The sequence below is a fragment of the Rutidosis leptorrhynchoides genome, chromosome 5 (genome assembly GCF_046630445.1).
Source record: "Rutidosis leptorrhynchoides isolate AG116_Rl617_1_P2 chromosome 5, CSIRO_AGI_Rlap_v1, whole genome shotgun sequence".
NCBI classification, from domain to species: Eukaryota; Viridiplantae; Streptophyta; class Magnoliopsida; order Asterales; family Asteraceae; genus Rutidosis; species Rutidosis leptorrhynchoides.
Genome location: NC_092337.1, coordinates 317,847,501 through 317,904,862, shown reverse-complemented (window position 1 = coordinate 317,904,862; position 57,362 = coordinate 317,847,501). Strand labels below are relative to the sequence as shown.

Sequence of the window (57,362 nt, the reverse complement as noted above, 5' to 3'; positions counted from 1 at the left end):
GGATCTTCCCAAAAATAGTGTTTTATATCACTGAAGAATTTCTTTCGTCTTTGGTACGATAATCCTTTTTCAAGGAATCCACAAACTAAGTAGTTTGCATAGTCTGCAAACCATGGAATTTCTTTATAATCTATCTTCAATAGATATTCATCAGGAAAGTTGTCTTGTATGGCTGATTCATTTAGAACTTCTAATTCGGGATTTTCAAGACGAGAAAGATGATCAGCGGTGAGATTTTCTGCTCCTCTTTTATCTCGGATTTCAATATCAAACTCTTGTAAGAGTAAGATCCAACGGATTAATCTTGGTTTAGCATCTTGTTTTGAAAATAGGTATCTAAGAGCAGAATGGTCGGTATAGACCACCGTTTTTGCTAGAACGAGATATGATCGAAATTTGTCAAAAGTAAAGACAATAGCAAGGAGTTCTTTTTCAGTAGTTGTATAGTTCGTTTGTGCTCCTTGTAACGTCTTACTAGCATAATATATAGGTTGAAATCGTTTTTCAATCCTTTGTCCTAAAACGGCTCCCATTGCAAAATCACTTGCATCGCACATTAGTTCAAATGGTAGATTCCAATTTGGTGTTATCATGATCGGCGCATTAGTGAGTTTCTCTTTAAGAATATTAAAAGATTTGATACACTCATCTGAAAAGATGAATGGAGCATCCTTTTCTAGGAGTTTATTCATAGGAGTGGCAATTTTAGAAAAATCTTTTATGAAACGTCGGTAAAAACCTGCATGCCCTAGAAAACTCCTAACTCCTCTAACATTGGTGGGATGTGGAAGTTTAGCAATTACATCTACTTTAGCTCTATCCACTTCAATTCCATCTTTTGAAATTTTATGTCCAAGAACGATGCCTTCTTTAACCATGAAATGGCATTTCTCCCAATTAAGTACTAGATTTGATTGTTCGCATCTAATAAGCATTCATTCCAGATTAGCTAGACATGTTTCAAATGTATCACCGAAGACTGAAAAGTCATCCATGAAAACTTCCATGCATTCTTCTATCATGTCATGAAAAATCGTCATCATACACCTTTGAAAGGTTGCAGGGGCGTTACAAAGTCCAAATGGCATGCGTTTGTAAGCAAAAGTACCATAAGGGCACGTGAATGTGGTTTTCTCTTGGTCCTCGGGTGCTATTGGAATTTGAAAATATCCGGAAAATCCATCTAGAAAACAATAGTAACTATTTCCGGCTAATCTTTCCAACATTTGATCAATGAAAGGTAAGGGAAAGTGATCTTTTCTAGTGGCGTCATTTAATTTTCTATAATCAATACATACACGCCATCCTGTTACAGTCCTAGTAGGAATAAGCTCATTTTTCTCATTTGTAATGACAGTCATGCCACCCTTCTTAGGCACGCATTGAACTGGGCTTACCCATGGACTATCAGAGATTGGATAAATTAGACCTGCGTCTAGTAGTTTAATAATCTCTTTCTTAACTACATCTTGCATATTAGGATTTAGTCTTCGTTGGCGTTGCACATACGTTTTATGACCTTCTTCCATAAGGATTTTATGTGTGCAATACGAAGGACTTATTCCTTTAATATCATGAATCTTCCATGCAATGGCTGGTTTATGGCCTTTCAACACAGAAATGAGTTGTGATTTCTCATTTTCAGTAAGAGAAGACGATATTATTACAGGTAATTCAGATTCACCATGTAAATAAGCGTATTCCAAATGGTTTGGAAGTGGCTTTAACTCTAATTTCGGAGGTTCTTCTATCGATGATTTGTATCGATATCTGTCTTCTTCTTTTAGCATTTGAATTTCTTCTGTTGTTGGTTCATATCCATTAGCTATAAGTGTAGCTAACATTTCAGCTTCATCAATTGGTTCATTACCTTCTCCTAAAGAACATTCTCCTGTTCCTTGTAATTCTGGAAATTCTTCTAATAATTCTGCATGTGCATCTATAGTTTGAATATAATAACATGTATCATCTGCAGATTATGGTTGTTGCATTGCTCTATCAACTGAAAAGGTAACACTCTCGTCCTCTATACTTAGGGTCAATTTCTTACAGAACACGTCTATCATTGCTTTAGCCGTGTTTAAGAATGGTCTTCCTAATATGAGAGGAACTTGAGAATCTTCTTCCATGTCCAGAACAACAAAATCTACTGGAAATACTAAAGTACCAACTTTAACTAGCATGTTCTCCATTATCCCTCTAGGATATTTTATTGATCTATCGGCTAGTTGTATGCTTATTCTGGTTGGTTTCAATTCTCCAAGGTCTAGTTTAGCGTATAGTGAATACGGCATTAGATTTATACTAGCACCTAAATCTGCCAATGCTTCTATTGAACTAAGACTACCCAGAAAACATGGAATTGTGAAACTTCCTGGATCAGATAATTTTTCTGGTATCTTATTCAACAGCACTGCTGAACAATTAGCATTCATGGTAACAGCCGAGAGTTCTTCCATTTTCTTTCTATTTGAGATTAGATCTTTCAAGAATTTAGCATATCTAGGCATTCCTGAAATCACATCAATGAAAGGAAGATTTACATTTATCTGTTTAAACATATCCAAGAATTTGGATTGCTCGGCTTCAAGTTTCTCTTTCTTCATTTTACTCGGGTAAGGAAGTGGTGGTTGGTATGGTTTAACATAAGGTTTATCCTTAACTGTGTTATCTTCATTAACCTTTTCAACTACCGGTTCTTTTTCCTTATCTTGATTAGGTTGGGGTTCTTGTGGAGTAGGAATAGCTTCATCAGAAGTTACAGGTATTTCAGGTGGTTTAAGTGTTGTACCACTTCTTGTGGTAATGGCTTTAGCTATTTCATTCCGGGGGTTAGCATTTGTATCACTAGGTAGACTTCCCGGTTTTCTTTCACCTATTAACCTTGCTAGGTTACTTACTTCTTGTTCCAGATTTTGAATAGAAGCTTGTTGATTTCTAAATGTTTGAGCATTTTTTTCATTAGTTTGTTTTTGAGATGTAAAAAACTGCGTTTGAGTTTCAACTAGCTTCGTCATCATATCTTCTAAATTCGGCTTTTTATCATCGGTTTGTTGTGGTGGTTTGTTTTGAAAATTAGGTCTTTGCTGATTGTAAGTATTATTGGATACTTGTAGATTGCTAGGACCTTGTTGGTTGTTGTATGGAATATTTCGGTTATAATTCTGGTTTTGATTGTAAATCGGTCTTGGCGGTTGATAATTATTCTGATAATTATTTCCAGGCCTTTGGTTTATGTATGAAATATTCTCTCTTTTTTCTATTGTTAATTCAATACTGAGACAATCTTTTGTCAAATGTGGTCCTCCACACTGCTCACAACTAATTCGTATTGAGTGAATATCTTTAGTCATCTTTTCCATTCGTCTCTCGACAGCATCTATCTTTGCGGAAATGGAATCTAAGTCATGGCTAGAATCGGCTCTAGCTACTTTAGATGATCTAACGATATCTTTTTCTTGGTGCCACTCATGTGAGTGGGAAGCAGTGTTATCAATAATTTTGTAAGCATCAGTTTCGGTTTTCTTCATAATAGAACCATCAGCTGCTATATCTATGTCTTTCCTTGTAGTGATGTCGCATCCTTGGTAGAATATTTGTACTATTTGACAGGTGTCTAAACCATGTTGCGGACATCCTCTTAACAACTTTCCAAATCTTGTCCACGCCTCATATAGAGTTTCATTCGGCTTCTGTGTAAACGTAACAATTTCTCCTTGAAGTCTTACGGCTTTAGATGCCGGAAAGAATTGTTTAAGAAATTTTTCAACTAAAACGTCCCATGTATCAATCGCCCCTTCAGGTAACGATTCCAACCAATCTTTGGCTTCTCCCTTTAAAGTCCAGGGAAATAACATGAGATATATCTGTTCATCCTCAACTTCTCTTATTTTAAATAGAGTGCAGATCCTATTAAAGGTACGAAGATGTTCATTTGGATCTTCCTTCGGCGCACCACTAAATTGGCATTGATTAGTCACCATGTGTAGAATTTGTCCTTTGATTTCATAATCTGGCGCATTAATTTCAGGATGAGTAATTGCGTGACCTTGGCCAGTGCGTTTAGCTCTCATTCGGTCTTCCATACTTAAAGGTTCCAGATTCTCCATAATTGAATTTGTTGAATCGGAATCACTAGAGGATTCTGATTTAATGGTTCGTTCCTCAACAATCTCTGTTTGAATGATTGTGGTTCCGGAGGAAAATTTAATGGTTCAGGATCTACGAATTGTCCCTGAATATTCTCCAGATTCTCAATTGTGAGGTCGGGTTCAAAAAATGGATTATCGGAAATTTGAACTGGAGTACTTGGTCGACTGGATGACGATTCTAAAGAAAAATCAACGGCAGTAATATTTGCTAAATGTCTTGATCTAGTTACAGGTGGTGAACGTACAAAAGGTGGTGAACGTCTTGCTCGGTGCATTCACTGAATATCCTATTAGTTTTTAAAAGGAAAGAAAATTTATAATAAGTTATCCAATCAATAGACTTTTCTGATTTTGCCCACGTTTCGAATAGCCAAAAGATGCAGCAGAGGGGCAGGATTCGTTTGGTCTCAATATAATTGAGGACTGTTTGGCTCCAATAACCCGGTCCACGTACAAATCCAACTATTACTACGAACCAGAAAATTTTGATGTCTATCAATTTAACCACTTAAAATAAATTTTTGTAATTTTAAGAAAATTAGATAAGAAGTAGAATAAAAATCTATGTCCTAAAACTAGAATAGCGAGAAATAAGAAAGAAAAAGAGCGCGTCGGAAAAAGGTCGAAAAAGAAAAATGGTTGAAAAATAAAAGGTGACGGAAAAATAAAAGAAACTTATAAAACTTAAAAACACTTGACTAACCTAACCTTATTACTACAACTAACTTAAAATTATAATCGTAAATTGAGATTACTAATTGGAATGATAATTGATACATAGGTAAAAGTCGTCTAAAAATATTAAAGCTTACAGGAAAAACTAAATCCCAAATGGAAATAACTTAAAAAGAAACTAAAACTTAAAAAGGCGTCGCAAAATTCTAAAGTACCCAAATCTTAGTCTAAAGAAAAAGCACTTAAGGAATTCTACGGCAAAGCCTAAAAATCTAGAAGTAAAAATAACTATGGCAAAAACTAAGTTTAAAACTAAATATGAGCTAAAAATACAAATATTACGCTAAAACAATTAAAAAGGGACAAAATATAAAAATATACAAAAAGTTGTAAAAAATACAATTTTTATAAAAATATTATTTTTATATTATTTATTTATTAAAACTATTAATTTTACAATTTAATTAAACTAATTAAACTAAATACATAAATTAATTAAAACTTAAATTAAATACTAAATTAATTAAATATTTAACCCTAAATACAAATTAATTAATAATAATTAATAATACTCCGTATTTAATGCAGATTAGGGTTCTGTCAGGCGCGTGTCAGGGTGGCTCCGCGAGTTGCGGTATTCTAAGCAGCAAACCCCGCGAGTCGCGGGGTTCCAAAATTCAACTCTGGTACAGTTCAAAATTTGACGCGTTTTTTTATTTTTATTTTATATTTTCTGTTTTATATTTTCTGTTTTATAATCTAAAATTTTTATATAATAAAAACTTATATTTTAAAAACTAGAATAAAAATAGAACTACTTTATAATTTTATAAATAAAAATCTTAAAGCTAGATTTATATATATATATATATATATATATATATATATATATATATATATATATATATATATATATATATATATATATATATATATATATATATATATATATATTCGATTTTTTTTATATGTTTTAAATAAAAATAAAATACTTAAATAAAACTTATATAAAAATAAAGAAACTTTATAAAACTTAAATATTTAACAAAATCTTAAAAATACTTATATTTTTGTTTTTCTTTTTATACTTTCGAATAATTAAAAAAAACGTAAATTTTTTACAAAAACGTATTTTTATAAAAGTAAACTAAAAATAATTTTTTTTTATATATATTAGCGTTGCGCTTCCGGCTTTTAAGCTAGATTGTTCCCCGGCAGCGGCGCCAAAAATATTTGATGTTTATGCGAGGTGTATATAAAATAGCTATTAATTTTAGCAGGAAATACTATTAAATACGATACAATTTTACACAAGATATTTATTTATTTAGAGAATGGATATACTTAAACCTTGCTACAACACTTATAGGCAGTGTACCTAATCGTACAGTAGTGTAGTTTTTAGTAAGTCCGGTTCGTTCCACAGGGAAAATCTTTAAACAAAGCTTAACGCTATATTAGTTTACTTTTATAAAAATACAAATATATATATATATAAGTAATATTATTATTATAAAGGGGGGTTTTTACCGTTTAATGACCGGTTTGTCGATTTTAAAACTTTAGTCGCAGTTAAAACCAAATGTAAAATATTAAAAATAAATACAAGACTTAAATTAAAGCGTAACGTAAATAACGATAATGAAATTGCGAATAATAAAAGTGCGATAAAATAAACTTGCGATAATTAAAAAGTACGATAATTAAAAGTGCAATTAAATACAATAACAATAAAAATGCGATAATTAGAAGTGCAATTAAATATAAAATAAAGGAAATTAAATATGAAATAAAAGAATTATGCTTATTTAAACTTCCGTAATCATGATGTTTGACGTATTGATTTTAGTTTTATGCCCATGGGTTAATTGTCCTTTGTCCTGGATTATTTAATATGTCCGTCTGGTTTTTGTCCATAACAGTCCATCAGTCATAAATATAAAGTGCGAGTATCCTCGTCAAATTATCCTTATACCCGAAGTTAAATATTCCAACTAATTGGGGACTTAAACTATAACAAGATTTTAATACTTTGTTTAATAATTACACCAGGATGTCGACTGAGTGTAACCCAAGATTTTAATATTTTGTTATCAATTATGCCAAGTGTCCTTTTACATAATTTCACCCCTGTTTTAATTATTCTAGTGGCTATTAATCCATTCCCGTATCCGGTTAAATGAACGATTATTCGTACATATAAATACCTCGCCCATCGTGTCCGATCGAGTATATATGGTAATTTATAGGGACGCCCAATTGTAAATCTTTATATTAACATTAACAAACTATCATTTAGTTAAACAAATATAAAGCCCATTAATAGCCCATAGTCTAATTTCCACAAGTGTCGTTCTTTTGTCCAAACCCCAATTATGGTACAAAGCCCAATTACCCAATTTTAGTAATTAGCCCAACATCATGATTACTTCGGATTAAATAAGCATAATAATAACTTAGCTACGAGACATTAAATTAAAAAGGTTGAACATAACTTACAATGATTAAAAATAGCGTAGCGTTACATGGACAGAATTTCGACTTACACCCTTACAACATTCGCTAACATACCCTTATTATTAGAATTATAATTAAAATTAAAATTAAAATATAAATTATAAATATAAATATTACGTATAGATATAGAGAGGATGGATATATCTTGGATGATTTTTACGATCAGAATGCGCGTGCTTTATAGGCAGTTTCAAAATTAGGGGCTCCGCGACTCGTGTAGTTTTTGCACTGCAAACTCCGCAACTCGCGGAGTTTGCTTTTACAGCTCACACAAGTTTGGAGCCTTTCTTGCCGACGGTTTATAATATATTATATAATATATAAATAATTATAAGAATTATTTAAATATTATATTATATTTATGTGCATAGTTGACTTGTAATTTTTAGTCCGTTGCGTCGAGCGTTGAGATTTGACTCATGTCCCGGTTCCGGATTTTCGAACGTCCTTGCGTACAATTTAATATCTTGTACTTTGCGTTTTGAATCTTGTACTCTTGTAATTTCGAGACGTTTCTTATCAATAATTGGAACCTCTTTGATTGTATTTTGTACTTTTGAGCTTTTTGGTCGTTTGCGTCTTCAATTCGTCGAATCTGTCTTTTGTCTTCACCTTTTATTATTTAAACGAATATCACTTTTAAATAGAACAGTTGCAACTAAAAGCTTGTCTTTCTTGAGGAATAATGCTATGAAATATATGTTCATTTTTAGCATTATCAACACTAAATATTAAACAATCAGGTTTTATTTTAGCCATTTTTTACTTATGATAATTTTAAATTTTAATAATGTTTTAGGGTTTTGACTATTGGTATTTATGATCATTGGGATACAGATGTAAGAACCCTCGCCCGATTTATAAATTCTATGGTACTCTTCTTATAGCACGAACTTTGACTTTTGTATCATGTATTATCTTAATCGTAATTTGATTTTATAGGTTGTTGCTTTTAATTATCACCGGTTATAAAGAAAGAAAAATCAGTTACTATGTTTTCTCGAATATTTGGGAAACCTAAGCAGGAAGCTAACGCTGTAACAACGTAATTTCTTATATTATTTTGATTTGGTTTTTTTTATTTCTAATTAGAAAAATTGATATTTTCTCAATGGGGTTTTGGTAACTTGAATTAAAGTTGGTAACTTGGATTAAAGTTAGTAACTTGGAAAATTATGTTTTAGGGTTCTTTGTGAAATGCAACTTTTGGGTTCAAAGATTTGTATGATCTTTAAATGCTTATACTTTTACAGTTGATTTTATCAAAATAAATTGTGTTACCATGTTATAAGGCCCAACATGTATGGTCAATTTAGGGACTGCCACTTTGTCACACTATATTTGTGCTATGTGTGCGTGTAAATCTTGTATGATGCTAATGACGCCATTGATGTTTTCCACATACCTTTATTTTTTACAAGTCAGTTTTGCTTTAGAAGTACTGTAATTGTTAATACCTGTTATAAAACTATTCCCCTCTAAGCTCATCGAGGATTAGTTGGAATTAGAGATATCTTCCATCAATTGATATATGTAAATTTACTGTTATAATAAGTATTTGCATTTACATATTCATGAAACCAGTGTGCTTGTGAGGTTAAGACCTGCTTGGGATGATTTGAGAAGTTATTTGATAGAGAAAGGAAGCAAAAGATTTGAAGTATCTGTCTGCACAATGGCTGAAAGAGAGTACGCACTGGAGATGTGGAGGTTGCTGGACCCAGGGGCGCACCTAATTAGTCAAAAGCAACTGCTGAAGCGTGTTGTATGTGTCAATTCAGGCACGCATCTCACTAACTAAGAATTATTATATGTATCTATTTTTTATCTATTGGCTTTTCTTATAAGTAATTGTCATTCTTTCTCATAACGTACACCTGTTGTGCAACAGCTTTGACGTTCTCTTGTATCTGGCATTTGAACCTGTATCTGGTCTGTTCAGTCCCCATCTTTGTTCAGTGTTTATGTACCCACCTGCATTTACATCGAAACAAAACATGAATGATACGAATTGTTCACGTTATGTTGTACTGAATGTGCACATATAAATATTGACACCAAACATTGTGAATGTATGGTACTCGCCAAGTATTATCAGTTGCTGCTGCTGCATTTGTGTATAAACTTCATTAACTTGTGTGCCCCGTATTATTAAGCCTTTCCACATCATTTAGATAGTGTTGTTTTTTTTTTTTTTGTTGGATCTGAAACTTAAGTCTTGTACACTTGGGATATTGAGTTTATATGAGTTATGATAATGTTATTACATACGTTAAATCTTGTATATATAAGTGTCCATCTGCTTAACGTCTTCCATCTGATACTCTCCTATTAGATAATGTTAGTTGGATATGAAACTTAAGTCTTGTACACTTGGGACTGTTAAGTTATACGTGTATTTTAATCGTTTTTTTATTTTTATTTTTTTATTTTTGCACGTGGGTATTATCTAGCTGCTAAGTGTTTTAACATTATAAAAGATGGAATGAAGTTGGAACTTGAAACTGAGTATATATAGGTTAATTTAACAAAATGAGCAAGCACAAAATTGGAAATTGAGTAGTTGTTGGTTGATTGTACCTACATACAATCCAACTACATTTTTCATACATTTTCTATTAAAAATGCAATTAGTTTTGCCAAATTATATGGTAAATGATAATTATAACCAATCACTCCCTTTACATAGTTCTTTTATGTTTTTATATATTCATTTCACGATAGTTGTTCAAGGATATTATGTGATGCTGTACTTCATGGGTTTGCTCTCCTGGTACGCACCTTTTATGTTGTTATTTTTGATGGCCGTGCATGACACGAACTCACTTAAAATATAATTTGATGTAACATATATACTATTTAAAATTACCACTTTATTTATTGAAGATGATGACTGGAAACAGATTGCAAGTTCATCCTTCGGTACAAAAAATCATTTTTAGTGCACAACTGGGTTAATAGATTGAATGTGTAAAATTGTAGAAGTGGCAACATAAATTGGTTGATAAATAGGTTGGTTTAAAACGTGTAAATTTTATGAAATACTATGATCATATGGAAGACTGGTTAGAAAGTGGATGTGGTCGAACTTGGTGGGCTCGGCCATGCCCGAGTTAACATGGCTAAGACTTATAAATGGATTGTTTTGGTTAAGCAACACTTTTAATTTTGAATAAATGTATTGTTTTGGGTTTTATATATTTATGTCAAATCTTTGAAACTAAAATGGGCTCGAGACAAATGGGTCGAATGGTTTTAAATTATTAAAAGCCTGTCCATAGTGCATAATTAGTGCTCAGAACCACCTAATTCGTTTTTGTTTAAAGGCATGTCCATAGACAAATGGGTCAGAATGTTTATTGAACGTCTCATTTTGACGACCGAACTTTATGCTTAAGTTGTATTTCATGAAAGTGCTCTATTTTGTAGAAACTTTTTATGCATAAGATGAGATCAGTGAACTTACTTGCAAGTTGCAGCAGCAATTGGAAAACAATATATGAGTCATGAATCATATGTTTATAAGGTTAAAAATCTCATCATCTACTACTATTTCATTTCCTTTTTTACATGTTCTTTTATTTAAATCAGTCAACATAATAATCTTATTATGATGCAAAATTGGATGTGGTTATTGGAATCACATGGGATGAGACCCATATGGCCAAAAAGGTGCTATCGAGGCTTTGAATTATCTTACATAAAATTTAATAGACTAAGCAAAAAAGTCGAGGAAAGGTTGATGCACTTTCTTGAGATTAGGAGCACAGTTCATATGTAGTACATACAGGAACTAAGAAGGAAGAAAATAAGCAGTAGTTACTTAGTTTGAATTAAAACATGAGAGATTTGTTAGATCTTTTTTTTTTTTAAAGGCAAGCTCCCAAATTGTAGCTACTGAGGATTAAAACCAGATCTTTGGAGATTCTCAAGCACTTAACCACTAGGCCACCCCTTGAGATTAGATTTGTTAGATCCTACCGTCACTAATTCTCCACTCAAGACGGATGATGGAACAAAAGCATCGCATAATGATGATATTGTCATAAATCATGCCCCTATGATCAATTATAAACATTCTCCAAAGTCCTCTACATGACCGCATTGACTCTATCTACCCAAACTTTCAAATAGAGTCAACAGCCTCTTATTCTTCGGATCGTGTTGTCTTTGCCACAAAAAAATAGATATGTTCAATGATTAGCCATTAATGCTTAATACTGACTATATATGTGTGTGTTTACGTGTAATTTGTATATGTTTGATGTTTGAATAGGAAGGTGTTTGTTTTAATTTTGTGGTTTGTGAATTGATGCATGTGGAGGGAAGAACTCAACGTTTCAAAAGAAATTGGTGTCTATGTAACTGAACATTAAGACTTGAGTGTTGATAGTTTATTTTTGGAATGACAATGCAATCAGATGTGATGACTTTGTACCCATGGAAAGTAATTACTTCTACTCATATCGGTTTGTAGTCATTTCTTCGTTACTTACGTTACTTATTTGTACATTGATAGTTCAAATTCATTCTATTGCATATGTTTTTTCCAAACTTATACGATATGTTGCCTTTATCTTGGAATCTCAAATACAGAAAATTTCCATTAGAAAGCACAACTATCATAATTCCGCGAATTCGCGGGTATTAAATTAGTAGTTGTAAAAAAGAAAAGAGCATATTGTTATTAAAAAAAGAAAAAGTCAAACAAAGTCAAGTTGATATAGCTTTAAATGTCTAACCTCCACTATTTGGCTAACAATGTCGTTTTGAGCAATACTACATTTGATATTGTATATGTTTTTTTAAAAAAACAGAAAATTGAACATCATTAAGTATAAGTATATGTATAATTTGTTTCCTTTTTATCCTTTATTTTTCTTAAATTCAGATGCTCCAATTTTCAATTTTATGCTATGGAATTTATGAAGAAAATCAAGGGGTTTTGTGCTCTTCTTTTCATTGCATCAATTAGCCGGCTCTGGTTACTTGTTTTTATGGCTCTCATTTTCTGATTTTCAAGACTTTATTTATATTTGTGTTTTAATGTTGTTTCCGGTTATTTCAGGTTTAGATTCCGATTACTATCACTGATTTTGGTAAGATGTTAAATTAAGCTTCTTTTTTTAGGTTTCTATGTGTGCTTTATATTACTGATCCACATTGCTTTTTATAGGTGGAGCCGTAGTGGAATTTTGCCAATAGCATCTATGATGAAAATTTAATTTAGGCTGGTCTTACAAATAATAAACCTCAGCACCTACTACATGATGAAGACCGCTAGACTACTTTACTGAAACCATCATTCTTTTTTTTTTTTTTTTTTTTTTTTTTTATTTTTATTTTTTATCCTTGGCTATGTTTACCTTTATTATCTTTTTTACTACCAAAATGTGACGCCAACATGACAGATGGTGTCCTGACTCCGATGACCAAGTACTGTCCGAGAGATGTAATTCGTACATTTACAAATCAAGGTGGTGCATAAAATTCTTAAATAAGTGTATAATTGACTGGGTACAAAGAGAAGCTAAAGGTGATGATAAAAATCATGCAAACAAAAGTTAATATGTGCATGTGTATCTGTATTTGGAACATTAAAGAATTAAACAAAAAGATAAAGAAATACGTACAAAACCCACAAATAAAATTTCTTGGAAACTAAATTCCAAAATAGGAGCACAGTAATACTTAAGATAAGAACGAACGAGTGCACAACAATTTTACTATTCAACAATACAATCCAATTTCAAGAGTCTAAACAGCATCTACTCTACGTTAATTAATATATCATATTCAGAACATATTATCTTCCACGAACTTGAAGAGAACCATTGTAACGTTTTCTTACGCAAACTTGAAGAGAACTATACTAACTTTTACCACTATGACAAAACTATTTCATCATATATATAAAACATGCCTCGGGGTAAATTGCACAAATCAAACAATTCAATTCCATTAATTTTTATACCTCCAACACTATGTCAACTAAAACCCGAGCAACTTTCACTTGTCTTATTCTACTATTCCTCTCAGCTTCTTTGATTTCACAAGTTGTATCCCGATTGTTACCTGAAACTTCAAGTTACGAGAACCATGAGCAATGGATGGCTCGTTATGGACGTGTATATCGGGACGCTACAGAGAAAGAACAACGTTCTAAAGTATATCAAGACAACGTTCAGCACATACAGTCATTCAACAATGATATTGGTAAAACTTACAAATTAGCAGTCAACAAGTTTGCTGACCTCACAAATGAAGAGTTCAGGACTCAAAGAAACCGATTCTTGGCACACGATTGCACGCCATCAAATTCTGCTTTTAAGTATGAAAATGTAACCGCAGTTCCATCATCAATGGATTGGAGAAAAAAAGGTGCAGTAACACCTATCAAAGACCAAGGCCAATGTGGTAAGCAACATTAAGTATATAAATCGAACATGAAAATGTAAATGATTAATTATTGGACCGTTTACATTAATTTTTCATGATAATGTGCAGGTTGCTGTTGGGCATTTTCAGCAGTGGCAGCGATGGAAGGAATAACTCAACTGAAAACAGGTAAATTAGTGTCTTTATCTGAACAAGAGCTTGTCGATTGTGACACTAGCGGTGTAGATCAGGGATGCGAGGGTGGTCTTATGGACAACGCTTTTGAATTCATAATAAGCAATAAAGGCCTTACTACGGAGAGTAACTATCCGTACAAAGGAGTTGACGGCACCTGCAACAGCAACGAGGAATCTAACAACGCTGCAACAATCACAGGTTATGAAGATGTTCCTGCTAAAAGTGAAAGTGCACTGTTGAAAGCGGTAGCTAGTCAGCCCGTATCTGTAGCCATTGATGCTAGTGGGTCCGACTTTCAATTCTACTCTAGTGGTGTATTTACTGGAGAGTGTGGTACGGAACTGGACCATGGTGTTACAGCAGTTGGTTATGGAACGAGTGATGACGGGACTAAGTATTGGCTGGTGAAGAACTCATGGGGAACAAGTTGGGGTGAAGAGGGTTACATAATGATGCAAAGAGATGTTGATGCTAAAGAAGGCATATGTGGCATCGCCATGCAGGCTTCCTATCCAACTGCGTGATTATGGATGACCGGAAGTATTTAATTATTGTACAATATACATATTTATATTTATGATTATGTTAACACAAGGAAACTCGTTTAGTATGTATTTGAACAGTTAAATCTTTGTAAGGCTACAAAACACATAGTATGTACATGTAAAAGCTGTGATCCTCAATATTTTTATATTAAGTAAAAAATGTCCAAGTTATTAATCTCTACGCCAGGATGTGCTAGCGCTTGTCTAATTGAAGGATTACACAGACATGTATATATGGTAACAGGTTCGTACGCTTACATTTACATATTGTGATCTATATGAGATCACCTAGCAAAAACCATTCAATCTATGCAATTATATTATACATATACTAAAAGAGGTTCAACTTTCTGTCGTTTAAAAAATATCAAATGCAGTATTGCTCAAAACGACTTCATTAGCCAAATAGTGGAGGTTACAATATTTAAAGCTATACCAACTCCATTGACTTTGTTTGACCTTTTTTTAATAATAGCATGCACTTTATTTTCTACATTTATTGAATATTATTTTCAGCAGCAACACGCGGCCATTCTTACGCTCATAACAAATCAAATGCAGTATTGCTCAAAACGACTTCATTAGCCAAATAGTGGAGGTTACAATATTTAAAGCTATACCAACTCCATTGACTTTGTTTGACCTTTTTTTAATAATAGCATGCACTTTATTTTCTACATTTATTGAATATTATTTTCAGCAGCAACACGCGGCCATTCTTACGCTCATAACAAATCAAATGACATTATAGCCAAATCGGAAAACTTTGGTCATTCACATACCAATTCAGACGAGCAGAGATCTTACTAACCTTAAACTGCAAATTTACTAAGCGAAAACATGCTTTAAGTCGATTATGCATTGCTGAGGCTTCGGAAATGGCTGCTATAAGAAGGTCATCAATGCAGTATAGAAAGAGTGCGCAGTCCACCCCTCGTATGTATATTGAAAAGTCAACAAAGAGCATGTGCATTTTTTATAGCACAATGGAATTTTGGCATAATGAATGGCTTATGTCTGAACCTTCATGTTTAAGACCAGAAGGTAGCGAAGGAATAGAAATAATGCTATTCTCTTGCACTATATCAATATATCTCTGATCTCTGCCGGAACCATTTCATACGAATCAACAGTAGGCGTTGGGTCATAAAAGAATGTAGTCTCTTCTGCAGCCAAAGGGTATTGGTATTGGTATTGTAAAGGGGAAGTTGTAAAAGGTTTGAAGTCTGTTTCTTCTTCATCTTGAAAATAGGTTTGAGAAAGATTGGGGTAGAAACATGTGAGATATGTTGTTTGTGAGGAGAAATAAGGGTATGATGAATCTGAGAGGGAGTTTGAAAATGAAAAATTGCCCCTAGCAATTGGAGCGTTGTTGTTTTCAGGAACCGGCCATCCATCTAGAAACAAGTCTAATACTAAGAAGAAGAGTGACTTCCAGGAACCCGAATGAAGAGTCAATCATTATTACTAACCTGAAACCATATCAGAAAACTTTGGTCATTCATACATCAACTCAAATGAGCAGAGATCTTACTAACCTGAAACTGCAAAATTGCTAAGCAAAAATTTACCTTTTAAACACCGAAACTGCATTAGTATCAAACTTTGTAAACTAAGCACTTAATCATATGAAGTTGATTATGTTATAAAAATAAAAAATTGCAGAACAATTCAACTTTCTATATTGGCATACCTGATCGAAAAATCAGTTAGATTAGCCATAATGCAGTCAACTGAATTCCATTCACCAGTAATCTCCACATGAACACTCTCCATCCTTAAAATGATGAAACCGATTTGCATCCCTAACAATTATCTCCCTGTTTTCAAGTCTTGATATCAGTTTTATTGCAGAATGACAGTTAACACACGCTCGTAAATTTTTGGTTATCCTAAGTGTAGTTCCCGAAGGAGAACTAATAAGTCCATATGCAATTGCCAGCCTTTCACTATGATTACATAAACTCTCCTCCTTATCTTCATAACTCAAATCATGTAAAGCCGACTCTATATCCGCAACAAAGCCAGCCTCTTTTAACCGTATGTCTAGCCGCTTATGTTCCTTATATATCTCATCCGATTTTGGGTGCGAAACGTCTCCCATTCGAAACATGTGAAGTTTCCCATCGATCTCGATCATACTACACCCCATGTCTTTAGCCAATCCTCTATGTTTCATTAAAACCCGAACACGTGCCACACCACTCCACAGATAAACCGAAGCATAAAGATTTGACAGCTGTACGTAATGCCCTGTATTGTAAGGATCTAAAGTAAAAAGCTGTTCTGCTGAATACTCTCCTAGTGCCACGTGACGATAAATCCTACTCGCACTTAAAAGTGCTCCCCATATTGAAATACCAGGTTTGATCGACATGTTTTTTATGAAATCATAAGCCCGATCTAAACACCCAGCACGACCTAAAAGATCCACAACACAAGCATAATGTTGATGACGTGGCTCAATATTATAGTCTTTCATGGTGTTGAATATTCTCCAACCTTCTTCTACAAGTCCAGCATGATTGCATGCTGTAAGAAGCCCAATAAATGTGACATCATTTGGGCCCACCCCTTCTTGCTTCATCAAGTTGAAAATGTTGATGGCTTCATGTGCCCTACCATGTAAACCGTAGCCTACTATCATAGCACTCCATACAAAAACATCTTTGTTTTTAGTTTGATCAAACACTTTTCGGGCAAAGTTTAAGCTTCCACATTTAGCATACATGTCAATAAGTGCTGTATTCACAAAAACATCTGATTTATACTCACTTTTTTTGATGTATTGACCCATTTTTTCTGCTTCTTCAAGTGATCCCAATTGGGCACAAGCCAAAACTGCAGAGCAAACGGTAACCGAATCCGGTCTCAATTTTTTTGACAACATACTTTGAAAAAGTATCAAAGCTTCATTACAAAAACCATTTTTTGCAAAACCAGATATCATTACATTCCACAAAATCACATTATAAAGCTCCATTTCATCAAATAACGATTTCGCAATCATCACATGTCCACATTTCACATATAATGTAGTTAAAGCAATACGCAAGTCGGGCTCAAACTCAAGTCCCATCTTGATTACACAAGAGTGAAGCGATCTCCCTTGTTCCAAATCTTCTATATCAGCATAAGCACTAACAACACTAACCAAAGTAATCCAATCAGGTTTCAACCCACAAATTCTCATTGTTTTAAAAATCCTTAAAGCTTCAATCGGTTGTCCATTTTGAGCATACCCTGAAATGATACTAGTCCATGATACAACGGTCCTCTCATTCAAACCCTCAAACACGACTCTAGCATTATCAATTCTACCACACTTAGCATACACCGAAACTACCCCGTTTTGCACAAATCCATCTGTTTCGAACCCCCGTCTGAAAATCTGACCGTGAACAGCTCGGCCAACTTCAAACGCACCAGCTCCTCCACACGCCTTAAGTACATGTGGCAATGTGAAACAGTCTGGCCCAACGCCCACATTTTGCATTCGAATATACAATGTGACCGCTTCATTAAACATATTTAGCTTGGAGTAGCCACGTATAATAGCATTCCATAGAAACACATACGGTTGAGGAAATTCATCAAACACCTTGCGTGCATAAAAAATGTCTCCTAAATTAGAACTCACGTGTATAAGTTTTGTTACAATGAAACCGTTAAATTGAAGGCCACTAACAATTATCTGGGAATGAATTTGAATTACATGTTTCTTGCAAGTTGATCTTTCAAGAAGACACGTGTAAACAAGTTCAGGATTGAAGGCGCGATCTGTAAAGTTTGAAGTTTGAATCTTTGTGGATTTTGAGATTCGGGGTATGGTTTTTAATAATTTGGGAAGACCATGATTTAGAATCATGTTACTATGAATAAGTAATGATGCATTCTTCAGAAAATTGCATATAATTCTCCTATAAAATGAATATGCCTGTACTCTTTTTTACAACAAACCACAAAAATGAATATTCCGTACTTTATTAACACTTTTTCACTTTTATGAATTTTTAAAAATATTAATATTAAATTAAATATTACTGGGGAGAGAGAGATGGGTGAGAGAGAAAATCTAGAGAGAGAGCGCGCAAGGCAAAGCACGGTTAGGGCTAGCACGGGAGTGTCTCACGGTTTTCACAACGGTAGCTATGCAAACAACATTCACGAGGGCTCAAAACGAAATCGATTGACATCCTACATGTTTTTCAATTTCTCCGACGAGTGGAAAGTGGTTGATTTTTGAAAATTATTCAAGCAATACGGCTCGGTTAAGGATGTATATGTCGCTAAGAAAAGGCTGCTCAATGGCCGTAAGTTCGCTTTCGTTAGGTTCGCTGAAGTAAACAACGCTGAACAATTTCTGAAATCTTTGGAGAACATTAAATTCGACGGCGAAGCAATTAAGGTTTTTATGGCAACAAACCGACCACCAAAAGGTCCTGGTATGAGTCATGTGGCAAACGAACCTAGGGCTCCTGTTAACACGCGTATGGGGGTCGATACAAACAGGTTTAGTGATGGAAGAAAGTTTGTGGATGTTATAGGAAGGAATTCAAAAGATTTAAGGGACATGTTAAATGGCAGGAGAAGGGAGCAGGCTAATGTCCAAAAGGGTGAATGTAATGTTGGACAAAAATCGGTTGGGGGTGAGGATAAGAGTAAAAATTTCGTGGTTGATGATGAGGATGAAAACTCAGAAAATAATAACAACGAGATCTTGAATCGGTCAGTGGTCGGGGAGGCTAAAAGTATTGGTGTCTTTAATAATCTCTAAACGATCTTGAAAGACGAAGGGTTTGATGACGTTGAAGTCAAACGATTTGGTGGTCTGGGTATCATGCTTGTTCTTCCAAACATGGCTGCTGCGAAGGATTTATTGGATGAAAATCACAAACTCAGGAAATGGGTTCACAAAATCAACTTGTGGGATTTTAGAGCGTGGCCTGAAGGAAGAATGTCATGGCTCTCGATTTCTGGAGTTCCGTTACCATGTTGGTCCGAGAAAACTTTCAAGACAATTGCGGAATGGTGGGGAGTTGTATACATCCTGGAAAATTGTAAATTCAATGGTAATCAAAGTCTGGTAAAAGGAAGGGTTTTCGTGAAACTTTATAACCCAGAGATTGTCAATGATGCCATCAAATTAATTTACAAATCCAAAGCATACTTTGTTAACATTGTTGAAGAAACATGTGATGAAGGTCCAAAAGATAGGGTTTTCTGGAATAACTCTGGTTTGAAGACTTCGTGGTATGATACCGACTACAAATCTAGTAATGATCCGGATTATGTCAATTCTCATAGTGGGTCAGATGATGATTCCCATAACGATGATGATGATGGTGAAAGGTCTATAGAAGAGGGTGAGTTTGGTTTGTTCAATGATGTCCTAAACAGCGAGAATGAAGAGGAAGGTGATGATGATGAAGAGCATACTAGTCCAGAAGATGATGCGTCACCGGTTAAACGAGTTGACTCGTCCAGCGAACCGAGTCATGTAAAGGAATTCAAGATAGAAGATGAAGGGTCTGTTTTCTTGGGAAGGGATAATATCTCTAATGATAATGATTTTGTTGCTGAGACTGCAGAAGGTAATTTTAAAAAAGCACCAAGTCCCAAGGCAAAGCGTGGGATAGAAAACCCTACCCCCAACCCTAATATGTCTCCTGAGTCCCCCAATATTAATTTGGATAACGGTTTGGTTGGTAGTGGGGACCCACGTATTTGTGAACATGAAATGATTGGGGCAGATCCATTGGTGGGTGGTATTAAGAACGATGTTGGGCCTGTGATTAATGATGTTGGGCCTAAGGTTGGGCCTGCTTCTAATGGGGATGGTTTTGACCCCTGTAATAATGTGAATGATGTCGGGCCTGTCTGCTCAGACAAGGTTGTTGGCCTGGATGGGGGACTCGATACCAACCAGTCTGACGGCGATGAGAGTTTGGAATATAACAGCATTTCGTCCTCAAGTGGTCCTAGCACAGATCAGATTCAGGTTGATACAAATATTTCCGGAAGAACAGAAGCAGATATGAAAGAAAAAAGGAAGCCTAAGGTATCTCGACTCCCAAAAAAGAAATCGGGTGAAGGGGTTTCGGTGAAAACTAATCATCAGGCTAGAGTTTCAGAAAGTAGAAGATCCAAAACGGTTGAGGTATCAAACTGCAATAACTGTTACTGGGCGACTATGTGTAATTTTAAAGCCTCTTCAAGAATTATGAGATTAAAAAATAGAGCAAGGGTTGGGGTCAATTGTGGTGAATCATGCAAGTTTAAATTTAAAGGGTGTAGTTTTAGATCCAGGAAGAACTCGAGAAAACAAAAAACCTTGCGTGTCTTCAAAATCCATCAACATGGATGAGTTAAAGAGGTATGGGGTGGAGATTGGGTTGTCTTGGCCACCCTCTGATCAATAGTAAGCCCCTTGTTTTTCTTCCATTTCGTTTTTGTAATTGTTTTTAATGAAAGTCCTTTTTTGAACGTTCGAGGTTTTGCGGTTAGAGGTAAATTCGTGTGGGTTAGATCTATTTGTGCTAGAGAGAAACCTTGGGTGGCGGTTTCCCAAGAAACTAAGTGTGCTAAGGTTGATGATAGATGGGTAAATGCGCTCTGGGGTGGGGATAACTTTGGTTATGTCCAAAAAAAAGCAACGGATAAATTGGGTGGTCTCTTAGTTATTTGAGACTCTAATGCCTTTGATATTATTGAATGTGTTGGGGGTCCAAATTTCTTGGCCATTAGAGGTAAATGGGCGAGTTCGGGGGTGGAGTCTATTATTGTCAACGTCTATGGCCCCCATTGTGATCGGGATAAAAAATTATTTTGGGAGTCTCTTGATAACCTTCTTGGAAGTGTGAATTCTTCGTGGCTTCTTGTTGGAGATTTCAATGAGGATAGAAGTTCGGATGATCGACTTAACTCTCATTTTCTTCAATATAGGGCGGATAGGTTCAACGAGTTCATTACAAGAAATGCCTTGATTGATATCGATGTCATTGGTAGGAAATACACTAGGATAAGCGATGATGGGTTGAAATTTAGAAAAATCGATCAGTTCTTGGTTAACAATAGTTTCCTTTGTCTTTGGGATGACCTTTCGGTAAATGCATTAGATAGACACCTCTCGGATCATTGTCCATTGGTCCTAAGAGATAAATTGATTGATTACGGCCCAAAACCTTTCAATGTCTTTGATGAATGGTTAAATTGTGAAGGGATAGATACGATCATTTTGGATGCTTGGGCTCAACCTATTCGGGGATCGAGAAAAGATTGTATCTTTAGGGATAAACTTAAAAATGTGAAGTTCGCGCTAAAGGAGTGGAGTATTAAGGAATTTGGAGGTTTAGATTTAGAAATTGATGCCCTTCGAAGGGAAGCAATGGAGTGGGAGTTAAAGGCCGAATCAAATAATATCACGGACTTGGATCGGGATAGGTGGTTGGAGTGTAGACGTCGTTGGGTTGAGAAGGAAAATATCAAAAGTAATATGCTTAAACAAAAAGCTCGCTTGAAATGGTCATTAGAAGGTGATGAAAATTTGAAGTTTTTTCACTCCTCGATCCGGAGGAAGAATAACAAATGCAATCTCCGCGGTTTAAATGTTAATGGTTCATGGTGTGAGGACCCTGATGTGGTAAAGAATGCGGTTTTTGAGCACTTTAAACAAATTTTCAGTCAAAAAATTACTGCGAGGCCTAGTTTCCTTCATCCACCTCCTTCTGATGTCGCAACACCCTCTCGGCCTACTGTTTCGTTTCAGCCCAATTATGGTTGTGTCGATCCAGTAGCTACTGGGCCAGGCTCTGCTGCTTTCTGCTCGGCCCAACAGGTTGATTATTCTGGACCTGACTCCTCTGCTACTGTTTTGACAAGGCCTGCTATTGTTTCTAGTTTTGGACCGAGAGGTGGCAGGCCCTCTGTCTCTGATGTTTCGGATGGATATATATTATCCAGTGAGCAGGCCTGTAACCTTGAAGCTCAATTTAGTGATGATGAAATTTGGGAAGTGTTGAAAGACTATGCAAGTAATAAAGCCTCGGGACCGGATGGATTTAATATGCGTTTTTTTAAAAAGTTTTGGGCAATTATCTGTGATGACTTGATCGAAGCAATCCATAATTTTTGGTGCACAGGTCTGATCTTGCCAGATTGTAACTCCTCCTTCATCACGCTTATCCCTAAGGTCGCTAACCCGGTAAGTCTTAATGAGTATCGACCTATTCGTCTTATTGGTAGCTTTTATAAAATCATTGCGAAATTGCTCTCCAACCGTATTAAAAAAGTTGTCCCAAATCTCGTTGGTTTTGAGCAAAGTGCGTTCATTAAAGGGAGAAACATCATCGATGGGGTACTTGTGGCTAATGAATCAATTGACTTCTTGAAAAGTAAACATTTAAAAAGTATGATCTTTAAAGTTGATTTCGAGAAAGCTTTTGATAGTATTAGTTGGAAATTTTTAGATGAAATGTTGGTTTTGATGGGTTTTGGTGCTAAATGGAGGAAATGGATCGATTCTTGCCTTAAATCCGCTTCTATCTCGGTTCTCGTTAATGGCTCCCCAATAAAAGAATTCAAACTTAGAAGGGGTGTTAGGCAAGGAGATCCGTTATCTCCCTTTCTTTTCATTATTGCGGTGGAGGTGCTCAATCGTCTTGCAAAATCGGCGGTTCATAATAACCTTTTTGAGGGCGTAGAAATTGGTGTTGATAAGATTCCAATATCCCACTTACAATACGCGGATGATACTATCTTCTTTTGCAAATGGAGTTTTAAAAATGTTGAGAGCCTAATGAAACTTTTAAAGTGCTTCGAGTTAAGTTCCGGTTTGAAGGTAAATTACAATAAAAGTAGCCTTTACGGGGTGTGTGTTGATAAGAAGGAGGTTGAACGTATGGCATGTTTGTTTGGTTGTAATATGGGATCCTTACCGATGACTTACCTTGGACTTCCGGTTGGGGCAAACATGAGGAAACTTAGGAATTGGAAACCGGTGATTGATAAATTTGAGAAAAGATTGTCGGAATAGAAAGCGCGTACGATATCATTCGGTGGACGTTTGACTCTCGTGAATGCGGTTCTTAATAGCCTACCGTTGTATTACTTTTCACTCTTTCGTGCTCCGCCTTCCGTGCTCAAAATTCTTGAGAGTGTGAGACGCAAATTTTTTTGGGACGGGTCGGGTGAGTGTTCTAAAATTTCTTGGGTAAAATGGGATGATGTCATCCTTCCTCGGGGGGATGGCGGACTTAATTTGGGGTCACTTAATTGCAAAAACTTGGCTTTAATCGGCAAGTGGTGGTGGAGGTTTTTTTTTACCGAAACCACTTCTTTGTGGGTTAAAATTGTTAAGAGTATTTATGGGGTGTCGGGGTCTCCTATCTCGGGGGGGGGGGGGGGGGGGGGGGGAATTTTTTTGCTAACAATTCTATTTGGAGTAATATTGTCAAAGCAAGGCTCGAGATAAACAACTTAGGTGTCGAATTCTCCAACTCATTCGCGAAGGTGATTGGCAACGGTTAGAACCCAAATTTTTGGGATGACATTTGGATTTTGGACAAGCCACTCAAGGAGACTTTCAAGAGACTAGTGCGATTAGAATCAAACCCCAATGCTTCGGTTGGCGATCGTTTTCATTGTGATGGCGAAGAGGTAATCTTTTCATGGGAGTGGTCTCGACCGGTGTCGGGGCGTACAAGAAATGAGTTAGAAAATCTAGAAAAGTTACTATCATCTTCATTGGTAATGGATCAGGAGAAAGACAACTCATTTTCTTGGAAGCTTTGCGGGTCCGGGATTTTTTTCCACGAAAAAGCTAACAAAACATATCATGACAAAAGTGTATCCTCCAAGAAGTAATTCTTTAAAGACCATGAGAAATAATTTGGTCTCGAAAAAAGTTAAAGTTTTCGTGTGGAGAGCAAAAAGAGAAAGATTGCCCATTTTATGTGAACTTGACAAGAGGGGCGTTGATCTCAACTCCGTTCTTTGTCCTCTTTGCGATGGAGATTTAGAGTCGGTAAAACATGCACTTCTCTTATGTCCTCATGTCCGTATAATATGGGAGAAGGTTCGAGAGTGGTGGGGTTTTGATTCGGTCAATCTAGCTTTTGATTCTCTTCTTAGTGATTTGGTCCCTAGGGGTTGTTCCGAATTGGGTGGTAAACTATGGCAAGCGGTTGAATGGATTTGCGGCTACCTTATTTGGAAAAATAGAAACCAAAAGATTTTCAAGAAAAACTCATGGACAACTCCGAATGTGGTTAGCGAGATTCAAGTTAAGAGCTATGAATGGGTCGCGAAGCGTTGCAAGGGATTGAGAATTGATTGGCATGATTGGTTGCATAACCCGCGGTCTCTAATTATGTAATACTAGTTTTTTCTTTTTCCTAAGTCGAGTAACCTTTATTCTTTTGTATTTATTCGGATTAAGATTCTAGCTCGGTATCCTTTTGCTTGGTGATGTAACAATTATGTACCTTGCGATGTTCTTTTATCTCGAGTAATAAAATTTTCTGCCTTTCAAAAAAAAAAAAAAAATTAAATATTACCGTAGTATCAAATTAAATTTTTTATATTTAAAATGAATATTCAATTAAATTAAATATTCAATTAAATTAAATATTCAATACTAAAATAAATAGTTAAAATTTTATAAATATTTGACAACTCTTCCAAACTATATAAATTTTCTATTCAAGCAAGCTTTACATTTTAAACAAAGTGAGCGGAATTTAAACTATATATATGTAAAAATAAATGGCATTTTATATTTGAGCTAGTAAATTGTGAAAAAAATACCAAAAATATAGGAAAAAAATCAAGAAACTGTACAAACTCTACGAAATTCTTGTTGCTATACAGAATACAATCAGAAACATATACAACAGGCTAACATAAGAACTTTGATTTGGCATCGATCAACCATTAACCTCGATCACGATTGGGAATGCTCGTGCGATTCCATGAACAACGAAAAATCCGGTGAAGCTATCTCGATTCTGTTAACCGACAGCATGCCTGATCACCACCAAAACTAACTGCATTTCCAGTTATTGTAACTTCTTTACCCGGGTACAAACTTTTAATCGATTCGCCTTTGTACAGTTTATATTAATCGCACCTTTAACATTTAACAACACCCGGGTTTCATTATTCGGGTTGCAAATGGGCAACTGGTTGAATTGTTGATGACTTTTGAAAGAAGCAGAAGTTCCATCAACTCCATGGATTACAAGTGGGCCATGTAGAAACAAGTCTGGGTGAGTGATTAAAATGTTATTGATTTCAAGAAGACGGTTTTCAGTGTCTTTTTTAGTAATGGAGATTTGATTTTGTTGAATGTTTGTAATGAAGCAAGTATTCAAGGGTTTGTTTAGTAAATCTTGAAAGGTAAGTTTTAAAGGTGAGATGTGATAATTGATAAGTTGTGATGTCATGTAAGGTGGGATTGTGAGGTTAGTCATTGCGGAATCGGGGATTGCGAAAATGTACGGTGGATTCGGGTGTTGAGAGGAAGAGATTTGGTGAGATGTGAAGGAGAGTTGCAAAGAAGTTGAATCCGTTTGATTCAAGAAAATGTGTAGCGTTTGATGACATGTCGAGCGGTGTTGTGGTGGTTGGGTCGCGGTTGATGGAGGTGATCATGGCGGCCAGAAGTACGACGGCCCATAGTATTATGATGGTGATTTGAACTACGGTTTCGAAATTACCACCCATTATCGGAGATGGAGAGGAAATTAGAGTTAATGATTAACAGTTTTTGTGTTTTTTGTGAAACTGAATGAACTTGTGTGTGTATATGACGGAAAGTTAGTTAGTTTAGCCTTTAGTTAGGCGCCATTTATTATATTTTCTGTAGCCCTTTGAGTTTTGGATATGTTACACTTTGGTCTAGGTTTATAATATTCATTTCATTTATTCATAGTATAATAAAAATTGATTTATTAGATATGTTGAAGATAAGGTTTGTTAATGTCATACCCCGTCCTAATCCACCTGGACGAAGTCATCAACATTTGGTCCCATTGCGAGGTACTATCCTAAATATGCCATGAGTGACTCCATGTAATATCCTTAAAATGAGCAAATGCACAGCGGAAGATTTCTTTCATACCTGAGAATAAACATGCTTTAAAGTGTCAACCAAAAGGTTGGTGAGTTCATAGGCTTAATCTTTATCATAAATCATAATAATAATAGGCCACAAGATTTCAATTATAACCGCACACGTAACCCGTTTACAAAATAATACGCGTAACCCGCGAATTAAAAATCATTTATATGGTGAACACCTGATAACCGACATTAACAAAAATGCATCTAGAATATCCTCATCATTCCGGGACTCTCATCGGACATGATAAAATCGAACTACTAAAGCATCCGTAACTCGGATGGGGTTTGTTAGGCTCAATAGATCTATCTTTAGGATTCGCGTCAATTAGGGTTTCTGTTCCCTAATTCTTAGATTACCAGATAAAAAGGGTGATATTCGGTTTAATAATCCAACCATAGAATGTAGTTTTAAGTACTTGTGCCTATTTTGTAAAACATTTATAAAAGCAGCGCATGTATTCTCAGTCCCAAAAATATATATTGCAAAAGTATTTAAAAACGGAGCAAATGAAACTCATAATACGATATTTTGTAGTAAAAATATGCATACGAAGGAACTGAACAATGCAGGGTTGGCCTCGGATCCACGAACCTATATCATTTATATATATTAACACATATAATGGTACAAGAATAGATTTATATATTATTAGTGATATAAATATTAATTATGTGTTTCATTAATTAGATATATTTATTTTATATACTTTAAATAATTAACTAATATTTATTATAAAAATATTAATATAGTTTTGTTAAATATGTTTTATATAAATAATTTTTATTGTAATAATAATAATAATAATAATAATAATAGTAATATTGATAATTGATAATAATAATAATAATAATAATAATAATAATAATAATAATAATAATAATAATAATAATAATAATAATAATAATATAGTTGTTATAATAGTAATAATAATACTAGTAATAATGAAAATGATAATGTTATAAATAATATTAATGTTAGAAGTAATAATAAAATTTTTAATTTTAATAACAATGATAATTTTAATAATTAATAATGATAATAATAATTAATAATAATGATAATGATAATGATAATAATAATAATAATAATAATAATAATAATAATAATAATAATAATAATAATAATAATAATAATAATAACAACAACAACAATAATAATAATAACAACAATAATATTAATAATTATACCATCATCTCCATTATATGTTAATATCATATTTCTTTCCTCTAAGCAAACTTATTAATCACAATAATGAACTTAATGATATTTATAACAATATGAAATTCGTAATCTTAGACTTAATCCTAATTATATTATACTTGTATCATTAACCTATTAATTAATAAATGTTTTAAGTTTCTTATCATAACTATTTTTATTATAAGCAAAATCATTTATGAGTTTAACATATTGTTCATAATATAAAGTATTCATTAAAACTTAATGTTTAGTTGTTTACCGAGGAACGATCAAGTGGAGGGTGAGTTTGTTCTTGGTTTGCAACAGCCGAGATATGAACATGATTAGCAACATTAGTCGACCATGAGCTTCAGTTTCGGGAGTTAATTTAGAACAAAAGTATAGTAGCAATACAAGTGGGTTTGATATGGCCCAACATTAGAAACTAGGCCTGAGTGACAAAATAATCAAGCCTATTTTGATTAAGTCTATTTAATATAAATGGCCCAATCATGTTTGGAATAGAACTCAGTCCAGTAACGTATTAGAAACATCGATCGTGGTCATTAGGCATCCTCATCATCATGAATCATCATCATCATCATCTATATTCATAACCCATCATCATAACGATTATCATGACTCTTGCATCATCATTGTCATAACCTTAATCATCTCATCAACTTTTATTATCATGACCACCTTTACCTTTTTAATCTTTCGAAGTTCGGCCTTCCAAATTTATAAGGTATTGTGGTTAATAATCCCACCCATGTCATCAACTCTATCAAATCCTAATATCTATCATTACTTTCTACAAAGCAATGCAAAACGTCACTTTATGTTACCCCTTATGGTTTGCCATTAAATTCCACCTAGTTCCACAAGTATATGTTGTAATATTATATAATCAAGTTGACACAACCCAAAAAATTTGTGGTACAACATCATTCCTCTTTTGTTTTGTAAGTCTCACGAACCTAATCAACACACGCACCCTTCACCTTGTTTCTTTACATCTAATTAATAAGAAAGTATTGCAGCGGCAACAGTAACCAGAAGTGAACAGAAATATCAACTTGTTCAAGCAGAAAATAGAAAAACAAAGGCTGGAACAGGAACTCTATAGCAGCAGTCGTGGTGTGATTCTTGGACAGAAAATAGAAGTGGAATAATGAGTACGAAGCAGCAGGAAGCAAGGTTGTTGCTTGCGATGGCTTAATCAGAAAACAAGGCAGCATCATTTGGGCCGCAATATTTGAATTAGAGAAATAAAAGAGGAGAGGGAGAGAAAGAAGAAAAGATGAGGATGGTTGTCGATGGTTATTGTAGTTTGATCACAACAGGGACATGTAAACAAGCTGTAGCAATAAATCGAAGGTATTGGTGATTGATGGTGATGACGGAGGTTGTGGAGATGGTGTTATGGAAGATGAAGATGGTGGCAGGTGTCGGTTCTTGATGGTGTTAGGTTGGGCCGTAGTTGATCAAGTACAAGTGTAAAGATGGGTTTGAATAAGAGATGAAAAATGGTAACACTTACAAGTTAAATAGCGGTTTTAGTAGCTCGATGATGGTTCTCAGACATAACTGAAATGAAATAGTAGCAATATACGATGAGTTGGGGTGGTTTAATTTTCGAACAAACAGGAAGAAACCAAAGGTGGTGGTTCTTCATGGGTTTGTGGTGGTGATGGTGAGATGAAAGTAGTGGTTTGAAAGGTGGTATATTCGGTGATCGTTCAAGACTAGAAAATAGAAAAGATAAGCGTAGTAGTAGCAAGGCAGTTCAATTAGAAACATGAAATATGAAGTAGTTTTTCAATGGGTTGTAGATGGTAACCGAAGGTGAGATGGTTGTTTGTTCTCAATTTTTGAGGGTGGTTACCGGAGGTTGAAGAGAGTAGTGATCGTTTGTTGACTGTAGGGGTGGCGATGGGTGGCAACTATATGGTGGCCAAAAATGGTTGTCAAAAGTTGTCGTGATATGATGATTTGAACAAGGAAAAATTGATCGGTGGTAGTATATATTATATGTAGTTGATGCAAGTATATATTTATATTATATAATAGATTAATATTACACAATCTAACACAGTGTCCATCAATCATGTACAGAAGTTTTATAATAATATTAATATAATAATAATTATAATAAAAACGTGTGAATCAAATATAAACTCTACTGACAGTTTTCTCTCGCCTATTAAATCGTGGTCCGTTGTTAGTCAGTGGCGGATAAAAAGTCTTCGGAAAAATCCCAAATTTTGAGATTAAATATATTTATTTATTTTGGTATTATGGTATAAAATCCGATCATTAACAATTTAAAATTTTTAAATAAAATTTAACTCACTGTCCACGTTCGATCCCAGGTAAAATATAAAAAGTGTTAAAATTTAATAATTAGATCCTAAATACATTTCTAATAAGCCTATAATTTATATCACTCATTTTTGGATCACAGTTTATTTTAAAATAATATAAGTTTGATTTTAACTTTGCTTAATATCGATCGAATGACAAATGAGTGTTATTGTCGCTTACAAAATAAATTCAAAACTATATATATATATATATATATATATATATATATATATATATATATATATATATATATTCAATATACTTCATTTACATATATAGATATATTTTAAATAATAATCATATATATTATTTTATTTTACATTATTAATTCTGACAATTACTTCATATAATATTTCAACAAATTTTTTTTCAATTATTATTTATATATATATATACACACATATCTATTTACAATTAATTGTTCGTGAATCGTCGGAACAGTCGAAGGTCAAACGAATTCATGAAACAGTTCAAAATTTTTGAGACTCGACCTAACAGACTTTGCTTATCATATCAAAAATATAATATCGTATCGAGAGTTTGATTTAAAATTAGTCAAATTTTTTCGGGTCATGACAGTACCTACCCGTTAAAGAAATTTCGTCCCGAAATTTGATTGAGGTCGTCATGGCTAACAATAAAAATGTTTTCATGACGAATATGAGTTGATAAATGGCGTTTCATCATTATTAATTAATATAGATAAAAACAATTCGATAATGTGAAGCGTACGAGTGAAGTTATCACAAAATAATGAGATAGAGATTTAACTTTTAACGTAGTCACGGTGGATTTATGGAATTCAAGGAATGTAAAGAAAATCTTAGAAATCTATAAAAGATCTGATTTTAAGGGAATTAGGATCCTCTTTAATTAACTGCGATAATCTGCCTTGATTGTTCTGTTTGATATTTCGTTATAAATTAACCTCTTCTGTTTCATTATTTTCACCACTCTTATACTTTTCTTCCTCAATTCATACTTCCAAAAGATTGTGAATATGCTTAATCCATTTCTGATTATCGGCCTCATTCTGACTATCGTAACAATCATCCTTCTATTCCAACTTCCGTCGGAGGAATCTGTATACTTCTACTTCGCTCTTGGGATTGTTGTATTTATAAATCTCTCGTGTCTTTATCTTGCTACTCACATAGATATACACGATTTGTAATTTCTTGTTTGATGTCGCTCATATTCTTAATTATATTCCGAAGCTCTATGTTTTTGTTTTCTCTTCCCGACCTTAAGTAAAGTGATCAAGACGTCTCAGTTTGTAGATATGAAGTTCAAAAGAACATAACTAAGATTCTAAGCAGAAAGGAAAGGTAATAGCACGATTTGATTTTCAAATTACCAGAATCATGAAATATAGGACTATCTTGAATATATTTTCTTGATATGTTCGGAGGTTAAGTAGAATGGAAGAGTTATGTAACATGGCACATGACGACGTTATGATCTGTGAATCATCACGTTCCATTAGAAACTCAGCATGACTTACTGTAATATAACCACGTTGGTCGGGCGTCATTGATAACGCCAAAATCATACATGTTTATTGTCGTTATTTCGATCTAATTTTGTATCTATTTGTATGTATTTGTTGTACTTAAGCATTGTAATTCATGCACATTTGTAAAAGTCCATTGTGATTGAATAAATGAAGACCAACAGCGAAAACAAAGTTAAAACGAAGATTGAACGCGTAAAACAGCCCGAAACTACTGAAACAGGTCCAAATGCGGCGCATCTATCTTAGATGCGATGCATCTATGCACAAAATAAATCCCGACAGTTTCAGATGCGGAGCATTAGGAATTCTGGACCAAAACAGCAGTAGATTCGGCGCATCTGAGATGGATGCGGCGTATCCAAGCCAGATGCGGCGCATTTGTCCCCCTGCCTACAGTTTTGAGTGCCAAAACGAGCTGGATTACACTAGCCTTAAAGGGATGCGGCACATCCTAAAGAGATGCAGCGTGATAATGCTAAAAACGAACATATATTTCATAGCATTATCCTTCAAGAAAGACAAGCTTTTGGTTGAAATTGTTCTATTTACAAGTGATATTCGTTTAAATAATAAAAGGTGAAGACAAAAGACAGATTCGACGATTTGAAGACGCAAATGACCAAAACACTAAAAAGTACAAAGTACAATCCACGAGGTTCAATTTATTGATAAGAAACGTCTAAAAGTTACAAGAGTACGAGCCGCAAAATGCAAAGTACAAGATATTAAATAGTACGAAAGGACGTTCGAAAATCCGGAACCGGGACATGAACCAACTATCAACGCACGACGCAATGGAGCTAAAATGACAAGTCAACTATGCACATGAATATAATATAATATATAAATAATTCTTAAAATTATATATATATATATATATATATATATATATATATATATATATATTAAAAACCGTTGGCAAACAAGAAAATAAAAGCATGTGGTCTGATCCAGCTGGCCATGCGATCGCATGGCCTGAAAGCACAAAAGCCATGCGATCGCATGGGGTACTGTAGCAGCTCACTTTCTATAAATTGCACGATTTCTGGCCGAGAACATACACATCTTTTTCAAATCTCTCTCTCACAAATATATATATATATATATATATATATATATATATATATATATATATATATATATATATATATATATATATATATATATATTATAATTTTAATTTTAATTTAAGATTAATAATAATAAGGTTATGTTAGCGAATGTTTTAAGTTTGTAAGTCGAAACTCTGTCCGTGTAATGCTACGCTATTAATACTCATTGTAAGTTATGTTCAACCTTTTTAAATTAATGTCTCGTAGCTAAGTTATTATTATGCTTATTTAAATCGAAGTAATCGTGATTTTGGGCTAAATATTAAAGACGGGGTAATTGGGCTTTGTACCATAATTGAGGTTTGGACAAAAGAACGACACTTGTGGAAATTGGACTATGGACTATTAATGGGCTTTATATTTGTTTAACTGAATGATAGTTCGTTAATTTAATATAGAGATTTACAATTTGACGTATCTATAAATAACCATATACACTCGATCGGACACGACGGGCGGGATATTTATAAGTACTAATAATCGTTCATTTAACCGGACACGGGAATGGATTAATAGTCAATGGACTCTTTAAAACAGGGGTGAATTATGTACAAGGACACTTGGTGTAATTGATAATAAAGTATTAAAACCTTGGATTACACACAGTCGATAACCTGGTGTAATCATTAACAATGTATTAAAACCTTATTACAGTTTAAGTCCCCAATTAGTTGGAATATTTGATTTCGGGTATAAGGATAATTTGACGAGGACACTCGCACTTTATATTTATGACTGATGGACTGTTATGGACAAAAACCAGATGGACATATCGAATAATCCAGGACAAAGGACAATTAACCCATGGTAATAAACTAAAATCAACACGTCGAACATCATGATTACGGAAGTTTAAATAAGCATAATTCCTTTATTTTCTATCTCATCGCACTTTTATTTACTGTCATTTTATTTATCGCACTTTTAATTATCATACTTTTTAATTATCGAAATTTTATTTATCGTCATTTACTAATCGCACTTTTAATTATCGCATTTTTATTTATCGTTATTTAATTTACGCTTTAAATTAAGTCATTTATACATTTAATATTTTACATTAGGTTTTAATTGAGACTAAAGTTTTAAAATCGACAAACCGGTCATTAAACGGTAAAAACCCCCTTTTATAATAATAATAATAATAATAATACTTATATATATATTTATACAAATATAGTTTAAAAATAAATATAGCGTTAAACTTGGCTAGCTCCCTGCGGAACGAACCGGACTTACTAAAAACTACACTACTGTACGATTAGGTACACTGCCTATAAGTGTTGTAGCAAGGTTTAGGTATATCCACTCTATAAATAAATAAATAACTTGTATAAAATTGTATCGTATTTAATAGTATTTCGCAATAAAAATATAACTATTTCGTATACACCTCGCATAACATCAAGTATTTTTGGCGCCGCTGCCGGGGATCTTCAACAACGTCGAAAGCGAAACGCTATAAAAAATATATTTAGTTTTTAATCTATTTTTGTAAAAATATAAAAAGTTTTAAATATAAAAATTTAAAAACATAAAAAGAAAATTATATTTCTATATTTTTAAGTGTTTAAATTAAAAAGTTTATATTTTTATTATTAAAAGTTATAAAAACTAATAAGTAAATTATATTTTTATTTATAAGTTTTATTTAAGTTATTTTATTTTTATTTTATTAAAAACAGGAAAAAAATAATTAAAAGAGTAATTGGGCCGAAACCGTCAAAGCCCAACATTTTGGCCTGGTTTTCGGATCCATGTGATCGCATGGATAGAAGCACTACAACTTATACAGTCGCATGAGCTGCTCTGACAGGCCAAACCCTAGCATTAATTACGGAATTAGGGTAATTTATTTAATTATTATTAAATCAATTAGGTTTAGATTTAATTATTATTATTATTATTATTAGTTTTAATTAGTTTATTCTTTTAGTTTTTAAGTTTTATTTAACTTTTTTTTATAAAATAATAATATAAAAATAATATTTTTATAAAAATTGTATTTTAATAACTTTAAGCCTATTTTTATATTTTGTATATTTTTAATCGTTTCATTGTAATTTGTATATTTATCATTCGTAATTAGTTCGTAACTTAGTTTTTGTCGTAGTTATTTTTATTTCTAGATTTTTAGGCTTTGCCGTAAAATCCCTTAAGTGCTTTTTCTTTAGATTAAGATTTAGGCGCTTTAAAATTTTACGACGTCGCTTGTTGCTTTAGTATTTAAAATTTTAGTGCCTAAATAAGTTATTGCCGTTTTGGATATAGAATTCTTTTTAAGCTTTAATACCTTTAGATGCAAGTTTTAATTTTTATTTTTAGTACCTTTTAAGTTTCGACGCTGCATTTTATTATTTTTCGATGCTTATTTTTCGACCTTTTATTTTTCGACGTTTTTCGACACACTCTTTTTCTTTCTTATTTCTCGACACTCTAATTTTTAGGACATAGAGTTTTCTTTATTTTCTTTAAAACTTTGATGAAAAATTATTTTAAGCGGTTAAATTGATAGACATCCAAAATTTTCTGGTTCGTAGTAATAGTTGGATTTGTTAGTGGCGAGTTGTGGGCTTCCGATTTAAAGGGTCCTGGCTACCTGCTGCATCTATTGGCTATTCGAAACGTGGGCAAAATCAGAAAAGTCTATTAATTTGATAACTTATATAATTTTTATCTTTTATAACTAATAGGATATTCAGTGAATGCACCGAGCAAAACGTTCACCACCTTTCATACGTTCACCACCTGTAACTCGATCAAGACATCTAGCGAACATTGTCGCCGTTGATTTTTCTTTAGAATTGTCATCTAGTCGACCAAGTACTCCAATTCAAATTTCCGATAATCCATTTTTTGAACCCGACCTCACAATTGAGAATCCGGAGGATATTCAAGGACAATTCAGAGATCCTGAACCACTAATCATTCCTCCTGAACCACAAATCACTCATCCAGAGATTGTCGAGGAAGAAACCATTAAATCAGAATCCTCTAGTGATTCAGATTCAACAATTTCAATCATGGAAAATCTGGAACCTCTAAGTATGGAAGACCGAATGAGAGCTAAAAGCACCGGCCAAGGTCACGCAATTACTCAACCAGACATTAATGTGCCAAATTATGAAATCAAAGGACAAATCCTACACATGGTAACTAATCAATGCCAATTTAGTGGTGCGCCGAAGGAAGATCCAAACGAACATCTTCGTACCTTTAATATGATCTGTACTCTATTTAAAATCCGAGAAGTAAAGGATGAACAGATATATCTCATGTTATTTTCCTGGACTTTAAAGGGAGAAGCCAAAGATTAGTTAGAATCGTTACCTGAAGGGGCGATTGATACATGGGATGTTTTAGTTGAAAAATTTCTTAAACAATTCTTTCCGGCATCTAAAGCCGTGAGACTTCAAGGAGAAATTGTTATGTTCACGCAAAAGCTAAATGAAACTTTATATGAGGCGTGGACAAGATTTGGAAAGTTGTTGAGAGGATGTCCGCAACATGGTTTAGATACTTATCAAATAGTACAAATATTCTACCAAGGATGCGACATCACTACAAGAAAAGACATCGATATAGCAGCTGGTGGTTCCATTATGAAGAAAACCGCAACTAAAATTATTGATAACACTGCTTCCCACTCACATGAGTGGCATCAAGAAAAAGATATCGTTAGATCATCTAAAGCGGCTAGAGCCGATTCTAGCCATGACTTTGATTCCATTTTCGCAAAGATAGATGCTGTGGAAAGACGAATGTAAAAGATGACTAAAGATATTCACTCAATACGAATTAGTTGTGAGCAGTGTGGAGGACCACATTTGACAAAAGATTGTCTCAGTATTGAACAAATAATGGAACAAAGAGAGAATGTTTCATACATGAACCAAAGGCCTTGAAATAATTATCAGAATAATTATCAACCGCCAAGACCAAACTACAATCAAAATCAGAATTATAACCGAAATGTTCCATACAACAACCAACAAGGTCCTAGCAATCAACAAGTATCTAATAATACTTACAATCAGCAAAGACCTAATTTTCCAAATAAACCACCACAAACCGATGATAAAAAGCCAAATCTAGAAGATATGATGTCAAAGCTAGTTGAATCTCAAACGCAATTTTTCACATCTCTGAAACAAACGAATGAACAAAATGATCAAGCATTTAGAAATCAACAAGCTTCTATTCAAAATCTAGAACAAGAAGTGAGCAACCTAGCAAGATTATAGGTGAAAGAAAACCGGGAAGTCTAACTAGTGATACAAATGCTAACTCCCAGAATGAAACAGCTAAATCCATTACCACAAGAAGTGGTATTACACTTAAACCACCTGAAATGCCTGTAATTTCTGATGACTCTATTCCTACAAGAACCACAGTCTCTGCAAGAGAAAGAAACAGAACCGGTAGTTGAAAAGGTTAATGAAGAGAACACAGTTAAGGCAAAACCTTATGTTAAACCATACCAACCACCACTTCCTTACCTAAGTAAAATGAGAAAAGAAAGACTTAAAGCTGAGCAATCCAAATTCTTGGATATGTTTAAACAAATAAATGTAAATCTTCCTTTCATTGATGTGATTTCAGGAATGCCTAGATATGCCAAATTCTTGAAAGATCTAATCCCAAATAGAAATAAAATAGAAGAACTCTCGGCTGTTACTATGAATGCTAATTGTTCTGCAGTACTGTTGAATAAGATACCAGAAAAACTATCAGATCCAGGAAGTTTCACAATTCTAGTTCAATAGAAGCATTGGGAGACTTAGGTGCAAGTATAAATTTAATGCCGTATTCATTATATGCTAAACTAGACCTTAGAGAATTGAAACCAACACGAATAAGCATACAACTAGCCGATCGATCAGTAAAATATCCTAGAGGGATAATGGAAAACATGCTAGTTAAAGTTGGTACTTTAGTATTTCCAGTAGATTTTGTTATTCTGGACATGGAAGAAGATTCTCGAGTTCCTCTTATATTAGGAAGACCATTCTTAAACAAAACTAAAGCAATAATAGACGTGTTCGGTAAGAAACTGACCCTAAGTATAGAGGACGAGAGTGTTACCTTTTCTGTTAATAGAGCCATGCAACAACCGCAATCTGCAAATGATACATGTTATTATATTCAAACTATAGATTTACATGCAGAATTGTTAGAAGAATTTCCAGAATTACAAGGAACAGGAGAATATTCTTTAGGAGAAGGAACTGAACCAATTGATGAAACTGAAATGTTAGCCGCACTTATGGCTAATGAATATGAACCAACAACAGAAGAACTTCAAATGCTAAAAGAGGAAGACAGATATCGATACAAATCATCGATAGAAGAACCACCGACATTAGAGTTAAAGCCACTTCCAACCCATTTGGAATACGCTTATTTACATGGTGAATCTGAATTACCTGTAATAATATCGTCTTCTCTTACAGAAAATGAAAAATCTCAACTCATTTCTGTGCTAAAAGCTCATAAACCAGCAATTGCATGGAAGATTCATGATATTAAAGGAATAAGTCCTTCGTATTGCACACATAAAATCCTTATGGAAGAAGGTCATAAAACGTATGTGCAACACCAACGAAGACTAAATCCTAATATGCAAGATGTTGTTAAGAAAGAAATTATTAAACTGCTAGATGCAGGTTTAATTTATCCAATCTCTGATAGTCCATGGGTAAGCCCAGTTCAATGTGTGCCTAAGAAAGGTGGCATGACTGTCATCACAAATGAAAAAAATGAGCTTATTCCTACTAGGACTGTAACAGGATGGTGTGTTTGTATTGATTATAGAAAATTAAATGACGCCACCAGAAAAGATCACTTTCCCTTACCTTTCATTGATCAAATGTTGGAAAGGTTAGCTGAGAATAGTTACTATTGTTTTCTTGACGGTTTCTCCGAATATTTTCAAATTCCAATAACACCCGAGGACCAAGAGAAAACCACCTTCACGTGCCCTTATGGTACTTTTGCTTACAAACGCATGCCATTTGGACTTTGCAACGCCCCTGCAACCTTTCAAAGGTGCATGATGGCGATTTTTCATGACATGATAGAAGAATGCATGGAAGTTTTCATGGATGACTTTTCAGTATTCGGTGATACTTTTAAAACATGTCTAGTTAATCTTGAACGAATGCTTATTAGATGCGAGCAATCAAATCTAGTTCTTAATTGGGAGAAATGCCATTTCATGGTTAAAGAAGGCATCGTTCTTGGTCATAAAATTTCAAAGGAAGGAATTGAAGTGGATAGAGCTAAAGTAGATGTAATTGCTAAACTTCCACATCACACCAATGTTAGAGGAGTTAGGAGTTTTCTAGGGCATGCCGGTTTTTACCGACGTTTCATAAAAGATTTTCTAAAATTGCCACTCGTATGAATAAACTCCTAGAAAAGGATGCCCCATTCATCTTTTCAGATGATTGCATTAAATCTTTTAATATTCTTAAAGAAAAACTCACTAATGCGCCGATCATGATAACTCCAAATTGGAATCTACCATTTGAACTCATGTGCGATGCAAGTGATTTTGCAATGGGAGCCGTTTTAGGATAAAGGATTGAAAAACGATTTCAACCTATTTATTACGCTAGTAAGACGTTACAAGGAGCATAAATAAATTACACAACTACTGAAAAAGAACTCCTTGTGTGACAACCCGGAAATTTCCGAGTTAATTTAAACAAAAACTTTATATGATTTCATTAAACTTCGACTATTCCCGACGATTCACGAATAACCGTTTATAAAAGATATGTAAATATATATGTGTGTGTATATACATCATTATTATTATCAAGTATTATAATTATTATTATTATTATTAATTATCATTATCATTAATATAATTACTAATATATTATTAATATATTAGTATTAGTATTAATACTTAACATTAATATTAAAATAATGAAATATCATTATTATTATTATTATTAATATTTGATGTTATGCGAGGTGTATATAAAATAGCTTTATATTTTACAAGGAAATACTATTAAATACGATACAATTTTACACAAGATATTTATTTATTTATAGAATGGATATACTTAAACCTTGCTACAACACCTATAGGCAGTGTACCTAATCGTACAGTAGTGTAGTTTTTAGTAAGTCCGGTTCGTTCCACAGGGAAAATCTTTAAACAAAGCTTAACGCTATATTAGTTTACTTTTATAAAAATACAAATATATATATAAGTAATATTATTATTATAAAGGGGGGGGGGGGTTTACCGTTTAATGACCGGTTTGTCGATTTTAAAACTTTAGTCGCAGTTAAAACCAAATGTAAAATAATAAATAAATACAAGACTTAATTTAAAGCGTAAAGTAAATAACGATAATGAAATTGCGAATAATAAAAGTGCGATAAAATAAACTTGCGATAATTAAAAAGTACGATAATTAAAAGTGCAATTAAATACAATAACAATAAAAATGCGATAATTAGAAGTGCAATTAAATATAAAATAAAGGAAATTAAATATGAAATAAAAGAATTATGCTTATTTAAACTTCCGTAATCATGATGTTTGACGTGTTGATTTTAGTTTTATGCCCATGGGTTAATTGTCCTTTGTCCTGGATTATTTAATATGTCCGTCTGGTTTTTGTCCATAACAGTCCATCAGTCATAAATATAAAGTGCCAGTGTCCTCGTCAAATTATCCTTATACCCGAAGTTAAATATTCCAACTAATTGGGGACTTAAACTGTAACAAGATTTTAATACTTTGTTTAATAATTACACCAGGATGTCGACTGAGTGTAACCCAAGGTTTTAATACTTTGTTAACAATTATGCCAAGTGTCCTTGTACATAATTTCACCCCTGTTTTAATAATTCTAGTGGCTATTAATCCATTCCCGTGTCCGGTTAAATGAACGATTATTCGTACATATAAATACCCCGCCCATCGTGTCCGATCGAGTGTATGTGGTTATTTATAGGTACGTCCAATTGTAAATCTTTATATTAAAATTAACAAACTATCATTTAGTTAAACAAATATAAAGCCCATTAATAGCCCATAGTCTAATTTCCACAAGTGTCATTCTTTTGTCCAAACCCCAATTATGGTACAAAGCCCAATTACCCAATTTTAGTAATTTGCCCAACATCATGATTACTTCGTTTTAAATAAGCATAATAATAACTTAGCTACGAGACATTAAATTAAAAAGGTTGAACATAACTTACAATGATTAAAAATAGCGTAGCGTTACACGGACAGAATTTCGACTTACACCCTTACAACATTCGCTAACATACCCTTATTATTAGGATTTAAAATTAAAATTAAAATTAAAATATAAATTATAAATATAAATATTACGTATATATAGATGGATGGATATATATTGATATCTAAATTCGTCGAACTGCTTTGGCTTTTATAGGCATTTTCATTTTTTGGGGCTCCGCGAGTCGCGGTACTTTTAGCCTTCGAACTCCGCAAGTCGCGGAGTTCGTTTTTACAGCTCATTCAGCCTTGGCTCTTTGTTTGCCGACGATTTTAAATAATAATATAATATATATATAATTTTTAAGAATTATTTATATTTTATATTATATTCATGTGCATAGTTGACTTGTAATTTTTAGTCTGTTGCGTCGAGCGTTGAGAGTTGACTCTGGTCCCGGTTCCTAATTTTCGAACGTCCTTGCGTACAATTTAATATCTTGTACTATGCGTTTTGAATCTTGTACTCTTGTAATTTCGAGACGTTTCTTATCAATAATTGGAACCTCTTTGATTGTATTTTGTACTTTTGAGCTTTTTGGTCGTTTGCGTCTTCAATTCGTCGAATCTGTCTTTTGTCTTCACCTTTTAATATTTAAACGAATATCACTTGTAAATAGAACAATTGCAACTAAAAGCTTGTCTTTCTTGGGGAATAATGTTATGACATATATGTTCGTTTTTAGCATTATCAAATATTCCCACACTTGAGCGTTGTTTGTCCTCAAGCAATATAGTCTTGAAATACAAGAATCACTTCTTTATTCTTCACACTTTGTACATCAGTGATTTCTTTACGGCGGTATAAACAATGGTAGTAGCGTTGTGGTTTACAGTCCCATATGACTATAAAAATTTAGATCCTTTAAGAAAATTGGATCTTTATGAAAACATTTGATCTTTTGAAAATTAAATCTAGCTTTTATCCTAGATAAGTTTTCCGGAATAACCCTTCACCGGTGTTTGCAAAATATTTTTGTGGGTTTGGTGGGTTTCAGATTTGAAAATTTTAGCTCAAAACTTATGGTTTTGTGTCACCCACTTGCTAACCTTGTATTTGGAAAGCTACACGTCCAGTTTACTTGTCCCGTATATTACCTTTCGGTAAACTACCGTCTGGTTGTAAAGGAAAGCGTTGAACAAGTAACTGTTAAGGCAATGTCTCCTGACATGGTTTTAATTATGGTCTTTAACGTGTCGGACGCAATTACTATCCTTGGTAGGAGCAATAGTAAAGCTCACCCTTATAATTTTCTGGTCTGGCACAAGGTCCTGTCTTTGACCATGCTATGCAACCACCGTTCTTACGGTTGACACCCGATTTGGTTCAGGTGACCTAATGAATTCCAGGTGAATTCCTAGGATTTTACGTTCAATGGTAATGAACGCATTGAAAATAGGTTTTTAGAAAACAAATCGGTTTGTAATTTTGATCAAAATATTTTCTCGTTCAGGCTCGAGTTTAGATATCATTGAATTCCATGAGTTTGTAATTTTCAATCTTTAAGGTCAATCTCAAGGATTGAGTAATATCAGGCTTAAAAGCTGATTTTTGATTTTTTTAAGGAGATTATCCTTTCTGGGGATCTGATTCATTAGTCTTATCCAGCTAATTTGCACGGTGTCCCCCCCATTGTACGAGATAAATCCTTCTCGTGGTTAGGATAAATCTGACCACTTGGCAACCCTGTTTGATGCTGAGGTCCGTGGATTTCCTGCTGATTTTAGAGATGACTTTTCTAGATTTTTCGTCAACCAACAGCTGGTCTGGACGACAACTTCCTGACCTAAATCAAGAAGCGCGTTTCTTTTTCGGAAGACTTTACTTCCTTTTAATGATGGAATTGATTCATCGTGTAGATCCATCTTTCTTATAGTAAATCGGGTAAAACAGTTAATTATCTTTCAAAACAAAAGTATTTTCAATTATTTGTTACAGAAATATGTGACATATGTTTAAAATATCTTGGTAAATTTTCCCACACTTGGCTTTTACTTTCCTTTTTATTGTCCTCTATTCCATTTTAAATGAATTTTAACATTTTGGTTTGTTTCTCAATTTATGTCCTTTCCGAGGTAACAATAATTTCGGTGTTAAAACCTAGTTTTATCGTTCATAAATATGTATAAACATGATTTTGAGTTCATTTAATTGAAAATTTTGAAAATTTTTACTAGAATTAGGTAGTCAGTATATAAGACTAGGGCTGTTCTTTATTATCAGAGAGCACTAGATTCTAATACAACTACTACTTTACTAGTATTTCTAATGGTAACCAAGTGTATAAAGTAAAAATTTTTAAAATCCGAAAGAATTTAACCCCTTCCCACACTTAAGATCTTGCAATGCCCTCATTTGCAAGAAATCAGTAATAATTTAAATTATTGAGGGTGATTAGCGTAGAAATGATTAAATTTTACCAAAGTTTCCAAACATATTTGTGTTTGTGTTGAATGATAAATGGTGCACATCATTTGTTCATTCCGTCTTGTTGTTATTTCACATATATTTTGCATCTTGTCGTCAAAATTAGTTGTTTTTGCTGAACTTAATGCCAGTCTTTGAAAATGCATTGTTTTACCCTGTTGTGTACATAAGATAAACTGCAAACATATATACATATTTTTGAAGTTTGGTATATTACCCCACATTAAAAAATTATTAAAATCTAATAATAAAAGTTAGAAAATTATAAAAACTATTACAATATTAACATAAGTATTAAATGTATCAACATTACAAATTATAAAATAAATAAAACTAAGTAGACTAGGGATGATACTGATACCAGTAGGGGTTCCATGCATAACCATAGGTGTTATAAAATGCTTCGGCTGGGTTATACGTAGGATACAGTGGTTGGATCTCTATAGACCAGGGAGGAAATACGGGCGATGGAGTAGGAATATAGTTTCTACCTATTTGTTGGCAATAAGCTATGATTTGGTTTTGATGAACTTGCCAATCTTCAAATGCTCGATGTCTAGCATTTTCGTACTCTTGTGAAGCTATAAACCTTTGCATTTCTGTCATTTCATTTCCCCCTCCCACATTACCTGGCTGTTGGTTTCTCTCAACCTGTGGATGTCTACCATTATATCGTACTGCGACGTTATTTCAACTCTTCAAAACCTTCGCACCATGGTATACATTTAAACCTATTGTATTGCGGGGTTCTGGTTCTTCGACTAATAATCCCCCCCGACTTATATCCACACCGAGATATTCAGCAATCAAAGTAATAAATATAGCACCTCCTATTATGCTATGCGGTCTCATCCCCCTAACCATAGCTGATAAATAATAACCCACACAATAAGGTATACTTACAGCACTTTGTGGGTCTCGAATACACATGTGATAAAACAAATCCTGGTCATTTACCTTTTCCTTATTCTTACCTCTTTGTGTAGTCGAATTAGCTAAAAACCTATGAACTACTCTTAATTCAGCTTTATCTATATCCAAATAAGAGTAATTTCCCCCTTTGAATCGGTGATGGCTAGTCATTTGACTCCATACACCATGCGTATCAAAATTTTCGTCTATCTTTCTACCATTTAGTATCAACCCTCTACAATCGGCAGATGCTAACTCCTCAGGCGTATATATACGTAAAGTCTGAGCCATGTCTAGTAAAGACATGTGGCGCATCGAACCTCCTAACAAAAATCTAATAAAAGATCGATCGGTTAAACTATCTACCCGATCATTTAATTCTATACTACACAACAATTCTTCACACCATACTTTATATACAGGTCTACGCATATTGAATAACCGTACCCAATCGTTAAAAGTAGAATTACCATACCTCTGTGCAAGTAATTCCCTAATTGGCCCGGCCAATTCTACAGCTTCTAATGGTCCCCATTCTATGACCCTAGGTACTTCAACAACTTTAGAATGAAGAGTATTCAAACCCCTTTGGTATTTTGGATAATCTATCCAAAGTCTGTCAAATCTCAGCTTCAGGTGCAAATCTTCCAAGTGCATATGAGAAAATGTCATGACTGGATGAGGTATATCTTGTTTGTAGTAGTTATCCACCTCCTGTTGTTCTGTATTCTCAGCAGGAGCATTGCGAGCTTGGGATGAAGATTCACCCATTTCAGTCTGCAAAACACATCAAACACAATTTTTGTGCATCCAAATATGCATTAGTGTCAGCAAAATCATCAATCAAAATAATTACAATGACATGATCAATTTATATCAAACTGAAGCTCATTTTCATATTTTCATCAAATCTACACTTTTTCAAATAAGCATATACGAAAATGTTTGCCAAGTTCATAAGCATTCAACTCAAATAACATGTCAAAATAATCATTACTAGCAATTAAACAAGTCTCAATTGGCATTATCTCTCAAAAATCAAGTTCATGAATTTTAGACTTGAAAAAGTCCACTTTAATTCTCAAAATCATGTTTAGGCTCAAAGTTTGGATCATTTAACTACCTAAACATATTACACTACTTAATTTAGCAACAATTCATGACAAAAATCGGCCATAACCTGTTTATATCAAAAAGCCCCAAATTTGCTCAAGAACACAAACCCTAGATTACTCAAAATTTGAAGTTTAAGGCATCTAATCATGTTAAATAGCATCAATGTAGGTTATACAAGCATAATACATAAGCAATTTAAGCATAATTACACTAAAAAGCATCAAAATCGAATTGGGTATAAAATTGCTCAAGAACACTAATTTTCGGATTAAATGGTGTTTAGGTGTAGAAATTTACCGTTTTTCTTGAGTAATTCCTTGATAGCATCCTTCTCAACATGATTTTAGTAAAAGATTTGATGATTAACAGTGAAAAATTGTGAATTTGGGAGGTCTTTTTCGTGTATTTTCGCAGTATTTTCGCAGTTTTTGTGGTGTGTTGGGTTGTGCAACTGATCAGTTTTGACGTTTTATTTTTTTCTGTATTTTGGTCGCTCCGCGAGTCGCGGTGTTTGACCCTTCAAACTCCGCGAGTCGCGGCGTTTGATTTTTTTTTTTTTTTTATAAAAAGATTAACTTATAAAACAATTATTTAATAAATTTAAAATTTTGTTTTCCTTTTTTATTTAGGACGAGGTCGATTCGGATCGATGTCCTAGTCCGTCCCTCGACAAAATTTTAAAATTTGTCTTTTTGTAGCGATTGTTTTAAAAGCTAAGATTTTTGGTTTTTTTAATGTTTTTGGCATACTTTAATTTAATAAGATTAAAAATAATGATAATAAAAGTTCTCGTCCCTCCCTCGGGTAAAGCAATTTCGGTTCAAAGACCTAGTCTTCAACTTACGACGAATTTTAAAAATCATATTTTTAACTTAGCGAAATAAAGTAAATTTTTGTTTTTAAATTCACACAACTTAAATTTAAAAATACATAAAATTCAAAATTTACACCAAACTTAATTAAAAATGCATAATATTAAAAATTCACATCAAACTTTATATTATATTTTAGTTTTTATACATACAAACTTATATTAAAAATATTAATTTTTCAAATATTGACAAAATTAAATATATTGATTTTACAGAGTTCACAATATTAATTTAAGATTTATATATTAATTTTAAAATGGTAAAAATAAAATTAAAAATCTTTTTGGCTTTTTATCCCACTTTAATCAATCAAATATTATCAAAAATATGCGCCCCTCTTTTCGGTAAAGTAATTTCGATTCCATAACCTAATTTAACTCATGACGAATTTTTGAAATATTTTGGGTTGATTGATTAAAGATATTTATACCTTAAGAATAAACGTTAAATTTTGCAGTGATGTAATAAATTTTTATATGATATCGATAATTTCGGTCGCCAAACCTAATTTTATTCAATACCAATTTAATACTTTATAGCGAACAAATTAGCGTTTATTATCAAAAGGTTAAAAATAAAAATAAAAATAAAAACTGTACAGACTTACCTGTGAGATAGTATTCTTAGTTATACGATCTATCCCATTCATAAGATAGTCGGTTTAATTGGTTTTCCATGGCTACATAGGCGTAACCTCGAGCATTCAGTGTTTTTTTCTTCTAAACATATGAACGGTCTTTCTCTGCATAAAGTAACAAATTCGGTATTTGAATAGGTTTGATTATTTGAACATTTACCTCCATGTGACCATTTTCCGCATTTGTGACATCTTTCAAGGTGTCGTGCTCTTCTTTTCGCTGCGGATTTTGATTTTTCTTTACCAAATTGTAACTTATTATCTTCGCATCTGGATTCTTTTCTTACTCCGTCCAATCTTTCTCTGATTACTGATACTATTTCACTCGGTAGTGTGTCATTATTATGTTTAGTGATCAAAGCGTGTAGCATTAGACCATGGTTTAGTTCACAGGCAGTCTTCATTTCGTAAAAACCTAAAAAAAATTAAAATTCAGAATGGGGGGAGAAGACTAGTTCTTTAGGGTCTGCTAGGGAAAGACCATTCGGGTTCCATTTTCGAGAACTACACGAAAACAGACAATCTAACTCTAACAGAAATACATATTATCCTTTAAAGACTTGATTCTCCCCACACTTAGTTAGATGTGGTATCGAAATTGTGATTAACTTCGTTGTTGACTTCCATCGGACTATCTATGTAATGTTTAACTCTGTGACCATTAACTTTAAATTCAATCCCATTTGAATTTATTAATTCTACTGTTCCGTATGGGAAAACTCTTTTGACTATGAATGGTCCAGACCATCTTGATTTCAATTTTCCAGGAAATAGCTTGAATCGTGAATTGAAAAGAAGAACTCTGTCTCCTTCTTTAAATTCTTTTAAACTTCTGATTCTTTTATCATGCCATTTCTTCGTTCTTTCCTTATAGATTAACGAATTTTCGTATGCTTCATGTCTTAATTCTTCTAATTCGTTTAGTTGACTTAATCGTAGACGTCCAGCTTCATGTAAATCAAGATTACATGTCTTCAAAGCCCAAAATGCTTTGTGTTCAATTTCTACTGGAAGATGACATGCTTTTCCATAAACGAGTCTAAAAGGTGTGGTTCCAATTGGAGTTTTGTAGGCTGTTCTAAAAGCCCAGAGTGCATCCTCCAATTTAATGGACCATTCCTTCGGATTTGATCCTACGGTTTTCTCTAGAATACGTTTTAAAGCTCGGTTGGTATTTTCAACTTGTCCACTTGTTTGTGGATGATAAGCAGTGGAGATTTTATGAGTTACTCCATATCTTTTAAGAACTTTCTCAAGTTGATTATTACAGAAATGAGTACCCCGATCACTTATTAAAGCTTTCGGTGTTCCAAACCTTGCAAAAAGACGTTTTAAAAAGTTGACTACAACTCGTGCATCGTTAGTTGGGAGAGCTTGTGCTTCCGCCCATTTAGATACATAATCAATGGCTACGAGAATATAGAGATTATTATGAGATTTTGGAAATGGACCCATAAAGTCAATACCCCAAATGTCAAATACTTCACATACTTGTATGACATTTTGTGGCATTTCATTACGTTGACTTATTTTTCCGGCCCTTTGACATGCATCACAGGATTTGCAAAGAAGGTGTGCGTCTTTGTAAATTGTAGGCCAATAGAATCCAGCTTCATAAACTTTTCTTGCTGTTAGTTGAGGCCCATAATGCCCTCCTGTCGGTCCTGTGTGACAATGGTTTAAAATTTTACTAGCTTCATCTCTGAATACACATCGGCGTATTATTCCATCTGGACAACTTTTAAATAGATGTGGATCTTCCCAAAAATAGTGTTTTATATCACTGAAGAATTTCTTTCGTTTTTGGTACGACAATCCTTTTTCAAGGAATCCGCAAACTAAGTAGTTTGCATAGTCTGCAAACCATGGGATTTCATTATAATCTATCTTCAATAGATATTCATCAGGAAAGTTGTCTTGTATGGACGATTCATTTAGAACTTCTAATTCGGGATTTTCAAGACGAGAAAGATGATCAGCGGCGAGATTTTCTGCTCCTCTTTTATCTCGGATTTCAATATCGAACTCTTGTAAGAGTAAGATCCAACGGATTAATCTTGGTTTAGCATCTTGTTTCGAAAATAGGTATCTAAGAGCAGAATGGTCGGTATAGACCACCGTTTTAGCTAGAACGAGATATGATCGAAATTTGTCAAAAGCAAAGACAATAGCAAGGAGTTCTTTTTCAGTAGTTGTATAATTTGTTTGTGCTCCTTGTAACGTCTTACTAGCATAATATATAGGTTGAAATCGTTTTTCAATCCTTTGTCCTAAAACGGCTCCCATTGCAAAATCACTTGCATCACACATTAGTTCAAATGGTAGATTCTAATTTGGTGTTATCATGATCGGCGCATTAGTGAGTTTCTCTTTAAGAATATTAAAAGATTTAATGCATTCATCTGAAAAGATGAATGTAGCATTTTTTTCTAGGAGTTTATTCATAGGAGTGGCAATTTTAGAAAAATCTTTTATGAAACGTCGGTAAAAACCGGCATGCCCTAGAAAACTCCTAACTCCTCTAACATTGGTGGGATGTGGAAGTTTAGCAATTACATCTACTTTAGCTCTATCCACTTCAATTCCTTCTTTTGAAATTTTATGTCCAAGAACGATGCCTTCTTTAACCATAAAATGGCATTTCTCCCAATTAAGAACTAGATTTGATTGTTCACATCTAATAAGCATTCGTTCAAGATTAGCTAGACATGTTTCAAATGTATCACCGAAGACTGAAAAGTCATCCATGAAAACTTCCATGCATTCTTCTATCATGTCGTGAAAAATCGCCATCATACACCTTTGAAAGGTTGCAGGGGCGTTGCAAAGTCCAAATGGCATGCGTTTGTAAGCAAAAGTACCATAAGGGCACGTGAACGTGGTTTTCTCTTGGTCCTCGGGTGCTATTGGAATTAGAAACTATCCGGAAAATCCATCAAGAAAACAATAGTAACTATTTCCGACTAATCTTTCCAACATTTGATCAATGAAAGGTAAGGGAAAGTGATCTTTTCTGGTGGCGTCATTTAATTTTCTATAATCAATACACACACGCCATCCTGTTACAGTCCTAGTAGGAATAAGCTCATTTTTTTCATTTGTAATGACAGTCATGCCACCCTTCTTAGGCACGCATTGAACTGGGCTTACCCATGGACTATCAGAGATTGGATAAATTAGACCTGCGTCTAGTAGTTTAATAATCTCTTTCTTAACTACATCTTGCATATTAGTATTTAGTCTTCGTTGGCGTTGCACATACGTTTTATGACCTTCTTCCATAAGGATTTTATGTGTGCAATACGAAGGACTTATTCCTTTAATATCATGAATTTTCCATGCAATGGCTGGTTTATGAGCTTTCAACACAGAAATGAGTTGTGATTTCTCATTTTCAGTAAGAGAAGACGATATTATTACAGGTAATTCAGATTCACCATGTAAATAAGCGTATTCCAAATGGTTTGGAAGTGGCTTTAACTCTAATTTTGGAGGTTCTTCTATCGATGATTTATATCGATATCTGTCTTCTTCTTTTAGCATTTGAATTTCTTCTGTTGTTGGTTCATATCCATTAGCTATAAGTGTAGCTAACATTTCAGCTTCATCAATTTGTTCAGTTCCTTCTCCTAAAGAACATTCTCCTGTTCCTTGTAATTCTGGAAATTCTTCTAATAATTCTGCATGTGCATCTATAGTTTGAATATAATAACATGTATCATCTGCAGATTGCGGTTGTTGCATTGCTCTATCAACTGAAAAGGTAACACTCTCGTTCTCTATACTTAGGGTCAATTTCTTACCAAACACGTCTATCATTGCTTTAGCCGTGTTTAAGAATGGTCTTCCTAATATGAGAGGAACTTGAGAATCTTCTTCCATTTCCAGAACAACAAAATCTACTGGAAATACTAAAGTACCAACTTTAACTAGCATGTTCTCCATTATCCCTCTAGGATATTTTATTGATCTATCGGCTAGTTGTATGCTTATTCTTGTTGGTTTCAATTCTCCAAGGTCTAGTTTAGTGTATAGTGAAAACGACATTAAATTTATACTAGCACCTAAGTCTGCCAATGCTTCTATTGAACTAAGACTACCCAGTAAACATGGAATTGTGAAACTTCCTGGATCAGATAATTTTTCTGGTATCTTATTCAACAGCACTGCTGAACAATTAGCGTTCATAGTAACAGCCGAGAGTTCTTCCATTTTCTTTCTATTCGTGATCATATCTTTCAAGAATTTAGCATATCTAGGCATTCCTGAAATCACATCAATGAAAGGAAGATTTACATTTATCTGTTTAAACATATCCAAGAATTTGGATTGTTCGGCTTCAAGTTTCTCTTTCTTCATTTTACTCGGGTAAGGAAGTGGTGGTTGGTATGGTTTAACATAAGGTTTATCCTTAGCTGTGTTATCTTCATTAACCTTCTCAACTACCGGTTCTGTTTCCTTATCTTGTTCAGGTTGTGGTTCTTGTGGAGTAGGAATAGCTTCATCAGAAGTTACAGGTATTTCAGGTGGTTTAAGTGTTGTACCACTTCTTGTGGTAATAGCTTTAGCTGTTTCATTCCGGGGGTTAGCATTTGTATCACTAGGTAGACTTCCCGATTTTCTTTCACCTATTAACCTTGCTAGGTTACTTACTTCTTGCTCCAAGTTTTGAATAGAAGCTTGTTGATTTCTAAATGCTTGAGCATTTTGTTCATTTGTTTGTTTCTGAGATGTGAAAAACTGCGTTTGAGTTTCAACTAGCTTCATCATCATATCTTCTAAATTTGGCTTTTTATCATCGGTTTGTTGTGGTGGTTTGTTTTGAAAATTAGGTCTTTGCTGATTGTAAGATTTGTTGGATACTTGTTGATTGCTAGGACCTTGTTGGTTGTTGTATGGAATATTTCGGTTATAATTCTGGTTTTGATTGCAAATAGGTCTTGGCGGTTGATAATTATTCTGATAATTATTTCCAGGCCTTTGGTTTATGTATGAAATATTCTCTCTTTGTTCCATTGTTAGTTCAATACTGAGACAATCTTTTGTCAAATGTGGTCCTCCACACTGCTCACAACTAATTCGTATTGAGTGTATATCTTTAGTCATCTTTTCCATTCGTCTCTCGACAGCATCTATCTTTGCGGAAATGGAATCTAAGTCATGGCTAGAATCGGCTCTAGCTGCTTTAGATGATCTAACGATATCTTTTTCTTGGTGCCACTCATGTGAGTGGGAAGCAGTGTTATCAATAATTTTATAAGCATCAGTTTCGGTTTTCTTCATAATGGAACCACCATCTACTATACCGATGTCTTTCCTTGTAGTGATGTCGCATCCTTGGTAGAATATTTTTACTATTTGACAGGTATCTAAACCATGTTGCGGACATCCTCTTAATAACTTTCCAAATCTTGTCCACGCCTCATATAGAGTTTCATTCGGTTTCTGTGTAAACGTAACAATTTCTGCTTGAAGTCTTACAGCTTTAGATGCAGGAAAGAATTGTTTAAGAAATTTTTCAACTAAAACATCCCATGTATCAATCGCCCCTTCAGGTAACGATTCCAACCAATCTTTGGCTTCTCCCTTTAAAGTCCAGGGAAATAACATGAGATATATCTGTTCATCCTCAACTTCTCTTATTTTAAATAGAGTGCAGATCCTATTAAAGGTACGAAGATGTTCATTTGGATCTTCCTTCGGCGCACCACTAAATTGGCATTGATTAGTCACCATGTGTAGAATTTGTCCTTTGATTTCATAATCTGGCGCATTAATGTCAGGATGAGTAATTGCGTGACCTTGGCCAGTACGTTTAGCTCTCATTCGGTCTTCCATACTTAAAGGTTCTAGATTCTCCATAATTGAATTTGTTGAATCGGAATAACTAGAGGATTCTGATTTAATGGTTCGTTCCTCAACAATCTCTGTTTGAATGATTGGTGGTTCCGGAGGAAAATTTAATGGTTCAGGATCTATGAATCGTCCCTGAATATTCTCCGAATTCTCAATTGTGAGGTCGGGTTCAAAAAATGGATTATCGAAAAATTGAACTGGAGTACTTGGTCGACTGGATGACGATTCTAAAGAAAAATCAACGGCGGTAATATTTGCTAAATGTCTTCATCTAGTTACAGGTGGTGAACGTACAAAAGGTGGTAAACGTCTTGCTCGGTGCATTCACTGAATATCCTATTAGTTTTTAAAAGGAAAGAAAAATTATATAAGTTATCCAATTAATAGACTTTTCTGATTTTGCCCACGTTTTGAATAGCCAAAAGATGCAGCAGAGGGGCAGGATTCGTTTAGTATCAATATAATTGAGGACTGTTTGGCTCCAATAACCCGGTCCACGTACAAATCCAACTATTACTACGAACCAGAAAATTTTGATGTCTATCAATTTAACCACTTAAAATAAATTTTCGTAATTTTAAGAAATTTAGATAAGAAGTAGAATAAAAATCTATGTCCTAAAACTAGAATAGCGAGAAATAAGAAAGAAAAAGAGTGTGTCGGAAAAGGTCGAAAAATAAAAATAAGAAAGAAAAAGAGTAACTTATAGAACTTAAAAACACTCGACTAACCCAACCTTATTACTATCACTAACTTAAAATTATAATCGCAAATTGAGATTACTAATTGGAATGATAATTGATACATAGGTAAAAGGCGTCTAAAAATATTAAAGCTTACAAGTAAAACTATATCCCTAATGAAAATATCTTAAAAAGGCGTCACAAAATTCTAAGCACCTAAATCTTAGTCTAAAGAAAAAGCACTTAAGGAATTTTACGGCAAAACCTAAAAATCTAGAAGTAAAAAAAAATAACTATGACAAAAACTATATCTTAAAACTAAATACGAGCGAAAAATACAAATATTACGCTAAAATAATTAAAAAGGGACAAAATATAAAAATATACAAAAAGTTGTAAAAAGTACAATTTTTATAAAAATATTATTTTTATATTATTTATTTTATTAAACTATTAATTTTATATTTTAATTAAACTAATTTAACTAAAATGCAATTTAATTTAAAAACTTAAAACTAATTATAATAATAAGTAATTTAGGGTTAATAATAATAATAATAATTAATAATTACTCCGTAATTAATGCTGATTAGGGTTCCTGTGTGGCCCGTGTCAGACGGCTCCGCGAGTTGCGGTATTCGAAGCTGCAAACTCCGCGAGTCGCGAGGTTCCAAAATTCAACTCAGGTACAGGATTTAATTCGACGTTTTTTTTATGTTTTAATAAAAACAAAATATTTAAATAAAACTTATATTTTTATAAAATAAAAATAAAGAAACTTTACAAAACTTAAATATTTAACAAAATCTTAAAAATATTTATATTTTTGTTTTTCTTTTTATGTTTTCAAATATTTAAAACGTATTTTTACAAAAGCGTATAAAAGTAAACTAAAAAAAATAATTTTTTTTATTAGCGTTGCGCTTCTGGCTTTTAAGCAAGATTGTTCCCCGGCAGCGGCGCCAAAAATATACTTGATGTTATGCGAGGTGTATATAAAATAGCTTTATATTTTACAAGGAAATACTATTAAATACGATACAATTTTACACAAGATATTTATTTATTTATAGAATGGATATACTTAAACCTTGCTACAACACCTATAGGCAGTGTACCTAATCGTACAGTAGTGTAGTTTTTAGTAAGTCCGGTTCGTTCCACAGGGAAAATCTTTAAACAAAGCTTAACGCTATATTAGTTTACTTTTATAAAAATACAAATATATAAGTAATATTATTATTATAAAGGGGGGGTTTTTACCGTTTAATGACCGGTTTGTCGATTTTAAAACTTTAGTCGCAGTTAAAACCAAATGTAAAATAATAAATAAATACAAGACTTAATTTAAAGCGTAAAGTAAATAACGATAATGAAATTGCGAATAATAAAAGTGCGATAAAATAAACTTGCGATACTTAAAAAGTACGATAATTAAAAGTGCAATTAAATACAATAACAATAAAAATGCGATAATTAGAAGTGCAATTAAATATAAAATAAAGGAAATTAAATATGAAATAAAAGAATTATGCTTATTTAAACTTCCGTAATCATGATGTTTGACGTGTTGATTTTAGTTTTATGCCCATGGGTTAATTGTCCTTTGTCCTGGATTATTTAATATGTCCGTCTGGTTTTTGTCCATAACAGTCCATCAGTCATAAATATAAAGTGCGAGTGTCCTCGTCAAATTATCCTTATACCCGAAGTTAAATATTCCAACTAATTGGGGACTTAAACTGTAACAAGATTTTAATACTTTGTTTAATAATTACACCAGGATGTCGACTGAGTGTAACCCAAGGTTTTAATACTTTGTTTACAATTATGCCAAGTGTCCTTGTACATAATTTCACCCCTGTTTTAATAATTGTAGTGGCTATTAATCCATTCCCGTGTCCGGTTAAATGAACGATTATTCGTAAATATAAATACCCCGCCCATCGTGTCCGATCGAGTGTATGTGGTTATTTATAGGTACGTCCAATTGTAAATCTTTATATTAAAATTAACAAACTATCATTTAGTTAAACAAATATAAAGGCCATTAATAGCCCATAGTCTAATTTCCACAAGTGTCGTTCTTTTGTCCAAACCCCAATTATGGTACAAAGCCCAATTACCCAATTTTAGTAATTAGCCCAACATCATGATTACTTCGTTTTAAATAAGCATAATAATAACTTAGCTACGAGACATTAAATTAAAAAGGTTGAACATAACTTACAATGATTAAAAATAGCGTAGCGTTACACAGACAGAATTTCGACTTACACCCTTACAACATTCGCTAACATACCCTTATTATTAGGATTTAAAATTAAAATTAAAATTAAAATATAAATTATAAATATAAATATTACGTATATATAGATGGATGGATATATATTGATATCTAAATTCGTCGAACTGCGTTGGCTTTTATAGGCATTTTCATTTTTTGGGGCTCCGCGAGTCGCGGTACTTTTAGCCTTCGAACTCCGCAAGTCGCGGAGTTCGTTTTTACAGCTCATTCAGCCTTGGCTCTTTGTTTGCCGACGATTTTAAATAATAATATAATATATATATAATTTTTAAGAATTATTTATATATTATATTATATTCATGTGCATAGTTGACTTGTAATTTTTAGTCCGTTGCGTCGAGCGTTGAGAGTTGACTCTGGTCTCAGTTCCGGATTTTCGAACGTCCTTGCGTACAATTTAATATCTTGTACTTTGCGTTTTGAATCTTGTACTCTTGTAATTTCGAGACGTTTCTTATCAATAATTGGAACCTCTTTGATTGTATTTTGTACTTTTGAGCTTTTTGGTCGTTTGCGTCTTCAATTCGTCGAATCTGTCTTTTGTCTTCACCTTTTAATATTTAAACGAATATCACTTGTAAATAGAACAATTGCAACTAAAAGCTTGTCTTTCTTGGGGAATAATGCTATGAAATATATGTTCGTTTTTAGCATTATCAATATTATTATTACCAAAAGTATTATTATTATCATATCATTTATTATTATTATGATTAAAATGATTATTAGTATCATTAACATAATCTATTATTATTATTAGTTTTATCATTATTAGTATTATTATTACTAATATTATTGTTATATACTTATTATCATTATTATTAATATTATTATTAATTATTATTATTAGTATTAGTATATTTATCAATTAATATTATTAGGTAAAAATAATACAGATATAAAAAAAAATGAATGATGATGATCGACATATACCAGAATTAGGTATCACCATTAACAGCGTTAATTATTTTTCTTAGATTGTGATCTGCTTTTATTTTTATTTTTATTCTAATCTGCTTTTATTTTCTTTTATATTTCTGTTTGATTATGCTTACTGAGTCGACACCCACATATTTGCAGTATAAATCAATCTAATTCTATATTGAAGTAAACCAGTCGACCTTCCAATATTATTATCAATCACACAATATCATTTAATTAAAGAATTAAATCAGAAAAAAAAGAAGAACAAAGGTCCTGTCCCTGTTCGCGTTTTATTTTTTTAAAAGCTCTAAAACGAATTCCATTTCAAAATCTATAAATTCTATTGTGTTAGGAATCTTTTGAGCAAACTATCTGCAAAATTAGAGCTTCCAATTCATCTGATCGAATGAGAATTTTAGAGTCAAAGTTTTGTTTGAAAAAGTCAAACGAGTTGTTTCTCATGAAATTCATCTCTGTTTTGATGTTCTAGTTTCAATTGATGATTGAGAAAGATTTTAGGAACGATTTAAAAACTACTTTATGTTATAATCTTTGTCTAAAAATGTCGAGAATTCAAAATCAAGGTTTG

At 33.4% G+C, this 57,362-nt stretch overlaps 2 protein-coding genes across 6 annotated transcripts; one reads left to right on the top strand and one right to left on the bottom strand.

Annotated features, from left to right (window-relative positions):
- Positions 1–13,059: 13,059 nt before the first annotated feature.
- LOC139848082 (pentatricopeptide repeat-containing protein At3g12770) lies at positions 13,060–18,332 on the bottom strand. 5 transcript variants are annotated; one of them, XM_071837811.1, is made up of 4 exons: positions 16,158–18,332; positions 15,276–15,936; positions 13,571–13,736; positions 13,060–13,418 (listed from the first exon to the last, which is right to left on the bottom strand). In XM_071837811.1, the coding sequence occupies exon 1, from the start codon at positions 18,330–18,332 to the stop codon at positions 16,209–16,211; it is 2,124 nt and encodes a 707-aa protein (XP_071693912.1). In that variant the 3' UTR covers positions 13,060–13,418; positions 13,571–13,736; positions 15,276–15,936; positions 16,158–16,208. The 5 variants fall into 5 exon arrangements, with proteins under 5 accessions (XP_071693912.1, XP_071693909.1, XP_071693911.1 ...); XM_071837808.1 differs by having other exon boundaries at positions 13,060–13,484; positions 13,598–13,736; XM_071837810.1 differs by having other exon boundaries at positions 13,060–13,424; positions 13,598–13,736.
- On the top strand, positions 13,271–14,443 carry LOC139848083 (senescence-specific cysteine protease SAG39-like). Its single transcript, XM_071837813.1, has 2 exons — positions 13,271–13,760; positions 13,851–14,443. Exons 1-2 carry the CDS (start codon positions 13,328–13,330, stop codon positions 14,441–14,443), a joined length of 1,026 nt encoding a protein of 341 aa, XP_071693914.1. The 5' UTR covers positions 13,271–13,327.
- Positions 18,333–57,362: the final 39,030 nt, after the last annotated feature.

What these genes read in the sequence shown, in the direction of transcription:
- LOC139848082 (XM_071837811.1), bottom strand. Translation starts at nt 18,332, where the DNA reads ATGATTCTAAATCATGGTCTTCCCAAATTATTAAAAACCATACCCCGA.
- LOC139848083 (XM_071837813.1), top strand. Translation starts at nt 13,328, where the DNA reads ATGTCAACTAAAACCCGAGCAACTTTCACTTGTCTTATTCTACTATTC. An exon ending in CAAAGACCAAGGCCAATGTG is followed by an intron (nt 13,761 to 13,850) that starts GTAAGCAACATT and finishes GATAATGTGCAG; the next exon opens with GTTGCTGTTGGGCATTTTCA.